This window comes from Arvicola amphibius, chromosome 12, assembly GCF_903992535.2.
Source record: "Arvicola amphibius chromosome 12, mArvAmp1.2, whole genome shotgun sequence".
NCBI lineage: Eukaryota > Metazoa > Chordata > Mammalia > Rodentia > Cricetidae > Arvicola > Arvicola amphibius.
The window spans coordinates 56,741,617-56,813,705 of record NC_052058.2 but is presented as its reverse complement, the minus strand read 5'-3'; the positions used below and the strand labels follow the sequence as shown (position 1 = coordinate 56,813,705).

The following is a 72,089-nucleotide window of genomic DNA, read 5'->3' as shown; positions in this document are numbered from 1 at the left end:
TTTTAGACTTATCTCGGTAGTTATATATTTTATGCCTTTCTACTTATTTATTTTAAAATACCTTAATTTTCTGTTGCAGTTACTTTTCTGAACTAATGGTTGTTTGGGGGAGTACTGATTGATTCCTATAAATCTGAGAAACTTTGAAACTTATTTCTGCTGTTATTTTATAGCAGAAATTCACTAATCCTAAATCCACTATGTTTTGATACGAATACTTTGAAAAACTATATTTTGGAATATGCTTAGATGTTGTTTATGAACCAATACAATATATATATATATAATATGTATATTAACATTATACAGTATATCCATCTAGACCTCTATTTGTCTATATAGACATGTATAGCCATAATTCTCTATAAATCTATAGGTATTTTTACGGATGCATCTCTATGTCTGCATCTATGTCCTGAAGCTGCTTATCACGTTTTACATATTTTAGGTGTGAGGTCTGCTTTACTCAGAATCCTTACGGCTGTAAGTGGTTAGTCTTTCAAGTAAATTATTTTCATCCATCAACTTTCAGCCTTCTTGGGTTTTTATATTTAAGAAGAGCTTTTCTGTAAAGAACATAGAATCATGTTTATTTCACCCATCCAGTGTGATACATTTTTATTTTTAACTCAGGTATTATTCTAAGCGCATTTAGTGTAACTGGGGCTAAAATCTTTCATCTTTTATTTTCTTTTCTTCCCCAGCGACTCTTCATCCCTCTCTTCCTTTTTTTATTTTTGTAACTTCTTTATTGAATCTTTGGGGGTTTCACTTCATACCCCCAATTCTTTTCCCCTCCTGGTCCCCCAATATCCCTCCCGCATCCCAGCTTCACAGCCCCTCCCCCAAAGAAAACAAAGGAAAGTAAGCAAGCAAGCAAACAAAAACAAGAGCAAAAAAAAAACCAAATCCAAAACAGAACAAAAAGCAAACCAGGAACAGAAAAATCTCTGTTTCTCCTTCTCCCCTGCCTCTCCACCACCTCTCCATCCATCCTGATGACACTGACACTGGAGGCTTCTGTGTGTCATATAGTATACCCCTTGGCCCCAGCAACTTGACTGGCAAATGTTCATTGCAATGAGTAACTGGTCTGGTTCAAGGCCCTCGGGTTTGGGTACACCCTCCTCTCTGGGTCCTCACCAGAGCTCCTCTGGATTATTCAGTAGCCTCCCCAAGTCTTGGAGATCTTCCTGGTATCATTCTTCAGGCCCAGTCCCTTCAACAACTCCAGTAGGTGTTGATGCTAGGGTGGGTCAACCCAAGGCCTAGTTGTGGGCCTGGGTGTTAACCAGGCAGGTCAGTTTGAGCCACTGGGGCCATCTGTATCAGGTGCAGGAGTGGAGTCAGCTCCCCTACAGGCATGTCCTGAGGGTAGGTTCATCCTCTTTTCTGAGTGCAGGGTCCAGCTCTCTTGCTGTAGTGGCCAGCGAAACACCACCAAGACTTCGGGTTGTGGTCCCCAGCTTGGGCTTCTATATGACCATTGGGGGCAATACAGGACCTGGACTTCAGCTCAGACCCCAGTTGTGCAAGGACCAAGGACCCCAACATGGTCCTTGGCAGCAGCTGGGACTAGATGTCACCATTGCCCCCAACGACAGTATGGCCCTGAGACATCAGGCCTTCCATGGTAACAGGAGAATCAGACATCAGCACAGACTCTGGCTGCAGTAGGACCATGGCTTCTGACAAGGTGCTCAGCTATAGCTTTGGCCCAGCTATCATGTCAATGAGTGGCGGGCACAGGCTACTCAGATCTGGATGCATCCAGGTCCTCGGACACCAACTTGGACTCAGGAGGCTGGTCTGACCCTGAGCTTCCTCGTGGCACTCAGTGGCAACCGGAGCCACATATGTCATTCCAGACCCTGGCCGCTTCAGAGTCATGGAACCCAGACATGACCCTCAGCCATAGCCTGGTGCCCGATAACTAACTCTGGCCCTGGGTGGTAGCACAGGCCACCCATATCTGTATGGCCCCTGATGTGGCGTGGCCTCCTGACTCCACCCAAGCAGCTGACTCCATCCAAATCATAGGCTCAAGGTCTAGATCCCAGACCACTGTATGGGTCCCAGTGGCAATCTGTGCCACAGAGTTTAACACAGACCCCAGCTGCAGCTGGGCCATGGACCTAGACATAGCCTCAGGCAGCAGCTCAGCCTGGTTGACATCCTTGTTCCAAGTGGTAGCTCTGGGCACTCTGATCAGAATGTCTCTGACAGCAGCATGGCCCCTGGACACTAACAAGGCCACAGGATGCAGCCCAAACCCGGGGCTTCATGTGGCCTTTGGTGGTACCGTGGGGACATAGGCATCAACATAGACCTCAGTTGCAGTGGGGCCTCAAATGCAGACATGGTCGCTGGCAGCAGCCTAGGTCTGGCTGTCACCATGATCTCAGGTGATGGTAAAGGCCATTCAGATCAGTGCTGTGGGACAATGGTCTGTATTCTGTCAATTATATTTTACATAAATGCTGATTGGCCAGTAGCCAGGCAGGAAGTATAGGTAGAACAATCAGACAGGAAGTAGATCAAGTCAATGAGAACAGGAGAATTCTGGGAAGAAGGAAGTCCTAGTCTGCAGTTCTTACCAGGCCGCAGAGCAAGCAAGATGTAACTGCCTCACCGAAAAAGGTACCAAGCCACGTGGCTAACATAGACAAAAGTAATGGTCTAATATAAGTTATAAGAGTTAATAAGAAGCCTGAGCTAATGAGCCAAACAGTTTATAACTAATGTAGACTGAACACGGCCCCAGGAGGCAGCCCAGCTGACTCGATGGCACTCGATGGCAACAGGAGCCATGTATATCAATACAGGCCCTGGCTAATGTAGCACCAGGGACCCACAGATGACCCTCGGCCGCAGCCTGACCTGGACATCACCTTGGCTCCCTCCCTCATCAGTCTACTCCTCACGGCCGTCACCATGGACCCTGGCTGCAAGCTGGCCTCCAACATCTTCCCACTCCTTTCTATCTATCTACTTTTCTTCCTTTCTGTGTCTTTCCACGGTGCATGGACCATTCTATTTCTCTGTCTCTCCCATTTTTCCACCCCATATTTCCTTAAAATGATGGGATCCACATGCCTAAGGACCCAGGCTGGCTTTCTTCTCACCTGTGGGGGTTTTGAGGGTCCAAGCAGGCTGGACCTTGTCTGAGCAGACCTGCATCAGGTAGGTATTAAAACCTCTCATCTTAATATATGTGTTTTTAATTTTAAATGCTTGTTCCATGCTTTTCATTTTCCTTGCTTTTCTGTTAATAAACGTGTTTATTATTGGTAACCTTCCTTCTCTGTTATTCCCCTTTAAATATTCTTTTTGTGGTTGCCATAGAGATTCACAATATGCCCCTGTGACTAAGGGGAATTTATAATTTTAGCACCTCTGTGAAAATTCAAAGACCTTAGACTATGCTATGAGAGAACATGTAACCTTTCTTCTTTTCATGCCATTGATGTCATAATTGCACATACACACACACACACACACACACACACACACACACACACACACAATTGCAGCCATACCATCACATGTGCTAATATGATGTCTGGAATATTCCCCCTTATCTCTACTATCCACTCATTTTCATCCAGATTCTGCCACACCCCTCCAAAGTATCTTAGGCATCAAGTTGTGAAGGAGACAGACTGGACTGTCCCCTCCTTACCTGCTGGACCTCCACTGTGCATCTTTATGCTTTATATCTCTATTTGCACTGCTTTAATATTCTGTGCTGCACTGGCCTTTTTGGGTCCTCACCTCCTCACCGGTCACACTAAATGCTAGGATATCCTGAGGCTCAACCTGGAGATTAGTCAGAGTTTAATGTCTTGGTGCTGAGTCCAGTGCCTGTAACTTTGCAAATCCATGTTGAGTGGTAAGTTATACAGCAAAGGTAAATGCGCCCCACTGAATAACCTCCTTGCTATTTTCCAAGTCCTTCTGTGGATCACCGTAAGCCAAGTGTTGACACTTGGGTCCTTTCATCAATGAGGGGGTACTAGTGTTACCCCATTTTATAGGTGAATATGCTAAGGTTTCAGGGATTTTTTTTTTATGTTCCTCAAAATCATAAAACCGGAAAGTGGCAAGGCAAAGTCCCAAAGTCTGGGCTGTGTGACTCCAGAGCACAAAGGCTTACCACAAGCACACAGACTAACAGGCTTCTTAACGTCTGGCAATGCCATCCCTTTCCCTGTTTCTGTCAGCTACTACCTAGATCTGACGGCTGTGCCATTTCTAGTAGAAGACTTTCTGGATGAGGGTCACTCTCAGTGAATTCTTATAAGCAACCAAAAAAGTAAGTGAGAAAATAAAAATTTTACCATACTTAGATATAGCAAACAAATTTCTGAGTTAATCAATGCTCCTGAGCCATGTTGAGACTGTATCGGGCTAGATAACGTTTAAAGGTATGCAATTCAAATTCTCCTCAAGGTCTAGGTGTAAATTAGACCATCGGAGACAGAACCTGGGCAATTCCAGGCCTTTAGTTTTATGTGAATCCTGCTCACTGAACCCAAGCATACATAGTCTATAGGCACAAGGAAACGTCAGTGGGTTAAGCCTGGTTGCCTCCATTTCCTAAATGGATATTAAGGACCAAAAGCATTACACACAAGTTCACTGTGCTCTGAGGGAGTTAAAGAATCTTCTAGAAGAGAGTGACTTGTGATGAGAGTGCCAAGTAGCCCCAAGAGACTGCGGAAGTGCAGGGTACTTTTCCTCCCTCTCAGCATCTCTCAGCAGCTTCCTCTGCACTGTGCCAAAGCTCCCATCACTGTTGAATGTGGCGATGACATGCTTGATCCCGGGAGGCAGACATTCTGTTCTAGGGTAGCCTTTTGGAGGCAACTTCATCTTGCTGCCTGGAAACATATTTCTTGACTTCCCTGCCAAGAAAGTGGGGAGGAAGGTAGGAGGATCTGTTGGATACCACCCTTTCTTTTCATAGGATATTTATTCAATTCCAATTCCTTTTGGTTTCAGGAGCAGCCTGCCTGGAGTGTCATGTTCCTCAAAGGGCAGAGGTGAATGGTACAGGTGGGACTTGCTGCCTCTGGTGAGGAGAGGAGGTTTGCTATATAACAGTTGTTATGCAAATCCAAACATCACGACATCACACATTATATCTTCTGTGATGGGAGGGGTAAATGCTGAGCTGCAGCTAAATCACTTGTAGCTGCCAGAGCAGTGCCCTTGATGAAACTGGCCGTGAAAATTAGTTCTCTTAATTTAATTGGAGTTAAGAGAAATTTTGAAACCTAGACTTAACCTAGGGAAATAGGAATAAAAATAGGTTTAGGAGGTTAAAGGGAATGCATTTGGGGATTTATTTAGTAGAAAGAATTAACCCATGGTGTTGTCTACTATTTGCAAAACAGACTGTATTTTTCCAAACACATGCATGCTGTTGGCTAATGTGATCCTCTGAGTAGCCCTTTAGTCCAAGCGAAGAAATTAGGTATCTAAACATGGGTTCATTATCTGTTACCTCTTGTCCACGGAAGATAGTGTGTGCTGGAAACTGATACCCACCCTTCTGGTTACAAATCCTATCTGTTTTTGCTGAAACATAGACTCATGGTTGAAACTCCCTAGTGTGTTTGGAATAGGATGTTATTATTACATCATTTCTAGCACGGTATCCCTTAGGCCAAAGCATTGGAAGGACAATGACATTTGTGAGGGCTTGAGGACTTTTGTACTGGTCTTGGCATCCTTGTATGAAAGAAGTCATACAGAACTATCCCTAGGACAGTATTTATTCAAGGAATTCCTATTGTATGTACACTCAGCGCCCTGACCTGGCCATGTACTGCAGGACCCAATACTGTCTGTCACTCAGCCTTCTTCTGCCCCTCTCTTGGGAGTGGGGAAGATTTTGTCAACAAGTGTGTTTTGGGTACTGTACCTGGCACCGTAGGGAACAGAATAGAGATTTGTTGCAAAGCTCTGGCTCCCAGAAGCCTGAAATCAAGACTAATAAATACACACACATGAAATATGTGGTGCCATTTCTCTTGGCAGGGACATTTCCAAGGAGAGACCCGAGAAGCAAGAGAAGTCACAGCAAGCAGAGACCTTTACAGTGGACACCAATGAGGGACTTAGTAGATTGAAGGGGGCAGGCACATATCTCCAAGTGGAGGGACAGTATTGGCCAGAGCTTGTCAAACAGTGGAGACTGGAACAAGAGGGAAAACTGTTCAATCAATCTCTCTTTTGTTAAAAATATGTGCAAGTGCATGTGTGTTCATGTGGTGTGTGTATATGTGTGCACACGCACATGTGCTCACGCTCACGCACATGCTTGCACATATGCTCACACACATACAAGGGGAAACTAGAGAACAACATTAGTTCCTCAGTTGATTCTCCTTGCTTTATGAGGCAGAGACTCTCATTGGCCTGGAGGTCACCAAGCAGGTTAGACTGGCTCATTGGCAAGCACCAGGGATTCACCTATCTCTGCCTCCCCAGCCCTGGAGTTAGAAGCCTGAGCCACCCTGTCCGGCTTCCCCTTCTTTCTTGCTTGTAACCTCTGGGAAATGAAACTCAGATGCTCATGCCTGTAAGACAAGCACATCAGTCTCTCCCCAGTCCCTCAAGCAAGTTCTTAACAGGAAGGATGCATTAAATACCAGGCATGTCAAAAGCAGGAGCAACGGAAAGAGGCTTATCTTTATTGATTACATTGCAGGGATGCCATCCTTACTGGAGATGCGTATATTATTGACCATGATGCTCTTGGAGAGGTGGACTGCTCACACTTAGTGTATGTGATTCTCAGGGAAGAGGAAGTTGTGGGGGCATAGAAGAGGAGTGAGAAGGGTGTAGGCTTCTACCAAACACATTGCCCCATGGGAAAAATTGATCCATAAACACATGTCCTCCCTTGTCTTTGGAGGTTGATTTCTGTTACTGACCCTCCACTGGAGAGTTCCCATTTTCTTCTCTCTTCCCTGCTCAGTACATGCTTTCTCTTCTTATGGAATATTTGGTATTTTTAGCCCAAGCAGTTGCTGTGGCAACCACTAGAGCTGAACATTTTGTTTCCCAAGAACAAATGCTTGCTTAAATATAAAAGCAATTTGCTGTTGTTCAAAAGAACCAAAATTTCTAGCATGTAATTCAGATCATGCGAGTGAAATTGACATTTCTCTCCTTGTATGGATTCCCCCCATGTTCATATTCTCCAGGGTCAGGTGAGATAGGATTAATGTTTACAACAGATATGGTGATATTTTTCTAAAAGGAGAATATAAATGATTTTTATGGTGTCTTCTTCCTGCTCCAACATTACGGGAGATCTCACCAAGGAGTATTTCAGACAAGGAGGGTGGGGATCATTTCTTCCCTTCTTCCTCCTTTAAAGGGGAAGACACACTCCCAGATAATCTTGTCTGGCCTTTCGATAAAGAGATGCCATCTCTTTTATGCTTAACTTACCTGCAGACAGTGCTAGCACTGAAGAAAATGGCTTTCTGTTAAGTATTTTGACCTTTCTTTACTTTCTAGAAAGTTCCTTGACCATGTCTGAGTATTTTTTTTATTTTTTTCTACCTCCAGAACACTGCATGCACACATTATAGACTGTAGACTGCAAACATCTCTCTATTTTGGTCTCCAAGACTCTGGAGTTTATTCTAGCATCCAGTTTTTTTTCCAAGTACATTGGAGTGTAAGAAACGACCACCCACACATTTAAATGAGAAATTCTTAACTCTTGCTCTGTGAACTTGAGTGAAAAAAAATCACAACATTATTTTTGCTAATCTTAAATAGAGATTTATCATTCTCTTTCTCTATAAATATAGATAACAAAATTCTGATGGTCAATTTGCCACTGCTTTAAGCCTTATTTCATTATCTTTGTAAGAGTTATACCAAAATTTTGTGCCTTAATATCATTATGTTGAAGCTATAGGAATTATTAGATATATAGTACAATATGCACACACACACACACACACACAGAGATAGAGAGAGAGAGAGAGCGAGAGAGAGGGCTAAAAAGTTGTTTTCATGTTGAGAATTATACTTGAATATAGTTGTCTTCTATTATAATGTTATATTTTATTATATACACTTGAAAATTTTGTTGTGAAAAAAGTCTACAGGTTTTCCAGACCGCCAGAAAGAGTCCCCGGCACAGCAATCCCTTCCTAAGTCCTCACCTGTATCCGGGCAATGGCATGCTGGCATTTCTGCATCATTGGCAAGCTGCCTCTGAAGGAATTGATTCACTGAAATTTGAGTCATGTTCTTCTGCAGTATGACTTGGATTTTGTTAAAGATGTGGTGCTTTGGATGAGGTGTCTCCTATAAGTCTGTACATTTGAATATCTGATCCCAGTCAGTAGCCCTGTTTGGGTAGGTTTAGAAGATATGGCCTTGTCAGAGGAAGGACATCACTGGGGGCCAGTTTTGGGAGCTGAAAGACTTGGCCATTTTGAGTTTCCTCTCCCTGATTCCTGTTTGCCTTTTTGAGATGTGAATCCTCAACTCTCAGCTTTCAGTTTTAGTCACCATGCCTGCCTGCTGCCATGTTTCCTGACTGTGATGGTCATGGATTCATCCCTCTGGAACTGTAAGCTCCAAATAAAACCCATTCTAATGAAGAAAAGAAGCTTGCCTTCGTTAGCTGGGGAGATTGAGACACTCTTTTTTTCTGAAAAACCTGTTGGTCACAATTCACTATAACCCTAGTCCTGCTCTATACTATGTTTATAGTCTTTAAAAGTTAAAAATCTAATTGATAGAGACAATCCCAAGGAAGAAGTGGCATCAGGATATTATCAAAACTCAGAGATGAAATGGAGTATTGGAAGCAGGAAGAGACTTGTGGTTTGAAAGAAATTGATCCTCCAAAGGATTGTCACTATTGGGAGGTGTGGCTTTGTTGGATTAGGTATGGCCTTGTTGGAAGTGTGTTACTGTGGAGGCAGGTTTTGAGGTCTTGTGTGCTCAAGATACTTCCCATTGTCTCAGACCAGTTGAATGTTTTTTGTTTTTCCCATTGTTTCAGTTAGATGTTTTTTTCCTTTTTAAGAGTTTCTGAGGCCATGGTGTCTCTTCACAGCCAGAGAAACCCTAATTAAGACATGACTTACCTATGGAAATTACAGTGTAGGCTAGGGAAAAGAGAAGGGCAAATTACCAGAGGTTGTACCAAAATCAGGGAATTTAAAGAGCCACAGGATATGATCACTGACATCCTTGGCTGCTGCTACACCAGATGGTGTGACTCACGGACGGATGCCTGGGAACCACTGAACAATGTTACACTACTCATCGACCAGGCCCACACAGTTCACACCACTGCTCACTGCTACTGCGGGAACCTTTCTGTTTCCCTCCTACTCTCCAGATGCAGCCCTTTGTTTTCCTGGTTCCATCCTGCTGGCTGGAGTCTAATAAGAGAGATGACAGATTACAAGCCTCGGGAAACCAGGCCCAGTAAAGAGGGTGGGTACTGTCTTAGTTAGGGTTTCTGTTTCCGTGGGAAAGACCATGACCATAAACAACTTGGGGAGGAAAAGGTGGTTTGTTTGGTTTTGTTGGTTCATAATACAACTCTCAGGCCAAACTCCATCACAGATGGAAATCGGGGCAGGAACTCAATGGAGGAACCTGTATACAGGAACTGAAGTAGAATCCACAGAGAAGTGTGGGCCTACTGACTTGCTAGCCTGCTTTCCTATGTGCCCCAGGAGCACCTGCCCAGGGGTGGCACTGCCCACGATGGAATGAGTCCTCCCACAACACTCATTAATCAATAAAAATTCCCCAAAGACTTGCTCATAGGTCAATATTTTGGGGGCATTGTTGCAATTGAGGCTCCTTCTTCTCAAATGGCAAAAACTAACCAGGATAAGAATATAGATCAGAAAACGGGCATAGAACCAGCATACAAGGCGGTAAAATAGATCTTTGCAAGAAAACTTGAAAGTTAGTTGTTGGGATATCTGAGTACAAATAACCTTGGCTTGTAGCTTTAGAAAATTCATGTCTCCTCTGAAGTGTATCTTTCACACTTCCAACGAGATAGGGTTTTAAACTGACTGTGGTCAGTTTTAAGCAGATTATGGCCTCTTTCATTCTGAATTTCAATAACTCTGTGTGGTTTCTTAGAATTGAGTCACTGGAAATGAAGATTGAATTTCCTCTTCTTGAGTGTTGATAAATGAGTGTGTTCTCGGAAAACAGAGCTTGTTCAGCGATGGACTGAGGCGTTCTAGGCTTTGCTTGAGTTCCACAAAGAACACGTCAGTCTCCTCACCATTGACATGCCATCACATGAGAGCCCCTTAGAGATAAGCCCTAATTCACACGGAGCGTCAGTGTGTGATGTGATCAAGTATTCTGAAAACTCAGTTAATCTTTCTCATATCCAGCTTTACCATTTCCTCTGCTCACCCCATCTTCATACCACATGTCAAAGGGAGGAATAGCAGACCAAGTATGTAAATGTATCAGATACACCCAATAAATCCAGGCAGTGTGGGGTAAACAATATACTTTTCTCTTCTCCATAATGACCTGTTAGCCTTCTGGGGTCATAGCACATGCCTTCTGAGGAAGGTCAGCTTTTGCCTCGTAGCAAAAGAAACACGGAGGCTAGAGTCACTTTATTCATGAGGGTAAGTTCGCCATCACAAGGCACCTGGGAGTGTTGTGCTATGATTCATCAAGAGGAAGCATGGGAAAGGAATCTTCAAGTAGTCAGCAATGACTTGAGAGCTTATTCATTCCAAAGTGAATTCGTTGTGTCTGGCGATGGATCTGGTCAACAAGGACTTTCCAATAAGTAAGGAGCTTAATGTGTAACTTCAGACTTTATAGAGGCCAGCCTAGGTTTCCATCGCACATCAGTCTATCTCCAGAATGCAGAGGCTACCAGGTAGGGGTGGGGCAAGGGAAGGGGCCCAGGCTTCCTGGCACTTTAGCTCCGTTGAAAGGAAATAAGCCAGTGGCTAATAACCCAGTGCAAATGAGATTTTGAAGCTCTCTGTCTACTTTCAGACCTAAGGGAAAAAAATCTATCAAATTTAGTTTTCAAGAGCAACAATTGATCATTTATATGTAAAGATCAATGCTAGAGCTGTTGGGAATTCAGAGATGAAAAACACATCATTTCAGACCTCAAAATTTCGTTAGCTGATTGGAATGAATAACATCTAAATAACTTTTATAGAACTGTAATGATTGCTAAAATATGGTCACCAACTATGTTTTATGAGAGAAGAGTTTTTCTTTGCTTATGAATCTGAGAACATCTTACAAGACATGAGATTTGAGGACTCAGAACAGAGCTGTCTGGTAGCGCACTCGGGAAGGTGGAGCACACCACAATCCCAGCACTTGGCAGGGAGAGATGGGAAAGTCAGAAGTTCAAGGTCATTCTCTCAACCACATCGTGAGTTTGAGGCCAACCTGGGCTCCATGAGACCCTGCACATACATTTTTTGAAAAGGCAATCATGATTATAATGATCATACTGGTTAATTTTTTATTGTCAACTCAACACTACTACATTCTACTTGTGGAATGGCCAGGTCAGACTAGCCTAGGGTCATGTCTGTAGGAGGTTGTATTATTGGTTGATGTGGGAGGATCCAGTCCATTGTGGATAGTAATGTAGGCCTGGGCTGTATTAGAAAGCTTACTATGAGCCAGTGAGAGCTGGGGTGTAGTGTTTTCTGCTTCAGTTCATGCTCAGTGACGGACTGCGACCTGAGACTGTAAACGGAAATAAATCCTTTTCTCCCCTACGTGGCCTTTGGACATGGTGTTTATCGCAGCAACAGAAATCCATCTAGGACAAGAATATTTGAGTGATGTGAAAGACCTTGAAGGAAATAGGGGAGTTTAGTAGTAAGTAGAGGGGGAAGAAAGGGAACAGAGGAGGAAATGCCATTCAGAAGCCAAACTTTAATGGAGGCTGGTCATTGGAAGTGAAGGACATCATTTGTTCAAGAGAGAGCAGCTATAAGTGCAATGCTAGTAAGCCCGATATGCATAGCAAATGAGGTATCTTTCATCAAAACTAAAAGGTTATATATTGATCAGGTGACAAAAATGTGGCCCACAGGCATCCAGCCCTGCATGTTTTCTTGGGGCAGTCAGTTACCACTGGCTAATTCATTGCTTGCCATGACTTTATAAAAATTGACTGTCATGGATAATGAGAAGTGACTGGGCTTTTCATCCCTGGGTTAGGCGGAACTACCAATCAAAGCCTCATTTAAGTACTGTATACCAGACATCAGGCGCTGTGGTAGAGGTGAGCAATAGACGGACAAAAGTGAGAGACAGTGCCTTCTTTCAAGGCTCTGGGAAGTCCAGCTACTCACCTACTCCTTACAGAAGCGAGTGAGATGGTGGGGAATCATTACATGTTGGGGGAGGATGCAGCAGAAGGCCTCATCTACAGAGAGATATGATTATTCTCTCATGTACAGGGGACAGGAAGGCACAGAATGACAAAGTAACTTGTCCCAGATTCCCTCTTCCCACTGGGTACAACTGCGTCTGGGGGTGGCAAAATGTTTGGAGGTTGGGAGGCAGGAGTGATGAGTAAGCCCAGTATAAAAGGAAACTGGATTTTACTGAGATGCACTTTAAGTACTGAGGGAGAGAAATACGGAGTGTCAGCAGCCCCTGCCCGTGGAGACAGAGATGCCGAGCCTGCTTTCCTGCAGCGACAGCAGCAGAGATGCACAAGTGCTTTTTCTCGGGGCAGCACCATTTGCAGCTTTTCAATCCTTCTGCATGTAAACCCTGAGAGCACAAGACAGACCCATTCTAGTCTCTACGATAAGGGCCTCCATAGAGACATCCCCCTTCTTTCTTCTAGCCCCCCTTCAGCTCTGTTGCTTTGTCCCTGGGACCGTGATTTCTCAGCTGAGCTCTATTCCACTTTATGATGAGGTTTAGTGTTGATGTGTTTTAGTTAATGAGAGTAAGAGGTGACATGGGAGCAAGGCAAGCTACAAATGTGTTTCTCCCATTTCACTCTTGTGCTCTAAAGATTCACTTTGTTCTCAGTAATGGGTAACGAGTCCTCAGGGATCTTGGCCACATGTGCACTGGAAATGGAAGAGTCTGTAGAAAGCACATGCTTTCCTTACTCATGTAAGTCCAATGACACCCCTCTTTGGAGAAAGGAAGTGGTATTTTCCAAGGTCAGAATGGAAGCGACAAGCAAAGAGAGGAATGAAGAGTTCTTCTGGGATGAAGAGAAAGGAGAGGGGCATTTGCTGGGTGGAGGCCTTAATGAACAGCCTAACAAAGCAGCCTTGTTCCCACACCAACAAGGACCACTTGAAGGTCCTTGAACAAGGTACGGTCCTCAATACTGCTCTTCTGGTGGCACATGGCCCAGCTCTGTTGTTTTGTGCTTTGGAAAACCTCATTGTTTCCACTGTGGTCATGCAGAGCCATCCATTGTGTGTGCAAAGCTGGCCTTCCTCCCCACACTCCTCCACAGTACAGCAGTGCCTGAAGTGGGCGGAAACGCATGGCTGTAGGGTTTCTGATGGGAACAGACTCTTGAGAAAGAAAATGAGTTGTTCAGGGCTCTCCATCCAGTGAGTAACACGGTTGTGACTTAAGGTAGCTATTAAAAAAGTGACAGAAAAGAGAGGAAGCACAGACCAGAAAATGTGTTTTGTTTTGTTTGTTTTGTTTTGTTTTCTGAATTGCTGAAGCATATCCCAACTTCCATGTACTGAAGGATTGACTGCTGTCTTTAAACACAAACTCTAAAACTCACTGAAAGTGTCTAAAAATTCAAATACAGCTACTAAATCCAAAGGAAAGAGCAAATAAAAACAAGTGTTGGCATTTAATGATAGGATTGAGGTATTTGATTAAAAAACCCACTTCCACTTTCCTAAATCAATGTTCCTAAAATACTATTCTAAATAATTTCCCGTATACCCATAAGTAAGTGTACCTCTCATTCCCCATCAGAGAAGTTTCTTTTTGCAACAGATGGAGACTATTACTATAACTGATCAAAACTCAGAAAACAAGTGCCCACTGGGTGTCCACGCCAGCTGACACATCTGCAGCCCAGCCTCTCGACCTTATGTTCAGGAGAAATCATGAGAGAAGGGACAGAAAGACTGTCAGAGCAAAGGACCAGGATGTCCGCTGCTAGAAAGTGTCTCTGGACATGACAGGAAAGCTGTACCCATGAAATCTCAACAGTATGGTTGCCCGCAAAAGACGCCCAAAATGAACAGCAGTTGACAAGCCAACATGGATTAATAATGTTTCACAAGGTTCTAAACCTAGATGAAAAGCTATAGGCAATAAAAGGCTGTGGGAAAAGGGAGAGTTCATTTGCTCCAGGGATGAGCTCCTTGATGGCTTGTTCAATCCCAAGAGGCCAATTCTAAACACATGTGCACACAAGGAATGCTAAGTGTACTTGGTAGATATACATGTACATACACGCACGCGCGAATACACACACACTAATAATTAAGAAAAGGTCATGAATTTGAGAGGGACTTGGTGGTACTTGAGAGGAGTTGGAGGGTTAGGAGAGTAGATGCTGTAAATATAGTCCTCATGAATCAAACTCTCAAAAAAGTGGAAAAATACATCAAAAGAAACAAGAACAACAAAATCTCTTATGTCTCAATAAGAAATTCTTTACGAAAATATAATGGAGAGAAGGCCTCTTACTTAAAAAAAAAACTATGCCAGTAAAGCAAACACATGTGTGAAAATGACTATTACTGCTTAGATTAAAATAGGTGGATACAGGTTAGATTTGTCAGCTGAAACGCAGGATGCGCAGTTACGTTTAAATATCAGACGAACAGAGATACTCCTCCAGTATGAAAGTGTTCTGAATACTGCACGGTGCACAAGGTAAAAGCCCACTTATTATTTACTCACAATTCTGATCATGTTGATTGTCCTGTGTTTTTATTTGCAAAATCTGACACTCCAACTCATGTGCTTTAAATTAAACATCTGGTCCCATATATAAGAAACGTAAATAGAATCAAATAAAACCCTGCTCTAAGGCAGAGGCTCAATAAGCAATCATATAAGCTGAGCAAAACAGAATGTTTTCTATACAGAATACACATCCACTCTATAAAGAAGTTTGTTTTTCCCATGGTGCTAGGGGTGAAATCCTAGACAAGGACTCTGACACTGAGTCATATCCCCAGAGCCCACAGAGGTAGTTTTCTTTTAATTCTTAATCTAAAGAGACAAATTCAGAAGACTTAGCTTAAATTTTTTCAGTTTTGCACCATTGATAGGCATCGTCAATGAGAAAACACCTAAGGTACTCTGATATAAAAACCACGTTATTTCTATATAACATGAGGAGGTTTTACAATGTCTCCTGATCTTAAATGGAAAGGGTAAAGATATAATGGTCAGTAGGAATTGGGGGAGAGGAGCATGGAGCTCTCTGGAAACTTAGGTTAAATCATCAATTTGCACAGCTAAAACACCAGACTTCAGTTAGGATTTATTTAGGTATACTAAAACCTCAAAGCATTTAACCACAGTATTGACAAAGTTTAATTTAAAAACAATGCAAATCTAACTGGAAGAATTAGAATTTATGAGAATATTAAATATGTTATTAAATTCAAAGTAAGGAGAAATTCATAGGCAGCAGAAATAAACAGCCTGCAAGTCAAAAGAAGGAAGACCTGAGGCCACAGAGGCTCAGGGAACAACTGACTCCAGATATGAATTCTGTAAGATGGATGTTGGGCTTTTCATGCTTCCAGTGCTCAGGCTGTGAAGCCCAAACCCCTCTGAATTATTATGAGCAGCAACAGTGAAATCTCCAATATATTGCTAAGAATTTTGAAATCAGATTAGAAGAATATGTATGGATTAAAAAAGAGTCAACCACAAGAATCTCACTTCTCAGAAATCACTGAAGAAGTGTTTATAAAATTTAAACATTCTCTACTCCTTGGGTGCAGGAATCATTAAGTCCATTATTAACTCATTATAAAACTAGCATAGAGACACTTGAGTATCCATATTTGTTAATGTTATTTTATTTACATATTATTCACATACTCAGGAGATGGATGTTTAGATGTCCATCAATAGAAAGATAATGAAAATGTGATATATAACATTGGAGTTTTATTTTGCTATGAAGAAAAATGAAATTTTCAGAAAAATGAATGGTTCTGGAAAGAACAATATTAAGTGAGATGACTCAAATTTGAAAAGACAAAAACCACATGTTGTCCTTCATGTATGCTCGAATGAGTAGATGAAAAAAGGGAAAGAAAGAAAATTGGGTAGTACATGAAAAAAGAAATAAAAATTTGGAAAATAGAAAACACATCTGAAGTTAAAAGTAATTCCAGAGTTACTAGTAAGTACGATAAATATATGATGGGCTGAAACTCTACTAAAAGAACTAGTAAAATTAAGTTGAAAGACCCCATTATTTGTATACCTGTAAAAACAAAAACCAAGAAATTTTAGCTAAAATACTTTAAAACCATGAATTAGAAAAAAAAGCTAATAAAGCAGTGTTCATATATGGCATCTCTAGAAGTTTAAGGTTCAACTATTAATAGTTACAAAGTCATCAGGTTTATGATTAAAAGAACAGTTCTTGAACATTTAATAATAATTACACACTACAAAGATAACTGAGAACTGCAAATTCCTAGGGGTAGATTTTCAATCCTCTTCCATAAGTTGCCAGATGAAACACATTTAAACTGACAAAGCTGCAGAGGGTAAGCTGGGCATGGTGGGGAATGTCTCCACTATGGTAGGCTAGGAGGGTGGCAAGTCCTGCATTCATTACAGAGCTACTTCAAGGCAATTTTGGAAAACTTGATGAGACCTATGGTGGTTAATCTGTCGACTAAAGTGGATCTGATTCAACTAAAAGGCAAACAGATAGCCACACTTGTGAGGGATTTTCTTGACCAGAGAATCTCATCCTAAACATGAACAGCAACTTTCTATGGCAGCTTGAATAAAGGGAAGTGGAAGATATGGAGGTAGTAGGGACCTTTGCGTCTTTTCTCTTGCTTTGTTTTGGCAAGTTCATCTACACTGTTGCTCCCAACAGCAACATTGCTTCACTGATACCAGAGCCCAGCTTCTTCATACTTCCAGTGTGGACTGAAGACCATTGACTCTCTAGGAATCTTCTAGGCCTTAAGCATCAGATTGGGACTGTTGAGAAACCATCCTTATGGACTGAGAAACTGATGGGTTCTTGTCCTCTCTAGTGAGTCAACCTTTGTTTGATGAAAGACAATATCATGTATGCCAATCTAATAAACTCTCTTTTGAAGATATATTCATTTAATCAATTCTTTGCCTCTAGATAATTTTGATTAATATCAGACATTATCTCAAAATGAAAAGCAAAAAGATCTGTGGGTGTTTATGGGGTTCAACTCCTAATAAACAAAGTGTTTAATGTTAGCATTATTAAGCTTGATTTCATAGACATATTTAAAAATGCTTTACTCATTAGAGAATTTAACAGTTATTCTTAATCTTATTAGTACCTTTCCAGAGAAAGGAAGGAAAGGAAATGCTCTCCAGTTAATTCATAGAGCTATCCTAAAGTCAAAGGAAAATGAGACATGGGCAGTACAAGAGAGAATAGCTGTGGTATACAAACATGAATACAGATTTCATAAAATATAAAGGAATTGAATCTGGCCAGTTATTAATTTTAAGTGCACCATGGTCATGGAGTATCTTTTTCAGAAAGAAAAAGACTGACGTTAGAAAATCTGTAGTAAAGTAAGCCCAACAACTGTTCAGGGAGGACAAAATCAGGTAAACCAACCAATAGAATCAAAAGGGACATTTTTCAAAAATTCAACACTATAGGGTTTAAAACCACAATTCTTGCCCGGTTTAAAACCAGACAAGAAACAGACACGCCTTCATTGGCTAAAGAGCTGAATAAATACATAGAGTAAACACTGTATTCACAACCTTAGAGGTTTTCTAAAATTAGAGGTGTCTGCTTCTGCTCCCCTCCATTCCTGAGCTGAAGATTCTTAGACAACACGGGAAAGAAGGGAAGGAGCCAGGGAACATAAAGATCAGACTGGGAAAAATGATATCTTCATCTACAATCAATCTTTTAAAACAAATCTTTGAAAAATTTTGGAAATTACAGCAGTAGCAATATCAAAGAATCTACCTATAGCTATACCTATAGAAGGGAACCATTTTGAGGCTTGGGTTTCATGGAGTCATACTGCAACGTTCTTCATATACCAGCCATTCCTATATCAGATTTGGACTTAGTTTCGAGCTCTATAGAGGCTGCCATTTTGATTGATTGATTAATTCTTTCTCTAGTCAGAATCCCCACATTGACTACTGGGTAATATAATGTCTTCCTAGGATATTTTCTGCCTATTCCTGGGCTTTCAGATGTGGATGATTGCAGCAGAGGCTTTTAGAAGTGTTTCTGAGGCAGTATCAGATCTATAGCTGGATGTCATATCAACTAATGCACACCTACAGTTGACACATACTATTTACTAAAAAATAAATCTTATCAACATTAATGGCACAGTGAGTATTTTATGCTTCTTTTTCATTGACTAGACATAGTGGTATTTAGTTTTTTTTTAAAGCAATGATGTTTCTTTTTATTGTTTTTATTGAGCTATATGTTTTCTCCTCTCTCCTCCCCTTCAACCCTCCACCAAGGTCCCCATGCTGCCAATTTACTCATGACATCTTGTCTTTTTCCACTTCCCATGTAGATTAGATCCATGTATGTCCCTCTTAGGGTCCTCTTTGTTGTCTAGGTTCTCTGGGGTTGTGAATTGTAAGCTGACTTTTCTTTGCATTAGGTCTAAAAGCCACTTATGAGTGAGTACATATTATATTTCTGGGTCTTGGTTACCTCACTCAATGTGATGTTTCTAGATCCATCCCTTTGAGGCATTTACTTTTATGAAATATTTTGTAGAAGAGTTTAGAACCTAGGGCTGGAAAAGTCATTGCATGCTCAGAACTTACTGATTTTTTTGAGATCACAAGACAGAAATGTTGAGGGAAGTGCAGTCACAGTTGCTATAGAAATCTGAGACCTGAAAAGGCCATGGTGAGAAGCCAATGGTTGACACTAGGAGATGCCAGGAGAGGCCACAGGTGGGTAAAGGTGCAGCTTTAGTTTCAGCGGAGACTCCAGGATGTTAGAAATGGCAGGACCGTGGGACATCTACAAGAGCAGAGGCAATGGTGGAATGGAGCCAGCCTGAACTTAGCAGACAGATTGCGTGCACAGTGATTAGCAGAACTGGAGAGGAGGAGCTACCCAAGTCCATTGGCACCCAGAAGATTGTGAATAAGTCTAGATGTTAGCCACTGAGCAATATTACTTGACTTTGGTTTTGCTTAAGAGTGATCATTGTCATGCCCTGGTTCTTCCTTCTTGCACTAAAAGGTATTTCACTTGTTTTTGATTTTACAGGAGCCCACAGTTAAGAGACTGGATATTTTCAGGGGACATTGAACTTTTAAACTATTTGAATTCTTAAGGACTGGGGACTTCTAAAGTTATATTTTATATTATGATAGTAATGTTACGGAGCAAACAAGAAAGGATGGATGTGACTTCAAATGATATGTGTGGGTGTCAAGTTGAAAAAAGGTAGGCTTGTGGTGGCTATTCTTGGTGGTCAATCTGACGGCAGACTTGGGAAGAAGGAGCCTCAGCTGAGGAATTGTTTCCATCAGGTTGGCCTATGGCCAAATGTGTGGGGCATTTTCTTGAGAGAGGAGGGCCCAGCCCACTGTGGATAGTACCATCCTTGGGCAGGTAGTTCTGGGTTATTTAAGAAAGCTGTCTGAACAGAAGCAAAAGCAACCCAGTACCCCACATTTCTTCATGGTTTCTCTTTCAGTTCCTGCTTCCTAACTTGAGTCTTGCCATAGGACCCATTAGTGACTAGCTGCCATTGGGAAACCAAGCAGATCCTTTTCTCTCCAAGGTCAGAATGTTTCAGCACAGCAACAGAAAGCAAGCCATGATAATATTACAGTTTAAAAAGAAGTTTCACATGTATAGTATGTCATTAGTTGCCCTTAACATTCCCAGGTCTGAAACATGAGGTTCTTCTAATGTTGGAAGGAGGGAAATGACTCAGAAAAGTTAAATGACTCTTCAAAGTCACATAGCTCATTTAGTGGCCAGCCAGCAGTTAGCCATTCTTCCAACCATGTGATAGAATTTGGCGACTGATTCAGGAATGGCAGTAAATAGGACACAGGAGCCATCTGTCTCCAGGTAAAAGCTTTTCTGGGATTCTAAGCACAGAAACTAATTTGAAGGGCATCCTACCCATTTATAGTTCTATGAAGATTTTACCTGCAGCAAAGGGCTGTAATGGGGTCTTTTGTGTCTCACCTTAGCCTTCACATTTGGAATCTGATACTTTGTATATTTGTCAAATGTAATGATGTAACTACCTATTAACATGAATTGTTACAGACCAAAATTACCAATAAAAACGTCCTTTTGAAAATGTAGGTGCTGTGTAAAAGAACGGCCTTATTATACTTCATATGAACAACAGTGTACTACACAATAGGTTAATGCTTCTGCTGTAGCTGACATTTGACACATGCTCATAGGCCTCCTGGATAAATCCTAAAGGAGCTGACTGGCATTGCAAGCACTTATTTTCCTAACTCGAGAAGCTTCTAAGGCATCACTATAAAGGTCTCCCAGCTCCACCTCCAGAGTCAGTAGCTTATTTCCTTTTAGTTCTGTGGTTTTCATGAAACAGTTTATACATGATCTGACCACACTTTATGATCACCCAGTGCTTTATATTTTATGAAACACCATCTCCTTTGGGCCTACTAAGAGTCCTTGCAGAATGCTGACTACAGTCTTTTCTATAGTAGTCAGGCTAGCACCATAGGAATTTATGGGCTCAAAGTCTTGAGTCTTGCAGGAATCAGTTTGGCAAAGAAGATAAAAATTATACACGTGCATGAACATGTGAACATTCACACACACACACACATGCACACACACACACACACGTGCTTCTGTCTGGGTGTGACAGAGAAGAAAGTAGATAGGGCATACTTTATATGGGAGAGAATCAGAAAACATGTTGAATAGCATCAAATCCAAGGAAGCGCTGTTTTCAAAGGCAGACCATCAAAAAGGACTTTAACTTGTAATCTCTGGTTCCAAGTTCAAGTTTTCTCTCTCACCCTTTGCTATACGCTTTATGATTTGCCCATTCAGAGCAGGCATGGACTGTATAATATTTAACTACAGTCAAATAACTTCCCCAGCTCCAAAGGCATTTAGTACGGTGGCAGAGACACGTGATTGCCTGAATAGCTCTAAAGCGCATGGGATCACCAGCTCCTGTAACAATAACTTTGTGATATCAGGATGGACGTTTACGAAGAGGAAAATAGATTTTCCTACATGTCACTAGGAACTTCCAGAAGACTTCAGCTTTTCTGAGTCTCGCTGTGGTAAAGTAACCAGTATTGCCTGATCCTAAATTATCTATCAACACTGACCAACCACTGTCTCAAGAGGATATTTATCAGGTCACAGGGATCTGGTAAGAGCACGTTACTAAGGTGTGATGTGTAAGTCATAGTTTTTCAAAGCGGCTCAATGTAGGTAAATTTTGGTCCATTTAGGCACAGAGTTTATGAAACTGCAGCTCTCTAATTCATAAAGACAACCTCTAGATTGGAATTTGAAGTATTCTGCTGCCCAAAGAGAGGAAGCAGCCCGTTTGTCAGCAGAGGTTTGTGAACCAGACATTCCAGCCAATGTGGTACAACAGCGGTTCTAACTAGCTTACTTGCTGGACTGATTGCCCTGCTGGTAGAGACTGGCTATTTATTTGGATGGGGATGGAGCAGTGACTGTTTTGTTTTTCCAAGCCCTCAAACAACACATGGTGCTTCTGCCCCTTTTGGTTCTGTGTCTTCTCAGCTCTCTGGCAGGGAGGAAGCAGCCTGGGGGGGGGGGTTGGGTTGATGACTTAGAAAGGCCAATTCTGGTTTCCTCTTCTTCAGGGTGCCACAGTGGCAGGAAGGGGGCAGTCTGCAGGGGACAGCTCCAGCTGCCAGAGAAATGGTAGCTTCAAGAAGTCGATATGGCTTCGGAAACCAGGACTAGGGGTGCCATTGAGCATGTCCTGTTTGTCTCATCTGAGAAACACAATTTTGAGAGTACAAGAGCTCCCAGGCCTTTCAAAGTGACCATTCAATCAACAACTTCGTGCCCAAGAAGGAAAAGGACAGCGGGCAGTTTTTGCTGGAAGAGCCAAAGTTTTGCCAGTTTGGGCCTGTCCCCATCACAGCTCTTTTATTCCTGGGCTTTCATGTTGCCGTGGTAACCAGAGTGGGCAGATGCTGCTTGTGTGGTGTTTACTGCTCTTTACGGGGCTCAGCATAGTGCTGACACAGAACAGAAAATCGATGAACACTGTCGAATGACCTTTGTAACTATCTGTTTGTGGGGAAATCTCATTAAGCCATTCCTTTCTCTACAGCCAAAAAAAAAAAAAAAAAAAAAAATCAGACTTAACACGTGGGCACACAAACAATGAATGTACAAACAAGGACAGATCAAAATCCTAAGAACTTTTGAGAAATCTGCATTTGTTTACTTCTCTCTGTCATGCTATTGTTTAACTTCCTGTTATCCATCAGTTTCTTTCTCTTGTCTGTTCTTCCTTCCTATTATGTGAGGCAAGTTCTGGCTATGTAGTTGAAGCTAGCCTTGGACTTACTATGTAGCCCAGGCTGACCCCAATTCAAAACCTTTCCATAATTAATCTCTCTAGTGCTGGAATTAAAGGCATGTGCCTCTGCACTCAGCTTTATTTAGCTTTCTATAATTAAAACGTGTGCTGACTTTTATAGTGAAAAAAAAACCCTTCGCAAACTTTCCAGAGATGCAAAATCCTGTTTTAAAAAAGTCATCTGTCCTCTGAAGCAAAGCCAACTCTGTCCTGATTCTGTGATGTGTGGTGGAGGGGCAGGTAGGGGTAGACTTCCACGCATGTGTACGTGCCAAACAGAGAAGTGGCATTTGTTCTTTAACAGACAAGGACATACTCGGTAAGTTTTTCCAATATGAAATCATGATGCAGTTCTTATGTGAGTATCCACGGAGTGATTTTCCGCCTGATTAATTCCAGAGGCTCATCTCTTTCTGGGCTCATCTCCTCGCCTCCCTTGTGCCTTAGCCCATGTCTGCTACTGTAACTCAACAGTCCTGAGTGAGTGCTCTATAAAGCATAGAGACTTGCTTTGCTTTGGTTCGGAGGGCTAGGAAGTCCAAGGTGAGGAAGGACCTTCTTATCTGTGCCCCACCACATGGTGGAGGGCAGCTGGTGGTAAGACAGAGGCAGTACCCTACCTGGCCTCAGTCTCTTCTTAGAGAGCTGTTAGAGCCGTCTCAGCCATGTGAACCTATGACCTCATCTAATTTAATTATCCCCCAAAGGCTTCACCTTCAAATGCTATTAAAATGGACTTGGGAATTTAATTTTCAGCATATGATCTTTGGGAGAACATTCAAAGAACAACACCCCCATCTTCCATGTCACCCCCGATGAGGGGCAGAACAACACCCCCATCTTCCATGTCACCCTGATGAGGGGCGGTTGGTGCCCATCACAGCTCTTTGGACTTTGTCATTGCGCAGCTCATTGCTCGTTTGCTCCCTGAGGATGTACAGGCAGCTCAAGCGCCAGCACCAGCCTCTTGTCGGCTCCTTGAAAGGCCTCCAAAGGTATTTGATGAATGAATCAAAGAAGAGAACTGGCTGCTTGTGGTCAGTTCTGGCAACACACTCCTGTCAGCTGCTGACACAGTAGGAAGAGGGGGCACTGGGAAATAATGTACTGAAAGTTCTAATGGAAGTCAGGGGAAAATGAGAACCTACTGAGCAGCCAACATTTAGAGATGTGAACTACTTTGGTATTTCCTCAGTGTCTTTTAGAGCTTTTCTTTGTTGTTTTTGTCTGGCAATGTCATCTGCGGCGATGCTGTCTGTAGCTTATCTATCATCATTATTTTTTGCTTCAACAATAACAATAATAAACCAAGTTCTATGCTGCTATTTGAATCTTTACTTGCAAAACACAAAGTGAAACAAATTTTTCCTATAATTTATATAATAATAATAATAATAATAATAATAATAATAATAATAAACAACTTTGAGATGCTGCCTAACAAAGGTGTGAGGATTCACTCCAAAGTCCCCAAGATAGCTAAGATAATGATGATAGCACACTTGCTGTGTTCATAATTATTCGCGAAGCATCTCTCTTTTCAGACATTGTGTAGATGCTGCCATGCCTTTTTCCATGGAGAGAGTGACTCTTTTCCACGTGGTACTGCTGGAGCGGAGCAGCCTCTTTTCCCCATCATTCATAGGATACCATAACTTGGCTCCAGCATGGGAAAGCAGGGTGTTTATCCTCTTCCTGGATCTGTGGAGGAGAGGTGCTTCTTCTCTCTGCACACTCACCGTTGCCTTCAGGGAATGGGGGTGGCCAGAGCCAGGGGAAGGCACAGAGGTGAGCAGAGAAAACAAAGAGGGTTGGTTGAGTGAGGGGGAGGTGAGACAAAAGACATGAACAATGGGAACTGAAGAGAAAAGAGACCAAGATAAGGAATATATCAAAAGGGAGAAACAGAAGAAAGTAGGAGGGGGGAAAGTACAGATGAGAACGGGGGAAGAACCAGGGGGTGTGTGGTGGGAGGAGGAACAGGGTGACCTCATTGCTCCTGGGCTGCCCATGTCTGTGGGAGGCTCGTGTCTCCCATGGTTTAGACCTTACTCCTGCTCCTCTAAGGAAACCTTCCTCCTGGCTTTAGAATTACCCATTAAACACATTTTGGGTGTGTTGTGAGGATGTTTCAAGGGTGTTTTGGGTGAGGAGAGAAGACCCACCTTGAAAGTGTGTCATTTTTTCTGATGAGCTGGAGTCTTAGACTGAATGCAAAGGATGGCAGGGGAAGCCTGAGCATCACAATGTATCTCCCTTTTCCTCAACTGTGAATACCTCTCTGACATACATGTAGCATGACCAGCCACCTCACTGACACACATGCAGCATGACCAGCCACCTCACTGACATACATGTAGCATGACCAGCCACCTTACTGACATACATGCAGCATGACCAGTCACCTCACTGACATACATGCAGCATGACCAGCCAGTCACCTTGCTTCTGTGCCTTCCCTGCCATGATGAACTGAACTGCCTCAAACTATGAGCCAAAACTCCATTCCTGAAGTTGCCTTTGTCGGGTATTTTTTTTTCACAAGAAAAGTAACTAATACAGACCCCACATGTTGGGTACCTGTCTTTACCGTTACTGCTGTTGGCCACTTTTCTTGGTATTCAGTCCCTGCAGGGAAGACCATGGTTTAGAATAAATATTTTTCCTTATACCAGTCTTTTTTTTTTTTTTTTTTTTTTTTTTTTTTTTTTTTTTTTTTTTTTTTTTTGGTTTTTCGAGACAGGGTTTCTCTGCAGCTTTGGAGCCTGTCCTGGAACTAGCTCTTGTAGACCAGGCTGGTTATACCAGTCTTTTATGGACATTAAACTCAGGGAAATAAGAGGGAAAAGTTTACCTGGGTGTGATGGCATACGTCTTTAATCCCAGCACTTGGAAGACAGAGACAGGAGGATCTCTGTGAGTTAGAGGCCAGCCTAGTCTAGAGAATGAGTTCCAGGATAGTCAGGGCTACACAGAGAGTCAGTCTTCTCTCTGTCTCTCTTAAACACACACACACACACACACACACACACAAACACACGTTCAATCATTTGGTTACTCCCCAAGTACAGCCTATCTAACTTACATCGGAAGAGAATTCTTTCCTTGGAATGCCAGGGACGCTCTGGGTTGAGGGCATCACCTGGTTCCTGCCGTGTTCTCCAACTTCATTGCTTTCTATTTACCTTTCCGCTCATTCTGTACAAGGAGTCTTGTTTATTGCTTGAGCACACCCAGCATTCTTCTTACTAGGACTTGTTCTTTCACTGTCGGGAGCTGTTCAGCAGATATTTATATGATCTGCCCCTTAGTTTACTCAGGTCTCCATTCCAATGTTCTTTTCTTCCCAGAAGACAAGTCAAGCAAAGATTTTGAAGTCTTTCAGTCTTTACACACCTATTCTTATTATTTTGGTGTGTTATCAACTTCTGTCTAATCAACTGCTGTCTAGTTCTATGCCTCCACCATCCACCCATCTACCCATGGAATTGACTAGGGTGGCTGGCTGGTGAGTTCCCAGGAACATTCTGTCTCTGCCTCTCTACCCTGGAGTACAGGCACATGCCAGAATGCCTATCTTTCTCTGTGGGTGCTAGGGATCTGAACTTGTGCAGAAAACGTTCACAAGCCCCTACCGGTGGCCACTTTCAAAGAGGTAACTCTCAATTATTTGTTAGACCTGCCCTCGGTGAACATCCTAAGGCCTAATCAGGACTCTGAGTATAATGGCCAATGGAATATTCTCAGCTAATGGATTTGATCTCCAGTCTCCCTCATCCCTGGCTTTGCACACAAAGTCAGCTTAGGTAGCTTGATGACTACTTCTCAAGCCTTACAGAGCTTGGATTTTGTCTGTTATTTATAGAGATGTGTGTGTGTGTGTGTGTGTGCATGCACAAGCAAGGTTGAGATATTGCAAGGCTGTCTTTGGTATCTCCCTGATCCTCAGTTTTGAGAATCTTTGATTCATAGGGTAGTGTTGTGGCTAACGCTGCTGGATTAGTTTATGTGACTGGGCTGCTATTTTGCTTCATTTATTCTATATTTTTAAGGAGAAAAAATTATTTATTCACAGCTGTAATAGAGGCACAGGCAGAGAACATTATCCCCAAAGGTCTTATATGATTGAATCTTTATAGAGATCAATTTGTATTTTTTTCATTCAATTACATTATGATTTTAGAGCTAATAGTATTTATTATTGCTTAATGGCCAACAATTGGAAGTGGTTAGTGCATCTATTGTTGTTCTCCAAATGTTCGTTATGCACCTATTATGTCCAAAGTATGGTGTCGAGCTTGTAATACACAGCAAAACAAGTGTATCCTAATTACCCAGGAGCATAATGCATGCCTTTAGTATAAACAGGATGTCAGGTATTAGCGTGGAAAAAGTGTTAAAATGATTTCAGAAAATTGACTGACTGGAAATGAGATGAGCTTGTGTAGCATCATGCACGAGTCTGAATTCACACCAAGTCATAAGGAAAATCTTAGTTAATCAAATATAATAAAGACAGTAAGGAAAGGCCTCGTTGGGATGATAAATGAGTTTATAAAATAAATGTTATATAGATCTTGAAAAGCTGTTTAGCACACATTCTGGAAAGGATTGTAATGATTTAGAATTGTGTAGCAGTAAAGAGGTTGGCAGGCATAGTGGCACATGTCAGTAATCCAAACACTCAGAAGGTGGAAGAAAGAGGCTTGGGAGTTCTGGGCCAGTGTTACTGAGATGCACAGTAAGACCCTGTCTCAACAGGCAAACAGACAGTCAGACACACACATACATACAGAATTTTCTGCTTTGGAGTTCTTCTTTTTTTTTTTTAATCAACTTTTAATTATCCTGCTCTTTGCTTCACTAAACAGCATAGGAAATTATATTTGGTGATTATGACCAGTAGCAATTATTACTAACCAGTGAGATTGCCTCTTCAACACGTTAATCATTATTTTCTTTTCTATTCCAAAGAAATAATGTTCACAGTGAACGAGTCTTTCTTGAGATTTTCAAAATAAGTTTAGAACCAGGCCACATTGTTGGAGCCCAATGCTAGTCTTCAGCTAGTTTGCTTGACACAAATGACCAAAAAGTTGTCTTGTAATGACTTGCTTTTCTCTGATTATGTATTCAAACACAGCAACGAGCGGTCAATATGAAACCCATGGTCTTGAGGTACTATTCAAGTTTATCACTTCAATCTGGGCTCAAATGTAGAACACATTTCTACATTTATAGGGCCTCCTTTATAATCCAGACTCTTAAAACTACAAAAGGCCTTGGAAATCCCCCTGTGCAATAAGAAAGTTTGAATATCCAAGAGAAAAAAACAGGTAGGTGAGCCATCAAATAAACAATTATAACTTACCCAAAGTCATAACCAATTCATGAGATGAGATAAAATTGATGAGAAAAATTCAAGCCTTTGGATGTATAAGCTGTATCTTAGTAATTTTAAGAACCTTTGCTTATCGACTGTTATAATTTAATTTTTATTGCAGAACTGGTCCCAAACTGACAATTCAGTGAAACTCATATATGAAGAAAAATCATAAATATTAATTGTGATATATATTACACACTACTTTCAAGTTGTATCAAGCAGAATGCAATGTCTATTACGGGAAAATTAGGGATTTTAGCCAAAGCAATTGCCATAAGGTCAAACTTTCAGTGGCTCCACTGAATCAGGGCTGGCCTTTGCTGTGGAGACTTTGCCTGAGGCCCACATGCTTCCTCAGTGGGCACTTAATTCCCACACTATCCCCACCTGCAAGAATGTTTTAAATAAGAAAATTAGTGTATGCTTGAGTATTTATGAATGTATCAAGGCAGGTACTCTCTGATCTGGTGATGCAGGCGCTTTTCCATCATGGAGCGTTTGATGTTTTAAGTTAGGAGCATCTATCCAGGAAGGGCTGTATGACCTTTTGTCTTGAAGGCTCCCATTGGTGGTTTTATTTCCAGGAGCAAATAAGTGCAAAGTGAACACACTAGAGCAAAACTCTGGATCAAAGCACTAGAGGCTCATAGATTTTCTGTCAGGCATGTTGACTCTTCCCAAGCCACATATTAATGGTGCTGACCTTCTTAGTAATTTGATTCCAACAAAGGCATCACAGCAGCAATGCTCAGTCTGTCTCCCTGATGCGAGTCAGGGAAGTGATTCCTGCTTTAATCAGAGCACATACCTGCATCCAGAACAGGAAAATTCCACAACAAATAAGAACTCCTCCATCCTCCAGAGGGTACCACAGCTAGCATCCCTCTCTGGGTTTGTTTCTCAGCTCTCAGAGACACTGGCTGCCCATGTGTGTTCCTACTACGTGTAATGTGCAGGCCTGTGGCTTTTTAATTCTTTCGTTGCATTTTAGGTTTGAAGGGTTCCTTAGCAATCATTTCCTTTAGCTTCTTTCTCAAAGGGGTTAAGCCTTCAAAAGGGCATCCCTACTCCTTGTGTATTTCCTTTTTGTGAAACATATTCTCTATGTCAAGTGGGGATCCTATGTCTGGCATTTACATTTGGTGTACGTGTGTGTGTGTGTGTGTGTGTGTGTGTAGGTTGGGGGCCAACTTTTAATGTCGTTCCTCAGGCATCAACTACCTTCAGTTTTCTTTTCTTTTGTTCCCACTGGCCCAGAGATTACCAGATACGGAGGCTAGGCTGCACCCAGTGATCTGCCAGCCTCAACAACCTGGGTTTACAAACTTCACCAACACACCAGGCTTCATCTCAAGTCATCACACTTACAGTGCAAGCTCTCAACTGACTGAATAGGTTTCCTAGCCCTGGTGTCTTCAGCAGAAAATCCAAGAAGCTTTGCTGATCATTAGAGACAACCACAACTGGTCAAAACACAGAAAACAAGTGATCAGGGAGTGCCTAACCAATCAACAAATTGCAACTTTTAAAAGTATACATTGAACATCTACCCAATAGACTCAAAAGTAAATGTAGGCTCCTGTGGCTAAATAATAATCAGGCTACACTTTCAGATAGGAAGGGAAAGGACAAGATTAGATTAATTTTAGCTTTAAAATCATAAACCAACTCATTGTGGAAAAGGCTAATTCACTTCTCTACTTGGCCATTTCTTATTTCCCTGTGGCATTGATTTTTTTCCTGGAACAATTAACTCAGACTGGACAGCTTAGCTCTTGGTATAAAACCTGTCCCTCGCATGTTTTTATTAGAGTTTGCTTTTAAAATAGAGGACAGAAACCAACTTTCTCACACTGACAGCCAAGATTTCAAACTATTTTTTAAATCATTGATTTGTCTAATGATCAAATTTATTTCTCAAGCACTGTGCAAGGCCATTCAAAGCTGCCCATCTGATCTTTCTGTTGAGTAGAGATGTGGCCATATCGCACCTGTTTACTGAACTTCCTCATTCTTGGTAATGACTTACATTCAGTTCCCATCACTGTAGGGCAATCATTAACCTCTAAGTAACTCTTTGCCTTTTTGGAAAATGCCTCATCAGAACATAGTGGTACAGTGTGGCTAACAGAGGGGTATTTTATGAGAAGCAAAAATGTCCTCTGACCTTTGAATAAACATTACCTTAATCCAGTGCTCTGGCTTTGTACTATATACACTGTAGTGGTAGCTGAACTGTTCTAACAAAAAAGCGCTAAGTGATCACAGAAATTACCCTGTAGCTCACATTGCCGTTAATCACCAACCTGCAGTAAACACACAAGAGGTGGCAGAAGATGGGGAAACAACCCGTGGATGTTTCTCAAATCTGTAATTAAATTGAGATTTCTGTATGATCACGCCCCAAAATTAACTAATTTAGCATCAAAGTTCCTATGTGCTTATTTTGCTTCACATTTCAAAATTGATTTTTTTTTTACCATGCTTCAAAATAATCTCTCCATGTAATTGAAATCAGACAGATCTACAACCTCAACTTGCAAGACAAATGTCATATTGCTGTGTTTCTTTTTCTTTTTTGAGACATTGTAGCCCAGGCTGCTGTCCAGCACTCAATTGTCCCCTGAGTGCTAACATTTATATGTGAGCCATGTTACCTGGTTTATTCTACTGTCTCTTGACTTTTAAATTTTTGACAATTGGTTTCCTACCACAGGAAATAAAAGTTTAACTCTGTTCATCCATCCTTTTCATATCCTTACAAAGTTATATCAGATACATTGGGTAACTGCTGTTACTGTGGTGAAATACTGGCTCAAGTTTTAGAATGTTTTAGTTCAAGGTTGGTTAGCTCCATTGACTTTGAGCCGGAGTCAAGACAGTGTGACACGGTGGGAGGGTAAGTCAGAGGAGGTCTGCTTCCCTCACAGCAGCCAGCAGGCAAAAAGAGACTGACAGGAAGGAGCCAAGGTCTCAGTGCTTTGTCAAGGGCATGCCCCCGCTCACCCAAATTCCTCCTAGTAGACTCCAAATCCTCAAGGTTCCAGCAGCTCCCAATAGCACAATAGGTGTGGGACCTTACTTTCAACACGAGTCTTTGTGGGAAAGTAAGGATTCAAATTTTAGCAATGTTCACGTCACATAATTTCACCTGTGCCAACATTCAGGCCTTACATTGCTGTGCTGTATTGGTAGACCCTACAGCTGGGCCCCATGGGCTCATCATTGCATCACCTCACCTGGATTCTCTAAGTCCACGGAATTAAGAGTTTCATGATTATTTGCTTCGTTTTCAGTGTTCCACTGCTAATTCTCTTCCAAACTCTACCAGATCTGTGAGTTTCCTCTCATTATTGTCAAGTATATCACAAAGGCTGTACTTTTTTCATTGGTTTTATATTTTTATTTATTTGTTTAAATATAATTACATTATTTCCCCGATTTTCTTTCCTCCCTCTAACATGTCCCATGCCCTCCTACTCCCTCTATTTCATGAGCTTTTTTCTTAATTGTTTTTGTTCCATATATATATGTATGTATACACAACAAATAAACAATATTTATATATATACACATACATAAATATATTAATACAGCCCACAGAATCAGCTTAGTATTGCTTGTATGCATCATTTCAGGCTGACCACTTGGTATGGGATAAGGAATGAGGGGGCTTATCTCTGGTTAGACCAACTCTCACACCCTGAGTATCCCTTAGTTGTCTGAAGTTCTTTGTCTAGGGTGGGCCCTAATGAGACGTCCCTCTTCTGTGTTAGCATGTCTATTGGTGATGTCCTTGTTCTCTTATCTACTCTATTTTAGTATCATAGATAGAGTTTTCCTGTCATTTCTAGGGAATACAATTCACAGCAGACTTTCTAGTCTCCTGGCTCTTACAATATAATATCTTAACTCCCTGAGCCCTTTACACAAGAGTTGTATTGTAGAAGTGTCCCTTGAGGGTGGGCACCTCATGGTCAGTTGTCCTTTATATTTTGATCAATTGTGGTTTTTCCTGTAATCGTCTCTATTTGTTGTAAAGAGTGGCATGTCTGATGAGGAGTGAGAGCTGTCTTACCTGGGAGTATCAGGATAAGTGCTTAGAATGCAGTTAGAAGTTATGCTTACTCATGTGGTACAGGTAAGTTTTCCTCTAAGATCCATGATATCACTTGCCCTAGAGGGTTGGCTAGCCATTACCAGGCATGATTTCCCGCCTGTGAGTAGGCTCTAAATCCAGTTAGACAGCTATTGGTTACTTCCAAGAGGTAAGTGTACCGATGGGATATCGGGCCATGCTAGTCATTTTTGTGGTCCATAGGCATCAATATACATAAATATCATTTATATATGCTTAGATTAATATTATATGTAATTTTGGAAAATAAAAAGAATATAATTCCTTATGACTGCTATTCTTAGTGCTGTTCTTTTCTTATGGGCATCCTCTCCAGAACCTTCCACTCTTTGCCCTGTTGACTAAGTTGCTGAACTGCTGTATTCTTGAGCCTTCTTTTCAACCATGGTTCTAAAACTGTTCTTTGGGCTTCTGCTTCTCCCACTCCTGTCTCTCCCAAGTTTTCCCTAGTGTTCTCAGGTGTCCTGCTCCTGTTCTAAGGCCACCCACCCAAAGGGGTCAGACTCTGGCCTCCAGGCAGGTCTGAGGATCCCTGCGGAGGGGTGCAGGCTCCTTCAGATTGTGCTGCCAGGTTCGCTGTGTGGTATTCCATCCCGCCCTGCCCCCACCTTGGCCCTTTTGTCTGGGCTGCGACCCTGGGCTGCCTGGAATCCCTGATCCTGTGCCCTGACATTCCATCTGAACTGGTGAGTGAATGCGGACCCTGGGGCAACCTGCCCTGGAAGAGAGCACAGACCCCCTCCCCCCAGCTCCCTCTGCAGGCTTGCTTCTGCTTCTCCCGTTCCTGTCTCTCCCAAGTTTTCCCTAGTGTTCTCAGGTGTCCTGCTCCTGTTCTAAGGCCACCCACCCAAAGGGAGTGCAGGCTCCTTCAGATTGTGACACAAAGAATAGGTCCTCCTCTGGCACTGGGGAGATCCAACCAGTTTCAGTCACAGCAAAGATTGGTCTAGGACACCAAACGCCTCCGGGCTCCTTTTGAAGGGAGAGATGGGCAGGCGTCAATGCAGGAGCTCCTCCAACAACATGAAAGGCAACATGACATCACCACAAGCCAGACATCCCGAAACAACAAGATTTGAACACCCTACCCCAGAAGATATAGAAGAAACCGACCTTAAACAATACTTTATGAAAATAATAGAGGACCTTAAACAGGAGGTAAAAAACTGCCATAAAGAAATGGAGATAACAAACAAAAAGGTAGACGAAATAAATAAATCACTCAAAGACACTCAAGAAAAACAAGAAAAACAAGAAAAAGCAATCAAACAGGTAAGGGAAACAGTACAAGACCTGATAAATGAAATGGAGGTATTGAAGAAAACACAATCTGAGGGACGACTGGAAATGGAAACTCTGAGTAAACGAACAGAAACTTCAGAGACAAGTATTTCCAACCGAATACAAGAGATGGAAGAAAGAATCTCGGACTCTGAAGATACTATAGAGGAAATAAACTCACAGATTAAAGAACTAAACAAATCTAACAAATTCTTAACACAAAACAATCAGGAAATCTGGGACACCATGAAAAGACCAAACCTAAGAATAATTGGGGTAGAAGAAGGAGAAGAATTACATCTCAAAGGCCCAGAAAACATATTCAACAAAATTATAGAAGAAAACTTCCCCAACCTAAAGAAGGATGTTCCTATGAAGGTACAAGAAGCCTACAGAACACCAAATAGACTGGATCAAAAGAAAGCATCCCCACGCCATATAATAATCAAAACACAAAACATACAGAATAAAGAACAGATATTAAGAGCTGCAAAGGAAAAAGGTCAAGTAACTTATAAAGGGAAACCTATCAGAATTACACCTGATTTCTCAATGGAAACCATGAAAGCCAGAAGAGCTTGGATAGATGTGCTACAGACACTAAGGGAACATGGATGCAAGCCTAGACTATTATACCCAGCAAAGCTTGCGTTCACCATTGATGGAGAAAACAAGATATTCCAGGACAAAAACAGATTTAAACAATACGCAGCCACAAATCCAGCCTTGCAGAAAGTAATAGAAGGAAAATCACAAACCAAGGAGTCCAACAATGCCCACAATAACTCAGGCATCTAGCGACCCTTCACCAGCACAACTAGAAGAAGGGAAACACACAAACTCTACTACTAAAAATGACTGAAGTTAACAAGCACTGGTCATTAATATCACTTAATATCAATGGACTCAATTCACCTATAAAAAGGCACAGGCTAAGAGACTGGATACGAAAACAGAATCCAACATTTTGCTGTTTACAAGAAACACACCTCAACCACAAAGACAGACACCTACTCAGAGTAAAGGGTTGGGAAAAGGTTTATCAAGCAAATGGCCCTAAGAAACAAGCGGGTGTGGCCATACTAATTTCCAACAAAGTTGACTTCAAACTAAAATCAATCAGAAGAGATGGAAAGGGACACTTTATACTCATAACAGGGAAAATCCATCAGAATGAAGTCTCAATCCTGAATATCTATGCCCCTAATATAAAAGCTCCCACTTATGTAAAAGAAACACTTCTAGAACTCAAGGCAGCCATCAAACCACACACACTAATAGTTGGAGACTTCAACACTCCTCTCTCACCAATGGACAGGTCAATCAGACAGAAACCTAACAGAGAATTGAAAGACTTATTGGAGGTAATGAACCAAATGGACTTTACAGACATCTATAGAACATTCCACCCAAACAGGAAAGAATATACCTTCTTCTCTGCGGCTCATGGAACCTTTTCGAAAATTGACCATATACTTGGTAACAAAGCAAACTTCCACAGTTACAAAAAAATATTAGTAACCACCTGTGTCTTATCGGATCACCATGGATTAAAATTAGAATTCAACAACAATGCTACCCCCAGAAAGCCCACAAACTCATGGAAACTGAACAGTCAACTACTGACCCACACCTGGGTCAAGGAAGAAATAAAGAAAGAAATTAAAGTCTTTCTTGAATTTAATGAAAACAAAGACACAACATACTCAAACCTATGGGACACAATGAAAGCAGTGCTAAGAGGAAAGTTCATAGCACTAAGTGCCCACTTAAAGAAAACGGAGAAAGCACTCATTGGTGACTTAACAGCACACCTGAAAGCTCTGGAAAAAAAAGAAGCAGACTCACCTAGGAGAAGCAGAAGACTGGAAATAATCAAACTGAGGGCAGAAATCAACAAAATAGAAACACAGAAAACAATCCAAAGAATCAATGAAACAAGAAGCTGGTTCTTGGAGAAAATCAACAAGATTGACAAACCCTTAGCCAAACTAATCAAACGGCAGAGGGAGAACATGCAAATTAATAGGATCAGAAATGAAAAGGGGGACATAACCACAGACACAGAGGAAATTCAGAGAATCATTAGATCTTACTACAAAAGCCTGTATGCCACAAAATTGGAAAATGTAAAAGAAATGGACAGTTTTTTAGATAAATACCATATACCAAAGTTAAACCAGGACCAGGTAAATGCTCTAAATCGTCCTGTTAGTCGCGAAGAATTAGAAACTGTTATCAGAAACCTCCCTACCAAAAAGAGCCCAGGACCAGATGGTTTCAATGCGGAATTCTACCAGAACTTCCAAGAAGACCTAATACCTATACTACTTAAGGTATTTCATAATATAGAAACACAAGAGTCACTGCCAAATTCCTTCTATGAAGCTACAGTTACCCTGATACCTAAACCGCACAAAGACTCAACCAAGAAAGAGAATTTCAGGCCAATCTCACTCATGAACATTGACGCAAAAATTCTCAATAAAATACTGGCAAACCGAATCCAAGAACACATTAGAAAAATTATCCATTACGATCAAGTAGGCTTCATCCCAGAGATGCAGGGCTGGTTCAACATACGAAAATCTATCAATGTAATCCATCATATAAATAAACTGAAGGAAAAAAACCATATGGTCATCTCATTAGATGCTGAAAAAGCATTTGACAAAATTCAGCACCCTTTTATGATAAAGGTCTTGGAGAGATTAGGGATACAAGGGTCATTCCTAAATATAATAAAAGCTATTTACAGCAAGCCCACAGCTAACATCAAATTAAACGGAGAGAAACTCAAGGCTATCCCACTAAATTCAGGAACACGACAAGGCTGTCCACTCTCTCCTTATCTCTTCAATATAGTGCTTGAAGTTCTAGCAATAGCAATAAGACAACATAAGGGAATCAAGGGGATACAATTTGGAAAGGAAGAAGTTAAACTTTCATTATTTGCAGATGATATGATAGTATACATAAGCGACCCCAAAAACTCCACCAAAGAACTCCTACAGCTGATAAACTCCTTCAGTAACGTGGCAGGTTACAAGATCAACTCCAAAAAATCAGTTGCCCTCCTATACACAAAGGATAAGGAAGCAGAGAGGGAAATCAGAGAAGTATCACCTTTCACAATAGCCACAAATAGCATAAGATATCTGGGAGTATCTCTAACCAAGGAAGTGAAGGATTTATTTGACAAGAACTTTAAGTCTTTGAAGAAAGAAATTGAAGAGGATACCAGAAAATGGAAGGATCTCCCCTGCTCGTGGATTGGGAGGATCAACATAGTAAAAATGGCAATTCTACCAAAAGCAATCTATAGATTCAATGCAATCCCAATCAAGGTCCCATTAAAATTCTTCACAGAGATTGAGAGGACAATAATCAACTTTATATGGAAAAACAAGAAACCCAGGATAGCCAAAAAAATCTTATACAATAAAGGTTCTTCTGGAGGCATTACCATCCCTGACTTCAAACTCTATTACAAAGCTACAGTATTGAAAACAGCTTGGTACTGGCATAAAAACAGAGAAGTTGACCAATGGAATCGTATAGAAGACCCGGATCTTAAACCACAAACCTATGAACACCTGATCTTTGATAAAGGAGCCAAAAGTACACAATGGAAGAAAGAGGGCATCTTCAACAAATGGTGCTGGCATAACTGGATGTCAACCTGTAGAAGAATGAAAGTGGATCCATATCTATCACCATGCACAAAACTCAAGTCCAAATGGATTAAAGACCTCAATATTAATTTGAATACATTGAGCTTGATAGAGGAGAAAGTGGGAAGTACTCTACAACAAATGGGCACAGGGAACCGTTTCCTGCGCATAACCCCAGCTGCACAGACATTAAGGGCAACATTGAATAAATGGGACCTCCTGAAGTTGAGCAGCTTCTGTAAAGCAAAGGACACTGTCACTAAGACACAAAGGCAGCCTACTGACTGGGAAAAGATCTTTACCAACCCTGCAACTGACAAAGGTCTGATCTCTAAAATATATAAGGAACTCAAGAGACTAGACGGTAAAATGCCAATTAACCCAATTAAAAAATGGGGCGCTGAACTGAACAGAGAATTCTCAACAGAAGAAGTTCGAATGGCCAAAAGACACTTAAGGTCATGCTCAACCTCCCTAGCTATCAGGGAAATGCAAATCAAAACAACTTTGAGATATCATCTTACACCTGTCAGATTGGCTAAAATCCAAAACACCAATAATAACCTTTGCTGGAGAGGTTGTGGGGTAAGGGGTACACTCATCCATTGCTGGTGGGAATGCACACTTGTGCAACCACTTTGGAAAGCAGTGTGGCAGTTTCTCAGGAAATTCGGGATCAACCTACCCCAGGACCCAGCAATTCCACTATTGGGAATCTACCCAAGAGATGCCCAATCATACAACAAAAGCATATGCTCATCTATGTTCATAGCAGCATTATTTGTAATAGCCAGATCCTGGAAACAACCTAGATGCCCTTCAGTGGAAGAATGGATGAAGAAACTGTGGAATATATACATGCTAGAATACTACTCAGCGGTAAAAAACAATGACATCTTGAATTTTGCAGGCAAATGGATGGAAATAGAAAACACTATTCTGAGTGAGATAACCCAGACCCAAAAAGATGAACATGGGATGTACTCACTCATAATCGGTTTCTAGCCATAATTAAAGAACATCGAACCTATAAATTTGGGATCCTTGAGAAGATAATATGAAGGTGAACACCCAAAAAAAGATATAGTAATCCTCCTGGATATTGGAAGTAGACACGATCGCCAGGCAAAATTGGGAACTTGAGGGTTGGGCAAGACTGGGCCAAGGGAAGACGGGGAGAGAAAAGTGTGAAGGGGAGAATGGGGGGAGCTCGGAAGAATGGGGTGCTTGGGATATAGGAAGGGTGGATATGGGAGCAGGGAAGCATATATCTTAATTTAAGGAGCTACCTGAGGGTTGTCAAGAGACTTGACCCTAGAGGGGTTCCCAGGTTTTCAGGGAGATGCCCCCAGTTAGTTCCTTGGGCAGCTGAGGAGAGGGAGCCTGAAAAGGCCAGTTCCTATAGCCATACTGATGAGTTTCTTGCATATCACCATAGAACCTCCACCTGACGATAGATGAAGAAAATGACGGAGCCCCACATTGGAGCGCCGGATTGAGCTCCCGGGGTCCTGTTGAGGAGCAGAAGGAGAGAGAACATGAGAAAGAAAGTCAGGACCGTGAGGGAACCTCCATCTGGCGACAGATGGGGAAGGTGACTGAGCCCCACATTGGAGCACTGGACTGAGCTCCCAAGGACCTGATGAGCATCAGAAGGAGCGAGAACATGAAGGAGAAAGTCAGGAACTAGAGGGGTGCGTTCACTCATGGAGACGGTGGGACAGAACTAATGGGAGATCACCAACCCCAGTTGGAATGGGACTGATGGATCATGCGACCAAACCCGTCTCTCTGAATGTGGCCAACAAAGGGGGCTGACTGAGAAGCAAAAGACAATGGTGCTGGGCTCTGGTTCTTCTGCATGGACGGGCTCTGTGGGAGCCTTCTCAGCTTGGTCGATCACCTTCCTGGACCGGGGGGGAGTTGGGAGGACCTTGGTCTTGGCATGGAGTGGGGAACTCTGATGGCTCCTTGGCCTTGAGGGGGAGGGAGGGGAGGGGTGGGCGGAGGGGAGGGGAGGGAAGGGGGAGAAGGGTGGGAGGGAAGGGGGAGGAGGAGGGGAGGGAAGGGGGAGGAGGAGGGAAGGAGATGGAAATTTTTAAATGTGAAAAAAAAAAAAGAAATCTAACAGTAAAAAAAAAAAATAAAAAAATCAACAAAAAAAAAATAAAACTGTTCTTTGCCTGTTTTTCTGATTTGAACCTTGCCTCTTCCTCTTGGATTTTGAATCCTTGTCATTCATTTTTTAAATTCATTCCTTTCCTTTACCGGAAAACAAATTTTAGTAATTTTCTAAGAAAGGCTACAATGAGAATAAATATCTTTAAGATTTTGTATGTAAATGGAAACCTCCTGCTTTCATATTTAAATGATAACGTGACACACATGCTCAAGTGTAGGGAGAATTTAAATTTGAAAAGCATTTTCCCCATTATCTTCTGAACTCTAGCTTCCACGTTGATAAAGTCAGTGCCTTTCTGATTCCAGTTCATTTGTACTTGACCTCATCTTTGGTTTGATTAGTTTCTTCATCATCTCGTGAAACACTGAGTGTACTTCACAGTATTTTGAAGCTCCCTCCCGTCGTGCTGTGATGTGTGTTCTCTTTCACGCGTACTAATGCACGTATGTCTAGCAGGTTTCCTACACCTCTCCTCTTCCTCCCACCGTGTCCCCGCTGTCATTACCTTCACCGCCTGAATCTCGGGCGGTTGCTCCATCATCTCATTACTCTGCAGCACGGGGGCTGGAGAGCTGGCTCAGCGGTTAAGAGCATCGCCTGCTCTTCCAAAGGTCCTGAGTTCAATTCCCAGCAACCACATGGTGGCTCACAACCATCTGTAATGGGGTCTGGTGCCCTCTTCTGGCTTGCAGGCACACACACACACACACACACACACAGACGGAATATTGTATACACAACAAATAAATATAAAAAAAGAAAAAAAAGAAAATCATTACTCTGCAACGCATTAGTCACCTAACCCAGATGATTCTCTAATGTTTCTGCCTTTTGACTACTTTCTACTTTAAATCTTTAAAAAGAGAGAGAGAGAGAAACCTTTTAGGATGTACTTATATGAATCATTATTACAAATATTATATTTGAAAGAAATAAACTTCACATAGTTTAAGAACAAAGTAAAAGATACTAAAAATATATAGACTCTCCCACATGGATCCAGTTTTCATTCTCTGTACCTGCCTCTCCTTGTACTTTTGGATATTATTATTATTAACCTGTATTTATCAGAGTTTCTTTATGCAGATACAACAAAAATATGAGTACATCTACTCTTCCAAAGCAATGCATTATTTCCTTTTGATCTTCTCCCTACCTATTGTGACTTTCCCCAGCAAAATCATTATCTATTTTTTTTCTTTTCTCAAAGTTTCTATATGTAGCCCTGGCTGTCCTGACACTCAATTTGCAGACCAGGCTGGCCTTAAACTCACAAAAATCCATCTGCCTCTGCCTCCTGGGTGTTATCTGTATATGCACAGGTGTGGGTCATCCAATGAAGCAGAGGAAACCCACCAGAGGGAATACTTTTTACAGAGAATGATTGCTCCTCCCCCAGCAGGTAACAACTGCAATAGTTCCTCATTAAGGAAAGGGATCTGAAGAGCACCTCACCAGGTGTGCTGGAATTTTGGCTCATCTGATCTTGTGTAGGTAACCATAGCTTTTGTGAGCTCTTGAGTTCCTGTCAACGCATACTTGCAACATGTAACTAAGTTCCATTTAGGCAGAATGGGGCACAGACTTGACTATCTAAGCTCTGAAGACCAGAATGGAGAAGAGTACAATTGAACTGTACAGTTCAGCCTTGGGACTTCTGCATAATTATGTTAAGATTCCATCTAGAACTTCCCCCTGTCCTGGGAGTTGTTCCCCAAATACACAACTACTTTAGTTTAACTTCTTTTAGAGAAGAAATGGCTATTGTTTTCAAGAGTGTATTAAGGGTTCCAGCTGCTTGTGAAGGATAAGTAGGGAATCTGTGTGTCTAAATTCTTTTTACAAACATAATGCCTCTTTCTCACCTTTCCCAACCTATATCTCCCACAAAAAGGTCTTCAATTCCCAAGCCTGTGTGAGGCCCTGAAGCTTAATTGGCCTGATTTTCTCTTGGCTTTCCCTTTAACACACTCATCTCTCAGTATTTTCAGTTTTATTTGGTCAGTGGCTACTGGTATCTTCCTTGCCCATCTTCCAACATTTTGTTGGTGTTGCTTGTAATCTCAATTTTTCCTCCCCTTTCCATCTTTCTTATACTTTTACAAATCCTTTACTATAACCTTCGTGCGGTTCCAGAGGAAGGCTCTGGTCTACTGATTTTAACCTCAGGCCCATAGTCATCTCATTTCCATTTACCATGGAAGAGAAACAGAATTTGTCATGAGAAGACCTGGGTGTGAGACTTAAGTCTCTGCTTCCATGGTTGCAGACATGCAATACCAACCCCCCAACAAAGCCCTTTCCATAACTGTGGGATGCAACTGTTAATATGAGCTATTCACATTCCATCCGAGCCAGGACTTCCTTTTTTCATTCATCTGTCCATTCAGCTAATCCATCTAATTGTTCATTCATCGCCATCTTTTCTTCTGTCTTCACTCCCTCCTTCCCTCCCTCCCTCCCTTCCTCCCTCCCTCTCTTCCTCCCTCCCTCTCTTCCTCCCTCCCTCCTTCCTTCCTTCTTTTCTTCCTTCCTTCTGAGAGAGAGTCTTGATTTGTATCCCAGAATGGTTTCAAACTCACATATAACCAACGTTGGATAAAAACTGTCAGCAATCCTCCTGCCTCAGCCTCCCAGGTGCTATGATTACAGGCCATGTATCACTATACCCAGCCAGTTAGTCATGGTTTTAAGCCATAGGGCATAAAAATGAATGTGTAATAATCCTTTTAGAAGGAACTTCACAGGCTCAGAGAAGAAGGGCACGTATTAACTATTCGTAGCTATAATAACTGGAGACAGATGTCAGGTTTTATAGAAGCAAGCCCTCCCCTGACTCAGACCAAGAAGAGTCAAGAAAGAATTCTTTGAAAGAAGTGACATCCAAACTGTGTCTTCAAGGATGAGCTAAAGTTCAAAGAGCAGAAGAGAGCCAAAGATCAGGGAAAAAGAGTCTGCCTTGCTGAAGTAAAAAGTTCAGATTCTGAGAATGGAAACAGAGAAGCTGGCAAGCACCTTGGAAAGCAGGCCATTCCTACCAAGATAGGAACTTAAACGTGACATAGTGAGTGTTGGAAGTCTTCTCAGCTGTGGAGAATACCCTGAACTCTTGTTATCCAGCAGCTCATCCTTGTGTAAGGGTGGGAACCAACCTTATCACTTGGAAGTTGGATACTGTTATGGATTTGCTGCAGGTCCCCAGCAGCTTGCTGCAGGGTCCCAGTGGCGGCAGGTCCACAAACCAAGGTGGCTGGTTCCCAGTAAGCCCAGTGAGTGGGATGAGCAGGCGGCGGGCACATAGTACAAAATAGAATTGAATATTTATTAGTTGGGTTATGGAGGAGAACAAAAAAGGGGAGAAGGAGGGTGAGAGAGGGGGGAAGAGAAGGGGATACAGAGAGAGCCAAGATGGCCAGGGAGAGAAAGAGGCTGCAGGAAGTGGGTGTGGCTTGTCTCTTAAAGAGACAGCATTACAGACACTCCCTTTGCTGTTGCATTTTCTAGGCACAGGGTTTGTTTCCATCTTCACCCCATTTTGATGTGGGAGGGTCTTCTGTTTTAAGCAGGAAGAAGGAAGTGAGGTAGATGGCTCAGTCAGATGCCATGCCTCTCCTAAATGAGATAAATTGCCATGCCTCGCCTCTCTGGGGCAGACTGCCCTGCCTCTCCTCAGGGAGAGAGTCGCCATGAAGCCAGCCACCAGGACAGACATGCCGAATCTTTCCTGGTAAGACACCACTTTGTGGTGTTACACAGATTATTCAATATGGGTTAGTCAAGATGTGAGTAAGAGGTTGAAAATAATGGGCCAGGCAGTGTTTAAAGGAATACAATTTGTGTGTTGTTATTTCGGGGCATAAGCTAGCCGGTGGCCGAGAGCAGGGCGGCGAGAAGCCGCCCGCAGCTCCACACTACAACATTTAAGACTGATGTGGACAATACAATACATGCAAAGCCTTTTAACAGTGCCTGGTGGAATTTCTTACTCAACTTTGTTATGTCAGTAGATAGAACACAGCTTCAAGCTATTGCACTGCACACCGAATGGAAATTTCCTCTTGCTTTAAAAATCGGTGGAGTAATCCATCACATCTGATGTTTCCCCTGCCCGTGTTTTCTACTTATTTTTGCAATTTTAACAGTTGACCAATTAATAACACAATATATTAACCTATTCAAAGCAACCAAGCAATGATGGTATGTAGGTGTTAACTCCACCCAAGAAATATATTTGTATATTGGCTCAGGTCTTCAATCTCTGTCCCAAAGAAATTCTTAAAGGGGTTATCCATATTTGTCAGACAGTAGGTAAGTATCTACAGATAGGTTTTCTATCACATGCTCTTCTGATCTTATCGTATGATCAGTTCCATAGTCTCCTTATGGTTAGTCAGAATCACCAAGTCTTCTCCAACAGAAGGAATGAATAGTCCTCAAGAGGCTCAGGGCTAAGGTGTGCTATGGAGATGGTACTGAAGAGGTCTCCAGTAAACTCAAATTTTGACTCTATTCAAATGACTATCCATAGCTGCTTTCCATATACGAGTTTCTTAGTAAGCATATGCTGATACCTGGATATGAGAATAATACATTCATTTCTGCAGTGGAATAATCGTTCTGTACACTTTGAATATGTCTTACTTTTTTTGGTTGATAAAGAACTGATTGGCTAGTAGTCAGGTGGGAAGGTGGGACAGCCAGACACAGAGGACACTGGGAGGAAGGAAGGCAGAGTCAGAGGTGTTACCAGCAGACACAGAGGGAGCAGGAGATGCCATGCTAATAAAAGTACTGCCACATGACAGAGCATAAATAAGGAATATGGGTTAACTTAAAATGTAAAATCTAGTTAATAATAAGCCTGAGCTACTGACCAAGCATTTACAATTAATATAAGTCTCAGAATGATTATTTGGGACCCGGCGGTCAGGATAGGAAATGTCTATTTGCACATTTCCAGATTAATGCCTCATTTCTTTATATAAATTCATATTTTTAAAAAAGTATTCAGGAATTATTTCAGAAAAGGTGAGTTTACAATATAAATATTATAAACAAGTATTTATAATACCACTGAATAGACCTTTGGTATACTGCCTTTTGATATTGTTATTGTTTATATAAAATTACTAAAAGTGTTGTCATTGTAGTAGAAGAATAATTTAGGGTACCCTTGGGAGAAGTAGAACAGAAGTTCAGGCTGGAAGAAAGCATACTGAATAAACTTGAGCAGAAGTAAAAGGCATGCAGTAAAAGGTTGCATTCTAAAGGTGGTTTAAATAGCTAGAAATTTCATTGAAACATTCCTTCCACAAATGCATCTATTTACATAGGTATGCATGTATATATGAATGTATATATGTATTTACATGAGCCTTTGGATGTTTGAGTGACTTGAGGGGATCTTTTATTAGTTACAGGATAGTTTGCATTGAGATGCTTAACCCAGATCAGTGGCTTTTGACATAGACTTCACAACTGGAATCTTCCTAATAGTCCTATTCTGAAGTTGTAGACCATGAACCTAAATTACCTTTCTACTGCAATGCTAACACTCGTAGTGATTTTATAAAAACAGTAACATTATCAGTGAATATTACAAGAAATGTCTATTAAGTGGCATCATCAATAACTTTTACATTGTAAAATTCATAGTCCTCACTGTGAACATGAAAGTTATGTCTGTTTATCATTTAGTGATAGGAAAAGCAAAGCTCTGAGAACTTAAGCTGCCTATGGTCACAGTGACAGCAAATGGCATAGGGGGACATTGATTGAGGCTGGGTAGGTTACTTGGGCCTGGGGTAACTTGCATCTGTGGCTCTCAAAAGTTCATCACTGTTGCTGGAGCCAGCCATGATAAGCTAAGTCTGGACAGGTCACCCAAAGGAAGCTCTTTACTTCCAACCATTATCACCTGCCAGAGTAGAACTCGGCCCTCATTAAATTTAATAAGAGGCCTGAGTCTCAGTTTACCCTGAAGGAATACCTGGTAGCAGGAAAGAACCACAAGCTGAGATAAGCCAACCCCCAAGATTCAAAGGAAATTCCTGGCATTTCAAGCACTGTAAATAAAAACACCTGCCAGCACACATTCACTAGGACACCCAATACAAATGTCAGCCAATCAGGGGTCCTGAACCTCAGAGACCCCTCACCCCCACCTTTACTACTATAAAAACCCAATTCTAACTGAGCTCAGGGCTCTCTGGTTATTCCAATACATTGGGCATGCGGAGAGACCGAGTTTGCAAACTTGATTAAAATAAAGGCTCTTTGCTTTTACATACGGGACTCAGACTTGGTTTCCTTGTTGGCTTGTGTGGGGACCTCACGAGTTTGGGCATAACAACTGTATGATTCTTTCCTTTTTGTAAGCCTCTCTAGGTACAAGTGTAGAATTGTGAAGGCCTCAAATGATGATTCTCTAATACCAAAATGCCGTTTGCTCTTTCTGTGAGTTGTATTCTTTACAGACCTTGCCTTGGGGATGCTCAGACCCACACAAGTAGGGTGCGCCACCTGTCTTGGGCATCCCAGATTTCGTTGAACCTTAAAGATTTTTTTTCTTTTCTGCAAAGAATTGTTTTAGTGATTTTTCTTTACAAGATCAAGGGAAAAGAAATGTCTCAGTGTTCCTGACACTACCTGCTCATTAACCTCTCTGTGTCATTCCTTACTTGGAAAACTGAGTCTGCTTGACTTTTCTGGGCTTCCTTTAGCCTGGTGCTTTGGTTTCAGGTATACCCCATGCTTCGTCTCCACATCCACCAGTGAAAACGATGGAATGAAGTATAAGGAAAGCACACCCAAGTGCGACACAGGAGCTATCGTGGGTTGAACTGTGTTCCTCCAAATAAACCAGATGATTGAAATTCTAATCTGCACTACAATGGACCTTAAAGTCCAATATGAATGGTGTCCTGGAAGAGTCCAAGATTAAGAATATAGACATGCAGGTTCCAGAAATAGGAAGGTAGAAATAAAGAAATATAAAGTTGTAAGCCTAGGAGAATGAGAGCAGGCTGTCAGCAGCTTCTTAAGCAGTTTACGGATTAACTACTAACAGTGGGTTTCTTTGCTTCACAACCCATAGCACTATCTGCAAGGCTGAAGCAGCCCTCTGCAAGTTGAGGGTCAGCTTTTAGATACCCCACTGCCCCGCTCCTCTCCCCCAGCCACTCATGACCAGCAACTGAATGATGGGATGTACCTGACATTTTGGTCATGCATTGTCCCCTACCCTTCCCTGCTACACAAAGCTGACAGTATCAGGGGAGTGTAGAGCTTTGGTAAACACCATCTGGAAGTACCTGAGGGAAACAATGGGCTAAATACAAGCACTAGTTTAACTGAAAACCCCTACTAATGGAAATCCTAAGAAAAGGCAAGTTGTATTGGAGTTTTACTACGAAATTGTAAAAATTCTTTAATTCCTGCCTACTGCTTGCTTCTTGCTATAAAAAGGGGAATTTGGAAACCACCCATTGCCACAGCTACAGAAGCCCATCTCTGGCTGTGGTCACAGCTATAGCTGATAAGCGTTTTGTGCCCCATGATGATTTTCTTTTTTCTTTTTCTGGAATAAAGTTGGCTTCTGGTTTAATAGACTTTGGTGGCCTGTCCCCATCTTTGCATAGCACTGGGACCGAACAGTCCTGAGAGGAGGGGAGGAAATTGGGTGCAGAGACAGACAGAAACATGGAAGCTATGTAAAGTGAAGTTCTAAGAAGAAGTCGGCTGTCTACAAAGCAAAGAAGAGCCTGCAGGCCTGAAACATGCTTCTCACAGCAATCTGCTGACATTTGACTTTAGACTCCGACCTTCAGAACTGCAAGACAATACATTTCTGTTGCTTGAGGCGCCCAGGGCCTGGTACTTTGTGACTGACTTTCAGGCTAGCTGTCACAGTGGGTGAGCAGGGAGGAAGTCAGCCTGCAGGAGAGCATCCTCATGGAGCCAGTGCTGACTGTGCCTTGCTGAGGAAGCACACAGCAGGAATGGAGGGCCTCCAGGGAGCCACCCACAGAGCTGTGCAGGCTCTGGAACTCTCTCCTGGGAGCTCGGAAGGAAGATGCTGAGCTGCCAGCATCTGGCTCTTTCTCTGGTTTAGGGGGGCTAGTATCTCTTGCTGCCATGCCAACCGAGGATATCAGAGACTTTGGGCATTTTTTCTCTCCTGCTAAAAGGCCATCAGGTTTAAGGCTTTGAAGCCAGCACTTATGAACAGGTTTGCCTTCTTGAAACATTCACTCCAATGTGAGTTAGTCCAGGCACTCTTCTTTCCCATCCTTCCAAGGCAACAGCCTGCTTCTATCAGCGAGAACATCCTTACGTATCTTGAAACATTTACCGTAGCGTGTGAGCTCAGTAACTAATATGTTTTTGTTCTTCCTTGAGCCAGGAATGGTGATACTCCTTCAGGCTCTGAGTCGAAGTCTGTCCCCTGCCTATTCCACCCTCCATGTCACCTGCCACACCATCACAGACAGCCCCACCCCCGAGAGCTCTGGTAATCATTTCATCATCCATGGCTTTTAACAACGATGAAAGAATCTCCTATTTGCCGCTGTCTGCCTGAGTGAAGGGGACACACAGAGACTCTTTGTCCCTGTTTACAAAGCAAAGTACATTAGAGAGAAGCTTCATAGGGGTCGAGATTGAAGCTTTCCCAGGCCCCACCGCTGAGGAGATGGAATATGTTTGATAAACGCACACTGAATACAGATCGTGTTTAGAGAGCTCTCAAGGAAGAATGCATTTATAATATTTCTTTAACTGAAAGCCTAGGAGGAGATAGGCAGACAGCTGAAGGCCAACAAGAGTGTCACCACTGACAGACATGGAAAGTGGCAGTGACCGGGCTCCTCCTGCCTCTGGAAACTGCGGACAGAAATTGCAACCACTGTGGCCTCCACTGAGGAGCAAACCAAGCTCTGACCAAACTTCTTTCAAAGTAATTAGACGTTTATGCTAATACGATAGAGGTCACCCCTTCCCCCCCTCCCCAGTTATTCTCTGTGCTCAGCTCCTGTTGGAAGGAGGACGGAAATGAGAAACACTCCCAAGAACTCAGCACGGTACAAAACAAGGAACTTCGCAGAGCCCGGGAGTGAATCTTGGCTCTGCTTCTTTGCTTTATTAGATGCTGTGAACTTGGGCATCTTCACCCCCGTATTTCATACATGTATGCAATGTGTTTGATGAAATTCATGCCCCATTCCCGCTAATTCTTCCCTTAGCCCCTCCACTACTTTTCTTCCCAACTTTATAATCTGTCTCTCTGTCTCTGTCTCTGTCTCTGCTTCTGCCTCTCTCCCTCTCTCCCTCTCTCCCTCTCTCTCTCTCTCTCTCTCTCTCCTCTCTCTCCTCTCTCTCTCTCTCCTCTCTCTCCTCTCTCTCTCTCTCTCTCTGTGTGTGTGTGTGTGTGTGTGTGTATCCATGTCCACAGCCCCCCTCAGTCCACTTAGTGCTGCCTATACATGCCTGGGTATACGACAATCTACTAGAAAGTGGGTAACAATTTAAGGGCCACATCTCTGAAGAAAACGGACTCTCCCCACAGCCATCAGTAGCCAGTAGCTCCTCAGCTAGGTGTAAGACTTCATGAACCCCTCTCTCACCCATGCTGCGATTTCAGTTGGCTTGATCTTGTTCAGATCCTGGGTATGCAGCCACAACTCACTTTCCTAGTGTTTTATGAAAGGGAATACATACGTGAACTGAGAGATTTGTAAATTGTAAAGTGACCCTCCATTTCCTCTTCCTTTCCCAGGTCACCCCAGCTCTGCGCACACAGCCTGACGACATGTATGTAACCAAACCAAGCAGATGATGTTCTGTGAAAAGGATATTTTCAGGAGATGATTCAGCAACTTTCTAAACACTAAACTGGCTGCCAGACGCGAAGTCCAGCAGTGCGGCTGTTCTCTCTCCTCTCTCTTTTCCTTCAGTTCTCATCATCTTCAAACATACCGGATGACATATGGAAGTTCTTCACCTTCATCATTTCAGGTTTTATGCCAATCTCCATGAATACAAGGTTGTTGTTGTTGTTGTTGTTGTTGTTGTTGCTGTTGCTGTTGCTCCCCACCCACTCTGACATGGCTTGGGCCCACTCGTTGCCATGTACATTAATGAAGATGGTCTTCATCCTACCATGTTTAGACTTAAAGGTTTCAGTTTCACAGTGATATAACAGTGATACACAGTCGGTATAAATCTGACTTAAGGTTTTGATCTCTGGTCCTCTTCCTGGCTATGGATACACAGCATATAACTCTATAGATGCTGGGCAGTGGCAGTGAGTTGACATTCCTACTAAGAATTCCTACACTACTAAGAAGCTAAACAACAATTGTGTTTGTGTACTGTGTTGCCAAAGTATGTCATTTGGTAGGTGTGATGGTTAGTGTTCATTAGCAACCTGACAGAGACTATAACCACCTTGGAAATGGGTCTCTGGGAGATTATCTTGATTACACAATTGATGTAGGAAGACCCTTCTTAATTATGGGTGGGATCATTCCCTGGGTGTGTATAAAATGGAGTGTGTAAAATGAAGAGAATGTACTAGCAAGTGTTCATGTTTCTGCTTCCTGGTTGTAGATGTAATGCCACCAGCTACTTAAAGCTCTTGCTGCCTTGACTTTCCCACGGGTCGGCTGACAGTCGATCCTTAGAGCTGAGCCAGCACAAGTCCTTTATCCAAAGTCAAGGATTATGTGCTTACAAAAGCTCTTATTCGTTCTGAATCTTCACAGAGCAAGGCGAGAAGTAGGGACAAACTGTGCTCTGAGAGGGCTGGAGAGATGGCTCAGCGGTTAAGAGCGTTGCCTGCTCTTCCAAAGGTCCTGAGTTCAATTCCCAGCAACCACATGGTGGCTCACAACCATCTGCAATGAGGTCTGGTGCCCTCTTCTGGCCTTCAGGCATACACACAGACAGAATATTGTATACATAATAAATAAATAAACAAATAAATAAATAAATATTTAAAAAACTGTGCTCTGAGAGCTGGAGAAGGAGACGTGAGATCATGCTTCCTGTCTGACACTTGAACATTGAAAAAATCTAAGCACAGTGATAAGGTAAACTCTAGAAGAATCCAGGTTAGTAAGTCAGGCATCTGAAGAAGCTTTTGCTTTTGGTACAAGATCTTGAATAACAGTATAAACAAACCTAGGAAGTTCTGAGCTCCATCTAGCCCTGTTTCTGATTATGTCTACATGTAACGGAAACTCTCATGCTGCCTGGAGATCATATTTGGCATGAAGACTTAGGTTATAATTGTGAGACCAGGGCATTTTCTTTGAAGTTTACCCTTGATGTCTTCCTTCCTCTGGTGCAATGTGCCTATTGCTTCCCTTGGGACAGACACATGTCAACATGCATGGTCAAACCATCTTAGGCTGCAGCACTCATGGTCACTGGGTCTGTGTACACCTTACACTTATGGAGCAGTGAACAATGAGCAAGCCTGTAGGAGTTGTGTAAGGAGTGAGTAAAGATGTGAATGGATGGGTAGAATCTCTCAGAGAGGCGAGTCTTCTCTGGGTAGCATCTTGGATTTTGGATCTGTGTTTCTACACTTTATGGTATTGCTTTCATCAAAATAGTCTATCCTTACTCCTCCTCCCCACCTCTCCTTCTTATAGGAACTTGGACTTCTCTGACAGTAGAAAGCAGAAGGAACAAATGTGCCTAAATATGTTGCCTACCCAGTGCCATTTGCATTTCAAGAGGCTTCTGAGCACTCTAAACACAAGTCAAATGAACAAATCCCTAGTCATTGAAGAGGAATCATTATGGATCTCTAAAGAAATCATCTAAGGAAGAAAATGTTTAGTCAGTGCAGTGGGGTGGCTCTTTCTATAACACTGAATATGTTATGGAAATGGCAATTTCTAAAGATTCTATTTATTATAATGCTAAAGGCCAACCAAGGCATTGACTATGTAATACTACCACTTCTGAGCACCCATTATGTACCCGCTCCCTACCCTCACAAAATACAGGCATTGAAGCCTTTGGTTATAGAGTTGATTATTTATTTCTCTTGCAAATGTCATGCACCTGTTATGTGACAGGCATTTCTCTGGACTCTTAGGGTAGATTAAAGAACAGCACAGATAGTAAGCTCCACCCTCATGGAACTTGTATTCCAGATCAAGCAGCAGACAATGCATGATATGTACAAATATAAAAACATATATTCTGTATCGCATAAGAAAAAACCACAGTGAATAGAGTCAGACAGATCAGAGTTCGGTGGTGCAGGTCGGGCAGCGGTGGTGTCACACTGTAACGTTGAGGAGGTGGTCAGATCATGTCGTTGACGAGAGGGCAAGCAGTAAGCCCAGCAGATACTTTGGGAAAGAAAGTTGATGAAAGTCTCTGTGGGGAACAGGTGTGTGTGTGTGTGTGTGTGTGTGTGTGTGTGTGTGTATGTATGTGACCTGACCATGCAAAGTCAAGAAGTGAGAGGTCTTGGAGTAGAGTTATCAAAGGAAGAGTCAGAGGAGTAAAGTAAGAGAGGTAACAGTATATGGTTAGTCATGGTTCCGTACAGCAACAGAGCCATTGGAACCCATACATTACATTAATATATAACATATTTGTAGTTACTAAATTATATAAAATTATGGTGGGGCCCACAAAGATACACAGTAATGACAGCTGACATTTGGAAGGCAATCCATGAGAGATTTACACATCTGATGGAGGTTAAATTCACGTGGGCATGGCCCGTGAAAAGCATTGCCTTTTGAATAGCTGGCTGCAAATTCTCTTGTGTGATAATATGCTCCTCTCCTAACTCAGCCTCAGGACCCCAGCAGTATATCCCTCATCTGTCGGCCACAACCTTCCTTGGTTCTATTAGGATGACTTCTTCCGACACTATAATTTCTGGCATATAATGAATTGGAACAGAGATTTGTAATTGAAATTATAATTGGGACAGAATTAGAGCTAAGAAATTAAAGATAATTAAGGCAAAAAAATTAGAATTAGAAAAAAAAAACAATAAAGAGATACAACTGGAACTGTAAGCACGTGAATCTTTCCTTTCAGGTTAGAGTTGTCCTAAGATCCCTTTTGCTACTCTGAGGCCACTGACCTGAACCCTGGGAGGAAGTCAGCAGAGTAGGCCTCTGTTGGCTTTTGATAATATTATACTGTATTGTACATCTCATATTCTACCACATATTAATATATATGCTACACATTATATAGGTATCATATTATATATATCATATGTCACACATTGCATCATATTGTATGTTATATAATGCATATGATATGCCATACATATATATCATTATAAAAGGAGATTCACTAATTAGCTTACATGACTGGAGGCTGGATAGTCACCCAGGGTCTATCAGCATGCCAGAGAACTAATGAAACAATAGCTATGTAGTCCAAGGAGACAGACAACTCTGAACAAGAGCCCATGTCGAGAGTCTGTAAGCTGCAGTCTGATGTTCATTATTGATGGTGAAAGCAATAGTCACACCTGCTCAGAAAGAACTGAGCCTGCGAGCACTGGATGGCATCCTCCTTCTTCCTTCTTTGTTCCACTGGGTCCTCAGTCTACTGAATGGTCCTGTCCACATCCTGGCTGGGCCTTCTCAATTATGTTCCACACGAGCCACCTCTGGAAACTCCCTCACAGACTCACAAAAATATGTTTTACTGATCTCTAAAGTCTCTCTTAACTTAGTCAGTGGACGGTTATAATTGACCTGCACGGTGTGCTGGCTTGAATGAGAAATGATCCCTGTCGTCTCATGTATTTCTACACCTGATCGCTAACTGATGGCACTATAGGAAAGGTCATGGAACCCTTAGGAGATGAAACCTTGCTAGAGGACGTATGTCACTGGGGGTCGGCTTTGAGGGCTCTACGCCTTGACTTGATTCCTGTACCCTCCTCCAACCCCTAAGTCATGAGTGAGGGTGAAAATGATACCAGCCAGCTTCCTGCTTCTCCCACTGTGCTTTCCCTGATTGTTGCTCTGCCTTTCTTGCCACCATGGCTCCATCCCTCTAAATCATAGGCCAAAACAAACTCTTTCTTCTATACGTTGCTTTTGGTCCAGGTATTTTATCAGAGCAACAGAACCCTAACTGATAGAGACAGGTAGACCATTGGGGATTCATGTATCATAGTAAGGGCTGGGGTTTTCCCTCTGAGTGGAAAACAGAGCCAACACAAGTTTGGATCAAGGAAGAATTCAGATTGTTGAGGCACTAGTGTTGTGCAGTGGAACAGTGGAGCACCAGAGCTGTTGGGCAGCAACTCCAGTTTTCCAGGCTACAGGGGACAGTGACTCGTGTGGGCAGCACTCCTCAGAGTAAAGCATAATCAGAACTGGGATGTTTTAACCATTAATTACTCAAGGTTTCTTGATGACTTCTTTAAGTGTGGGAGACAAATAGGATTAACGCCAAGGTTTTGGTCCATTAAACTGAAGGAGGAAGACTATGAATACAATGGGTTTGGAGATGGGGAGTGGGGAAGATGGGCACTGTCATATTGAGTCTAAAATATCTATTGATATTAAGATATCTGATATTGAGTCAACCACATAAGACAGCTTTCAGAGCTTCCAAAGTGTGTTCCTGTCTCACATGCTGGACATCAATGTTGTATGGAAAGCCACGGCTTAATACATATCAGAGGTGATAAGCCTCTGCTACTTCTAAATCTAGCTACTTTCTGGTTTCATTTCCAGAAAAAATTTCAGTGAAGACAAGCAGCAAGGATTTGATATTTCTCCAAATATATAAATAAGTAGCGCTTCTAATGACCTTAGAAGTTGTCTTAGTTAAGGTTTCTATTGCTGTGAAGAGATCTCATGACCATGACAACTCATATAAAGGAAAACATTTAATTGAGGTGGCAGCTTGCAGTTTCAGAAGTTCAGTCCATTATCATCATGGTGGGGAGCATGGCAGCATGCAGGCAGTCATGGTGCTGGTTACATTTTGATCAGAAGGCAGCAGGAAATGGTCAGTATGTCATACCAAAGGAGACCTCAAAGCCCAACCCCCACAGTGACACATTTCCTCCAACAAGGCGACACCTACCCCAACAAAGCACTTCCTAATAGTGCCACTCCCTGTAGACTTATAGGAGCCAATTACATTCAAACTACCACCACAAAACTTCACATAGAATACTATAATTGCTTAATTACAAGAGGCAGGTATCTTCCCTTTGTTAGGGTTAAATTCATGTCTTCATATTAACTGACTATCAGAGTACTACAAATTTTCTTTCATTTTGTATTTGACCCAACTACTGCGATAGCACATTGAAAGAAATGAATATAAAACATAATATAACTCTCTAATAATAAGATATCTGTTTTGGTTTCACATTTCTTCTCATTATTTCGAACTTTATATAAAATCATTGGTTAGGATATTTTGCAGCTTCATGACTCAGCACAAGGATTCCATGGTGTAGCAAGGATAAGGCACAATCGTAGAACCACTTAAAGAGAAGCGGAGTGATTCCACTGAAATGTTATTCTGCTAATACTTTAAAAAAAAAAAACACTTGCCGATCATCATGGTGGACAAAATAGCACCTGATCCTGAGGGTTTATGTATGATCTTTGGGGGTTTTTGTTTTACTAATAAGTGTCTATGTTTTAAATCTATGAACTACCGAGTACTTTTCTTATATGCACACATTCCCTTGTCATTCTTTTAAAATTCATTTTTTAAATTTTCATTATGTGTGTGCCTGCCTGTGGGTATGTGCATGAGACTACAGGTGCCTGTGGAGACCAGGCAATGGTATCAGATTCCCTGGCAGGAGGGTTACAGGAAGTTGTGAGTCACCTGACATGGGTTTTTGGGACTGAAATCCTGTTCTCTGCAAGAGCAGTAAGTACCCTTAATGGCGGATCCATATCTCCAGTCCCCATCTCCTTCATGATTTGATCTGTCTAGTGATGAAAACAAGAGATAAGAACAAGTAAGGCAGTTTTAGGAGCAGGTTAGTTCCTGTCCTTGGCCAACAACAGGAAGTATCTTTGGTCCTGTATGGGCTAGAGGCCAGGGATGCCAGAAGGGAGCTCTGGTTTCTTTTCTCTCCTCTCCTAAGTAATACCTCTGCTGGAAGCTGTATGAGAGGATGTGACCGAACTTCCAGCCCCAGGCACTAATCCTTCCCCATCAACAGCTTGGAATTGGATCTCCAGATTTTCCGGGTGGAAATAGGTTATTTCCCAATTTTAGCCCATCTAAGTGATTTCAGTGTCTGAACTCTTGAAGGAGATACATTAGGAAGCAGGACAAATATTAATATCACTAAGGCCATTGCGGATGGACCTGTCTCTCATTGTTTGGCTTTGGTCCCAGCTTCCCATTCTTTTGGTAACAGTAGAAAGGTAAATATCAGCTTTGCCACTCCTTAAGTCTCTCAGTCAACAGAATCAAGTGCCTGTGGCCCTGGATAGAGCCTGATATTATGATCTGCTCCAAAGATTAGCACATTATCTATTATTATTATTATCTCCTTCTTTAAGAGTTAATCCCTCTGGGTCTGTCAACCATTTGGGGCAACAGACCACCCTTCAAGAAGACTGATGCATTTCAAGCCAAGAATATGGGAAGAATAATTATTCCTTTAATGAGACAATGCACTTATTTTCTGCTTGTGGTGTCTCTACCATGTGATTTGCCCACTTTTTCTGAGTACCAACTCAGAAAAGCATAACTTTTTCTGGTTCTTCTATCTCTTTTTGTTTGTAATCCTGGCCAAAAGCTTAATCAGGCTTTCTTCAGTACTCTGGGCTTTCTTGCTCTTTCTCTGACCCCACTTCCCCTCTGCCATGTAGTTGCTTGCTTGCCAAGCTACATGGCAAAGGGCATGGCTTTTCCTCTTCTCCATATCCATCTCCCTCCTCTCACAGCTGCCGAGACTTGTAGTTTGCCTACCCTGTTGTTTTTCCTTTAAATTGTAGTGAAATTGTCTTCAATCTTCCTTTGGAGCCTATTTAAAATTATTTTATCAATAAGCTTAAGAACCTCAAAGAGAGAACTCTAACTTTTCTACTTTCTACAATTTCTTAAAGAGAAAGAATTGTTCATGTCTGTTTGGTGGCATGGGTGAGGGAAAGATGCCCTTCCCCTTTGCTACCTGTGGCAAGCTAGAGAACTATCCCTGGGGTCATGAGAGTGAGAGAACTAGCCTTGTCCTCCACCAGCTACAGCACAGGAAAGCAGGCTCTGCACCCCACCTGGGCAGCACACTAGAGTTGATCCTGTTGTCAGAGTAGCAGGTGAGCCAACACCAAGGGCTTGAGAGCGGCAGGGCTGACCCTAACCCCCGTCCATATGTCCCCTATAGCAATCAGGAGAGAGGGCCCTGCATCTTGCCTGGGAAAAACAGGAGAACTGACCCTGGTGATATGAGTGAGGGGGACCCTGATCTGGGGCCTCAGTCCTTGCTATAGGCTGCATTGGATGAGCTAGCTGAGGCAGTGCTGGAGAGCTCTCAGTAGTGACAATGAGGGAAAGCCAGGGAACTGACCAATCCAACTTCCAGGCCCAGAACGAAGGCTATGAGTTGGCCCACTACAACATCCTCTGAATCTATGAACTGTTGGAACATGTGAAGGGTATGAATCTACAGATCCAAAACAGCAGGATCTCCATGACACAGGACAACAGCAAGGTATCCAAGAGGAACCCCAGTTGAGAGCCCATTATCAGTGGTGTATCAAAAACCAGAGACCTCAGAGTCAGACCAGTGATTCATGGCATTGAACATTTGCAAGTAAAGATGAACAGACTAAAGGGTAAACTGTGTGTCTGTCTCAATGGACCACATTACAGCTTCCATGACCAGATCCTTCTTCCTTCCTTCCTTCCTTCCTTCCTTCCTTCCTTCCTTCCTTCCTTCCTTCCTTCTTCCTTCCTTCCTCCCTCCCTCCCTCCCTCCCTCCCTCTCCCTCCCTCCCTCCCTCCCTCCCTCCCTCCCTCCTTCCTTCCTTCCTTCCTTCCTTCCTTCCTTCTTTTTCATTTGTTTCTGTGTTTGGTTAGGTTTTTGGTTTTTCTTTTAAATTTGGTTTTGTTTTGGGAGGTTGTAAGGGTAGAAGGCAGATGTGATGGGCCCGGGAGATAAGTGGGGTCAGAATGTATGAAATTTACAAAGAATCAATATAAAATATAAAAAATAGTTTACTTCATGTGACTTAAGATATTACTTGCACTTCAGTGTTAAGAGAAATCATTTGTTTGCCTAAGAAAGTCCCTGTGTTGTGGTCAGGTTTCAGCAAAGCACAGTGCGTTCCACCTCTACTGTCTGCAATGAAATTTCTGATAATAGCATCAGATAGACTGGAGCACAGTGACATTTTAGCAATGACCTTAATAGAATGTGTCTGCTAATGGGATTGACAGTTTAAATGCTCGTAGAAATCTAGTCAGCTTTTCAAAATTATTGTCTTGACTAAAACCTTTATCCAGTTCTCATTTTCTTAAAAAATGTAGATTCCATCAGAAGTATTCAAGGAAAAGTAAATAAGAAATTCAAACTTTCTTTTAAAGTTAAGAAAACTAAACTTAACCCACTATGTTGGCACATGAGCTGTCTTCTGCTTAGTTTAGTATTCTGGCATATACAGAAATGCATTACGGACTATTTAGTATGAGAACCGTATGTGTGTTTTAATCTACAGCATTCATGTTGCCGATCTGTGGAGCTTAATTATCATACATATTCATATTACTTGACAACTCACAAACAGCAAGAGAAACTCTATTATGATACTTCTGCGTGTGTCTCTAGTTTCCTTTGAAGACTAAAAATAATGTTAACAAGAATAGAAGTTGCTTCATAGAACCTTCATAGGCAAACAAAATGCAATCACCATCTATTCCAATCCATGCTGTTTACCGTTGAGGAACTCCGAGCTCGTCCAGTGAGTCAAAACCAGTTGATGGCCAGAATGAGGCTAGAAAAGGAGACATGTCCTCCCCCAGTTCCCTTTACTTTCTTACAAGAGATAGATCTAAGCATGGCTTCCTAGAACACAAGTGGTAAAGAAGAAAAGTTGAGAGGTAAACGAAGGTCAATATATTAAGAATCCCTGGATAGAGTTGATTCAATACTTAGGACACTTTACTGAAGAGCTCTCCAGTCCTTTGCTGCTCTTACAATGTGAACGCACTGTGCTGGAGTTCTCGGTTCTAATGACGGAGGTGTATCCTAGCTGGTAGTCTACTTCTTATCATGCACCACTTTCATTCCTTCAAGACTATCTAAACTTGATGGACTAGAGAATTCTGAGCCACATAGTCCCTTGGTTAAAATTCTGCTGTGAATTTGCATTGTCTACACAGGTCAAAGACTTCGCTTAGTCCTGTCCACGTCTTCGCCTTATCTCTTACACTGTCTCGATCTCTTTAGTTTCATTATGCGACTTGGTTATAGCTTCTACCCAGCATTTGAGCTTTGCCCTCCCTTGCACCGAAGTGTCTTCATTATATCACAGGCTTATTTCGCTTTCCTGGATCATTTTTGAGTCTTCAGGTAACATTTCAGCTGGCTCTCGGAATACCTCCAGTGCTTCCCAACTTCCTGAATAGTATTCTTTTGCCCTGATTCGGTATTTCTCTCTGCATAATTAATCACTGTTTTTAAAACAGATAATGACAAAACACTGTGTTATGTGTCTACCCCACCTAATTTACTGTGGGTTCCTTGCAGGTTTGGTTTACAGCAAGCATAAGATCTGACATATTGTAAGAGCTTGTTATGAACTCCATGAATGTCATTGGAATAATTAAATGATGAATAATTAAATGAGCTAATATAGACAAAATGCATAGACTAGTAGTTGGCATACTGAACATAGAGCACGCCAAGGAATAAATGAATAAGCTTATGTGTCCTTTTGAGTCATGAACATTATGCTTTAACAGGAGTAAGAGGGCAAATAAATATTCACTGGATTTTTGGGAGAAGTGAGAAAAAGTCCAAGTTGGTTAACTTTCATGAGGATTTTTAACTGGGGACATGCTTTATATTGGTCCTGCAAAGAGTTATAAAGTGAACTGTATAAAAATCACACGCTCTGTCCAGACAGCTTCATGGAAGCTCCCTGGGTGTACAAAGAATGTAGCCTGCTGCTGCTGTTCCAAGAGGGCTTTCTTGCTCCTAGGTATTCATCAAGACTCTCCGTCTTTGACAGTTTTATGCCTCATGCATCCACTAGGGGTCTAACTTTTAAATACAGTACTCTCGTTGCAATGTTGGAATCCTGGGGGAAACAGTTCCATTTCCTTCTTGGCTGTAGTGAAGGTTGTTATGTTCTGTGTAAGGGTTCACAGTCAGCCAAGCTCCCATCAGGCTCCACAGAGCAGGAATAAATTAAACTTCTTAAGGAGAGTACTTTTCCCGTGGCCTATGTCACTTTTCCACTCTTACCAGAAATGGGTGGCTAGCATCAGCAATTCAAGCATCTCATCCTTTTGTAGAACGGTTTATATAGGTCACCATCTGAAAGTAGCAGCTGGACCCAGTTCGTTCTAGTACTGACTACATTTTTTTTACATTTTTATTTTTGCATGGTATAAATTTGGACTTTTGAAATTCTTTTTCTTTCCCCCTATCCCACCAGCTGTCATTCTAAGAGGACCACAAATTCTGGAGTTCATCTCATTCCGTACAGTACACTGTTGAGAAACTTATTCCACACAGTAACCACTGGTCTGATTTAGAACCATCAGCTCCCCTGTAGGATATGTGGTTAACTTATATTGGAAAAACTAAAGTTAATATTTTCACAGTCCTTTGCATTTGATAATATTTTCACATACACTTTGGTGTCTAGTCTTTGCAGTTTATAGTGTAGGAATTAATTTATCTCATTCATTTTGCATGTCAGTGACCCTTCAAGGTCACACAGCAAGAAAATATAAGCGATAAGATGACAATCCTGGCTTGGGGTATAATGTTGTGCTCTAATTTACTAGAAATTAATATATGATATTAGTCATTAAAGCATCCTAGAAGATAACTTTCCATGAGCATCTGTTTCCTTGGACTGGTAGATTCTTAAAGAAGAGAATTAAAAGGTTAATGTGAGAGTAAGCCATGCTGTGAGGGAAAGCAAATGTTTGCAGACCAATGGAATGACTTATTTTCTTCCTGGAAGTTTTAAATGTCATGATATTAATTAATGCATCGTCATCATGCTGGTTATTCTCTATGTAAAATGAAAATGTGTCTTGGCTTACTGCCACTTTCTCATTTATGCTTCTAACATAATAGAAAATGGAAATACTGTCTAGAACACATTTTCCATTCTCCTTTCTGTGATTTACTTTACTTTTTTTTTAAAAAAATCTTTACTAATTTATTATGAGACAGTTACTTTATATGTTTCTGAGAATATAGATGAAATTCCTTGCTCCTGGATATGATTAAAATTCAAATATTTGCACACAGGTTATATATAGTCACCCATTTATGTGTGAATGTCTCTAAAATTTCTGTGTTCTCGCAAATTATTTGTACGAAAACTCATGAAAATTTATGTGAGGAAAAGTTTTTCTCAGTTCAGTATTAAAATATTTTGACTCTGTAAGTGACAGAAAATAGTGTGGCTAGAGGGGTTTTGGACCAACTGGCAACAGAAAGGGAATGCTCATGACATCAACAGACTGCACAAAAGACGGTGAACTGAAGGTCTAGGAAGCAGTTCTTCCACTTATTGTTAGGTCTGGACATACACATCGCAATGTAAGCAGCATGGTTTGTGTCCTTCTTACTCCTCCACCATCTCTTACCCCAAGGCGTCATCGGCAGCACCTCTCATCGTATTTCTTTTGACTTCCATCATCTTCCCTGTGCCCCATGGACATTCATTATGAAGTGTGTCTTGTCAGTTCTTCACGATAGCAGGCTTCCTTTCTACAGGTCACAATCAAATTTCCTGAAACCAGTGATGTAGAGGAGAATGTAGAAGTAACCAGGCAAGAAAAACGGGATTAGACAGCAGGCTTTCCTTAGGAAACAGTGTGTGTGATGGGGGAGCAGAACAAGTCTGCAGATGAAAACTAGAACAGCCCAAAGATCAGAAAGGAAAAGGTGAGATTACTAATGTGATTAATTATTTATACCTATGTGAATTTACAACACTTGAACATTCACCTTAATGGCTTAAATATATGAATCTTAGCAACCATGCTGTTTAGTTATTAGGCCAACAAAGAAGGATAAAGTAGAATAGTAAGTTATTGAACTGACGAAAGGCAGGAAAAGGAAGGAAAGATGACATTGCAACCAACAATATCCAAAATCACATTAAATGGAAAGGCAAATGACACCCTGATAAAGAAGCAATGATTTTCAGGTTGGATTAAAGAACAATATATGAAGATATACTTCTTGTAAGAAAAAGAACTTTAAATAGACATGAATAGTTTGAAAGTAAGAGATTATAAAAATGTACAATTAATGAACTTTGCTTAAATGGAAACTTGAATGGCTATATTAATATTAGATTTCATAACAAAAATGCCTAGAAATGAAAAGTTCCACTTAGTAAAATGAGGACTCTATACACATAATAAGCATTAATATAATGAAAAACAAAGGTTCATAATGCACAAAGAGCTTCAGAGTCATAAATAAATATAGACAAATAGAAAAGCACAGTTGATGTAGGAAGCCCTTTTCTATATATGTTGCTTTTATTGGTTAATGAATAAAGAAACTGCCTTGGCTTGTTGATAGGGCAGAGTAGAATTAGGTGGGGAAAACAAAACTGAATGCTGGGATAAAGAAGGCAAAGTCAAGAGAAGCCATGGAGCCCCACAAGAGACAGATGCCAGAACTTTACCTGGTAAACCACAGTCTTGTGATGATACACAGATTAATGGAGATGGGTTAATTTAAGATAGGAGTTAGCCAGAAATACGCTTAAGCTATTGGCCAAACAGTGTTGTGAATAATATAGTTTCTGTGTGATTATTTCGGGGCTGAGCAGCCGGGAACAAACAAGCAGCTCCTCTTACAATAAATTGGTGCCTCAACGTGTGCTAGCTAAATCCACATAAAAGCTGAGGGGACTTGACAAGGAATTCTAGACACTAAGAAACAAAGTTTAGCCACATTTTTTCCCCCGGATGGACTCTGCTTGCTGGCGGCATGCTGTAGCTCCTTTAAGAGAGATCTCCTGATTCAGCAGTAGAAAAAAAAAAACCCTCAGTTTCAAAATAGCACTTTTTCAGTTTGCAAGTACAAATGGCACTGACACTCTCAGGAGGTCTGGCTACAGAGTATTTAAATGGGTTCTGTAAGGAAAATGCTGCAACTTGCTTAATGGCAACATAGACCCACTGTGCGCCTAAAAATGGGGCAATGCACATGACTCTCAAAGGCATCAAACATGCCTCCTGTCAGACTGGGCAGAATAAACAGGCAGTACTGTGCTGGCCCTTGCCATGCCTGCTTAGCAATTGAAAAAAAGAGGCACTTCTGATCAGAAAATAATTACAGATACACAAGAGGACAGATTCAGACATAAAAGACCTCTAAACAAGACACAGTGTGTTTTAAAAATGTAGGCTTGGGAGAGAGAAGAAAAAGAGTAAAGAGACACTAAATGTAATAAAAAAAAATACAGACAGTAATAGATTAAAGGAGTAAAGATAATAAAATAAATATTAAACTTGTAAAAACAGTAATAGAGTACGGAGTATAAGCCATATAAAGATGGAATAGCCACAGAGAATCTGGATAATGAATATCATTGTGTTTTCCTTGAACTTTTTGACTGTGAAAGAGCTAAATACAGAGAGACATTTCATTGTATGGGCTGTTAAGATAAACCAGCATAAAGGTATCTTGACTTCAGAATTTGGGTCTAAGGATATGTTGTTTTGGAAAAGAGGTTCTTCTTTTGTTTCCACAGAGGATGAGAACCTGTGGATTAATTCCAGACTAATGTGGTTTGATGCACCAAGATCCCCTGAAAGGCTGCTGTGTACAACCCCAAAAATATTCTGCACAACAAAAAGCAGGAAGCAGTTTGGAGAGAAATACACCCAAATTCCCAAATATTTTTAATAGAATGTTTGTTTACATTTAAAGGGGATATGCTATAGAGATGGATACTTTGCATTGGAGTGGATCTTGATTTATTGATACAAAATTAAGATCAATTTTGTCATATATATATTTCTGCTCTTGATTAACATATTATGTTTGCATAGCTCATTTAAAAATATAATGTATAATTAAGAAATATAGGTTAATAGATAATCATCTATAACAGTCAAGCTTGTAGTCATGTTAGTTAGGTTTTCTAGATATATAGAGATATATTTCGGTTAGATAGGTATCCTTCAAATCTTTCAAAGACCTTCAGAATATGGCACTTAAAATGTTTTATTAACTTAGAACTTTTCATGACAAAGAGACACATCTGTTCCTGGCAGCACCAATTACTTCAAGAGGAAGATGGGCATCAAAGAGGTTCCTCATGGAGTTTGTTAGCCATGAAGGCAAGAAACTGATCTTGCCTGGACTGCTTGATGTTATGCTGTATGAACTGGACTTGCAGGACCCACAAAGAAATGACTGATGAACTTGCCTAAAGGTAAGACCATCTTCCAGGGTTCCTGCTTCATAAAAGAGTCTGCCAGAAATTCTTCAGGACACAGAAAAAAGTGACTGACAAACTGCCATTATAGGCAGAACTGTCTTTGAAATTTCTTGCTTCATGGAAAAGTCTGCTAGATAAAGCCTGTATGCATATGCTGAACATTGCAGAAGAACTCTGGGTGACTGTCCAGGCAATGAGATGTCTCTAGCAATTCTAGAGTTTTGGAAGTTGCTTACAATTCACTTCCTGTTTACTTATGTAATATTATATCTTTCTGGAATCTTTGATGTAGTTGAAGAATAGATAGTTAAGTTATAGTTTTCCTTAGTTATGATAAAAGATAAAGTAGATATAAATATTGTAACTGTAATTCTTGCTTGATACCTGTTTTGTTATATGTAATTTTACTAGTTAAAGTTAAAACCTTCCTTTTTATTTAAACAGAAAAGGGGACATGATGAGTTAGCCAGAAATACGCTTAAACTATTGGCCAAAGAGTATTGCAAACAATACGGTTTCTGTGTGATTATTTCGGGGCCCAGCAGCCGGGAACAAACAAGCGGCTCCTCTTACAACACATGGTGAAGGTTTTCAATAACTGATAGAGCAAGCGTGTGGGAAAGCAGTAGGGATGTGGAAGACTTGAACACTATTAACGATTGATCTGATCTGATTAACATTCATACAATGCTCCACCTACATAAAATATTGCCCAAATTATCATCTTCTAATTAAAACCATTTTGAACAAATTGGAAAGTATTTAAATAATACATCACCTGCATTCAGATAATACATAAATTAAATAAAAACAACAGAAGATAAGGAAAAGATATTTCAAGTTAGTAACCTCAGGTTTCAGTTTAAGAAACTGGGGAAAAAAATAAGATGTTAAATGAGAAGCAAACAGAAGAAAAGGGATGAGTTGAGAATAGCAACTCACTGAAATAATGGAAAAACAGTGGAGAAAAACAGTAAATGAAAAAAATGCATTTCTTAAAGAAGATAATAAAATTACCTAAGACTGATTAGGAGGAAAAGAAACCAATTACCTTTATTAGGAATGAAAGGAGTTGTGTAACCAGAGTTGACAGACATTAAAACAGTAAACAAGGAAAATTTATTGACAACTGTAAGCCAACAAGTTTGACAAATTAGATGAAATAGAGTCGATTCTAGAAAATGTGCAGGACACCAGAGCTCACTCAAGAAATAATATGTAAATTTAATTGTTATTTATCCATTATGAAAATTAAATCTATGGTGATGAGTCTTTTGTAAAGAATACCTTCAAGCTACACATCTTCACTGGTCCATATATAAATAGTACCAACGCTATTCAGATTCTATCAAAAAAATTAAAGAGGAAGAAATACTTCCCAAGTCATTGATGAGGCCAGCATGATTCTGGGTGCAAACCAAGAGAAAAATAGTCTTAAGAACAGCATAGATAGATACTGTTCATAACTGTACCTTTTTAAAAAGATACAGTTTTTCAGTGTGTGTGTGTGTGTGTGTGTGTGTGTGTGTGTGTGAGAGAGAGAGAGAGAGAGAGAGAGAGAGAGAGAGAGAGAGAGAGAGAGAGAGAGACAGGGAGAGAGAGAGGAGGGTGTTGGCTATCCTGGAGCTGGACTTAGAGGCAGCCGTGAACCAGTTTACGTGGGAACTGGCAACTGAACTCAGGGATTCCACAAGAGCCGCAAGTGCTATTAACCCTGGAGTCATTGCTCCAGCCTCATAAGTCTAGGTAGACTTTTCAATAAATCTTGGGGAAAATGGCATTTTTTTATTAAAAGAAAATATATCATGAATAAATGTTGTTTATCATGAAATATAACACTGGCTTAACATTTAAGTAATCAACTGATACGATTTGCTATGCTGGAAAAAAAATGAACAAAAATTCAATGTCCTTTCCTTATTAAACTCAACCCTACAGTAAGAGAAAATTCTGGTAAAAGACATCTACAAAAATTCTACAGTGGGTATAAGAACACTGAGTGTAACACTAGGAAAAATAATGAGGAACAGGTGCTGTTCCTGGATTGTTAACTCCGCATTGTACTGGAAGTCCCAACCAATGCCAGAAAGAAAGAATGGAAGGAAGGAAGGAAGGAAGGAAGGAAGGAAGGAAGGAAGGAAGGAAGGAAGGAAGCAAGCAAGCAAGCAAGCAAGCAAACAAAAACTAACCAACCAAACAAAACCAACTAAACAGGCATTCAGGTTTCAGGAGGAAGTAAGCTTCTTCTTTGCTGATAATGTGATAGTCTATGTGAAAGTCCAACAGAATCATAACACTAGGACTGAGCCTTTGGTGGGAAGATAATAGTTGCTTCATTTAGGGCTGAGCATGCCACTGTCAATTACTGATTGACAATTGTCAATTACTCTAACCAGTTATGAGTCTCTATATTAAAATGTTTTCTCCTTTATTACAAAGTTGCCATAGATTGAGAGATCAGATGGGCTTCATTTGCAATTCTGCTTCTGCCACAGGCAGAAAAACAGCAGGCTGTTTAACACCTTCAAGAGCTCTGACCACCTGTAAATGCATTTATGATACATTTACTCTGCTCAAAGCCCAGTGTTAGGGTGGAGTGACATGTTTTTATGTGTGCCAGTCCCTTGCCAGGGACACATTAGATTCAATCACCATCCAATTGCTGCACTTCTGCCTGCCCTGGCTCTCACAGCAGCGTCTGCCTCTGCAGTCTGTCTTCCTTCTTCCATGGGGCCTGCTTTGTTTCAGAATGGGATGAGTCAGCATAGCTCAGCATCACACACAGAGAACTCGATTTTCCTTAAACCCCTCAATCCTTTCCCAGCCCCATAAGCCTTGCTAGGCAGCTGCACGTGCCACACACCCACTTGAGAACACTCACCGGGTTTGCGAGGTGTTCCTGCCCACTCTTCAACAGGCTTTCAGGGGTCCGTTCCATGTTCAACACCTCTGAAAACAGCAATTTCTTTAGAGCAATTTGATCTCCCACAACTTAGAGCTGGCCTCTCCGAAGCCAATCGATATATCAAAGAAAATATAAATAGACCAAAATAAAACCTTACTCCCCTGGCATGTAGATGTATCTCCTAGTAGGGTTACCACACATCCTCCACGGAACTTTGTGGTATCTACTTAAGTTATTCTCGACCTTTCATGACCTTCAGCTGTGGGGTTAGGATTTTAGAACTATCTGTAACTTTAAAGTGAAGAAAATAGTGTCTATCTCTCAGGACCATTGTGAGGACCAAATGAGGCAATGCATATGGAAAGTTCTTTGCAAATTAAGCCAGGATAAATGAATGGAAGGAATAATTACTCCTAGGATAGGCCTCATCGCAGTTTGCCGTGGATTGTACTTCCTTGTGAGCAGCTATGTCCCTGGAATCCTTTTGAGAAACTATGTGAGAATCAAGCTGTTTTTTTCCGTCTTTGTAACTCCTGCCATGGTTTCCACACGCAGGCATGCTCAGTATGTGGTGGGGCCAATCTCCTCAGCCTCCGCAAAGCCAATGGCTATCACAGTATTGTTGTTTCTCTGTATAGTCGGTGATGGACACACACATTTGCCCTTACGAAGTTCCACTAGAAGACTGTTTTCCCAGAGGAAAGGGTGACTTAGCCCCCGCTACCCCCAATAAGTACCACATGTTCAAAGCCTGCAGAGCGACTTGCCAGCACATTCATCAAATGATTATAGGAATTCAGGAACCAGCAAGTCCTCGTTAAACCAAAATAACAATCCACAGCAGATGCGCACTATTTTCAAGCTATGCTCTTGTGTTTTATTATCCCAGAGTTGTGGAGTCAAAGCTTGCAACAGAGGAACAGAGCTGGAAGCTGAAATAGGACAATTGTGCAGCTCTTGTGGAGAAGTCTAAATCGGAATGGCAGATGTTCATAGTCGGAGTCAAGACCGTCTTCCGACATAGGAGGGAACACAGCTCTCAACTGACCGCTGACTTCAACATCTAAAGGAAAAGAATATTGTTGGGGTTTCTACTGCAAACCCTTTTATGCAGTTACCTCAGGAGTCTTTAATCTGGTTCTCCTGGTGAGCTCTGCTCACCTCTAGCTAGACTTAGCACTCTGTTTGGAAACTAGAGCTGCCTCCATGTCAATCCAGACAGTCTTTCTTTCTTTCTTTTTTTTAGAATTTGTTTTATATGTGTGTTATATGTGTGTATAGATAGGTGTATGTACATGTGTAAGCCATAGATAGATATTTGGTATCTTCCTCTATTACTTCACCTCTTTTTAAATATAGGGTCCTACTATGTCATTCTGGCTGCCCCAGAACTTTATATATAGACCATGCTGGCCTCAAAATTACAGGGCTCTGTCTGCCTCTGCCTCCAGAATGCTGGGATTAAAGATGTGTTACACTATTATCCAGCCAGTTCTTAAGAGGCTTGGAGCACAGCAACTGAATTAGTTAAATAGTGTTAAGTCTGGGCATAGTCCTTCTAGGAAGAAATGTTGATGGGCTTCTGCATTTCTGAAGAGAGCTGCAGACTGAAAGTACACATCTGTGAGCCCTCACCCCGTAGAAGAGAAGAGCAGGGCTGCTGGGGGAGCAGAAAGGCACAACGCGAGAGCTAAAGGCCCAGCTTCGCCATTTATTTACTTGGCAAAAGACTTGGGGCAAGGCCTTTGATCATCCTGAGCACCAAGTTTAAAAAAAGCATCCAACAATTTATCTGACAAATGATTTCAAGAATGCGTGTTATAAGCCAGCTGTACAAGATGTCGGGGAAATGTGATAAATGTGGATGTGTGCATTCTTCAGAAATAAGCATTACTTACAGCAAGACAGGGATAAATGAATGGTACTTAGGGCGGGGCCAGGATGAACTTGGTTCCATCCTGGAAGAGCAGAGCGGATTTCTGACAGAGAGCACGGAGTCTAAGAGAGCACATGGTAGTTATTCATGTGAAGGCTGGAAAGCAAGAGGAAGTGAGCCAGACAGAGGGGCAAGGAGCACCAACTCCCAGACAGCAAGAGGCATGAACACATTTAAGGACCCGTAAGCATTTTAGTTTGAGCTACAAGAGTATGCAATGAGGAGAGCTGGGTCTAAATTATGAAGATTTTGGTGGTTGATCGTAGGAGGCTTCCTACGCAAAAGGAGTGAAAAGCCATGGAGAGGTCGCTAGCTGGGGAATCAGTGAGATGATATTTTGGAGATGTAATTCCTACTGCAGGATGGAAGCTGCATTAGAAATAGGAAGGCCAGTTAGGAAGCCAGCGAGAGTCTAGATGCAGAACAAAGGTGCTGTGAGTCAAGACAAGGGTCTCAGAAACGAAGCAAAACCAAATGTTGGTTTCTAGAAGCAATGGAAATGTCGAACACAGCAGCAACCTGAGTTCTGGAACAAGCAGAAGACCAGAGAAAGTGGATTCTGGTACAAGGTGGTATGTGTGCCAAGTACTGTTTGTCACATACTCATTACACATTGTACACATGATTGAAATGACACACTACCCCACAAACATGTACAATGATCACATGCCGATTAAAACATGTTAGTTGACCTTTTATACAAGTCAATAATAAATTAATGAACTGGACTTCAGTAGAAGGATGGTAGTTTGCTGTTGGCTTAGCAATGAGAAATGAGTTTAACTCAACCATCATTGTGACTCCTATTTTTTATACTTCCTGGGGCTATGTGTTTGTGTTCAGACACTGTCGACTAGAGCAACTCAGTTCTAAACACGCAAGCCTCAATCACAGACCTCAACATCTAACCTTGCTTCCTTTTCTTTTGTACAAAGAGAGCTTGCTCATCCTGTTGATATCAGTTCCTTCCACCAGTCCCTCTAAACCACTGTTTTAAGAAAGAAAACATCATTGCTATTAATATTACTATTCTCGTGCTCTTCTTCCCCTTTCCACAGGACGGGCATTCTCAGGAAGTGAACACACAAGATCCTGTTCACATTTACCATGCCATTGCATGCTCAGGGGTCTTCATACCTGGCATATAGTGGATGCTCACAGTGTTGGACCCATTGCTAGGAAAAGAAAAAAATCTAGATTTAAGTGTGTTGTGGGTGCCTGTGAATCTAAGAAGAACCGTGGGCTTTGGGAATTACATTGGCCATTTGTAGGACTTTTGTTGGTATTTTAAATTAAATGTTACAAAGTCTAAGTTTCACGGAATGTGACATCAGTGGCATGTGATAGATTTTTTTTGTACAAGTAAACAATTTCATTTCCATATTTCTTGCTCATAGAATTTTTTTTTTAGTTTGATATCTCTGCACAGGTATGGCGGGGAGTTATTACCATAGCAACCATTGCATTTAGCCCATGTCTAGCTGGGAAGCTTCCAAATATTTCCATGGCTTAGTGGATACAAAGGAGAAAGAGAGGGGAGAAAGGGTGAGGGGAAGATTTTGGTTAGGTGTAGTCTTCTGAATGACAACTGAGCAGACCACGAAAGCTGCTTTCCACACGGATGGGAGGAAGGCAAATGTGGAAATATGTAAATGAATCAGTTTTGAGGCTCCACCTCTGCTCATATACTCACATTTTAGGGGAGTACCCTTCACACCTGCTGGTTGCTATGGAAACACTGCCTATATATATATATATATATATATATATATATATATATATATGGCCCCGTAAGGAAGAAACCCCATAACACAAGTAACATAGAGACTTAAGGAAGGGCCAGGAAAGCAGGTGGCCCTATATGATTCCAACCCGAGTTACTGTTACAAGCTCAAGGACTCCTGGCAGTCATAGGAATAGGTTTGTCATCACCTGGGAGATGGAAGCCTATCTTTTCATAGAGAATCTGCACTGTGCTACTGTGAGCATTTCCTGCCCTGGGCCTCATTTTCTGCTTATCAAAGGGAAAGCCAGGACTGCATCTGCCAGACGCTTGCAATGGCGAGAGGCTGTGAATGATGAACAAGTTACAATTTCCAACCAGCTTAAAATAAAGAAAGCTACTGGACCATGAAATGGAAAGCTTCAGACAGGCACGGTGCCTCACGCCTGCACTTTCAGTATCTGGAAGGCAGAGCAAGAGAACCGCTGTGAGCTGGAGGTCAGCTTGGAATATACTATGAGCTCCAGGCAAGCTTGGACTGCAGAGTGAGATGTGTCCCCCACAAATAAAACATTGTATACATGATTGTGTGTATATGTGCATGCATGCATACACATATGGATGTGTAACTACGTGTATGAATTGTGTACATGTATGTGTGTGCATATATGCATGCTAGTATGTGGATGCCTATTTGCATATGCTTGTATGAGTTGTGCACATGCATGCATGTGCGTATGTGTGTTTCTGAACATATGATGCACATGCTTGCTTGTGTGTATGTGTAAGCATGGGTGCACTTGCACGTGTTAAAGTGTCAGTGAATCTGCAGTTGATGCAGGGAAGGCTGATGGAAGAATTAACTTCTCATACAGACTTTGAAGGATGGTCCAAAGTGTGCTAGGAGAAGAGAAAGATGGAGAACAGGTTGAGCAAAATAGATGCACGCATGAGACTTTGGGTGATAAAAGAGACATTAAAAGTTTATCAAGAAGTCTATATGCCAAGGCAAAGATACTGTGAAGTGCCCAGCCCTGAACGGGACGTTTGTATCACGTCTTTCCCCCTCAACATTCAGCAATCATTGCAAAAGAAGTGAAATGACCACAACAAACAAAATTTTTGCTTTTTATTTTCAGACACACAGGGCTGTCGTATTGGTGAGCACACAGCAGTTGTGACAGCACGAACAAGACCTATCTAAGATCAAGCCAAACAAAATCCCAGGCTAGGGGGAGGGTCATGAAGTCCCACCCCTTGTTGAGGAGCTTTAGCAATTGGTAACTGCTAGGGGAGGGAAAGACGGTTTTCTTTAAGGATGAGGCCCCTACAGGCTATCCCTGCTCCAGTGGGTGGCCTTATGTCCCGGCACATGCAGGCGGCACTAAGTAGACTCAGTGAGCAAC

General features: G+C 41.6%; 2 long non-coding RNA genes across 3 annotated transcripts; both read left to right on the top strand.

Annotated features, from left to right (window-relative positions):
- The first annotated feature begins 21,373 nt into the window (after positions 1-21,373).
- LOC119827448 lies at positions 21,374-50,364 on the top strand. 2 transcript variants are annotated; one of them, XR_005287669.1, is made up of 3 exons: positions 21,374-21,620; positions 47,883-48,434; positions 49,254-50,364. It is a non-coding gene; the product is annotated as an uncharacterized LOC119827448 (long non-coding RNA). The 2 variants fall into 2 exon arrangements; XR_005287670.1 differs by having other exon boundaries at positions 47,879-48,434.
- On the top strand, positions 21,702-24,138 carry LOC119827449. Its single transcript, XR_005287671.1, has 2 exons — positions 21,702-21,812; positions 22,087-24,138. It is a non-coding gene; the product is annotated as an uncharacterized LOC119827449 (long non-coding RNA).
- Positions 50,365-72,089: the final 21,725 nt, after the last annotated feature.